General features: G+C 45.5%; 1 protein-coding gene across 1 annotated transcript; it reads left to right on the top strand.

Moving 5' to 3' along the window:
- The first annotated feature begins 1,609 nt into the window (after positions 1–1,609).
- On the top strand, positions 1,610–42,406 carry FAIM2 (Fas apoptotic inhibitory molecule 2). The gene is made up of 12 exons (XM_081845263.1): positions 1,610–2,012; positions 6,280–6,469; positions 15,684–15,784; positions 16,570–16,634; positions 19,750–19,803; positions 22,998–23,048; positions 24,415–24,454; positions 26,126–26,163; positions 27,952–28,039; positions 29,429–29,524; positions 33,178–33,231; positions 39,856–42,406. The coding sequence occupies exons 1-12, from the start codon at positions 1,998–2,000 to the stop codon at positions 40,003–40,005; spliced, it is 942 nt and encodes a 313-aa protein (XP_081701389.1). The 5' UTR covers positions 1,610–1,997; the 3' UTR covers positions 40,006–42,406.
- Positions 42,407–60,948: the final 18,542 nt, after the last annotated feature.

The raw sequence follows: 60,948 nt of genomic DNA, 5'->3' as shown, positions 1-60,948 counted from the left end.
GAAGGCCAGCGTATCATGGGCTCAAGATTTGTAGTAGACTACATCACATGAATCCTACCACAATAAATATTTGTGGGTGTTCCACAAAAGCTTGTGCTCTTACAAATTTGCTAATATTTAAGGTGCTGCTACAGGGACGCGGGTGGCGCTGTGGGTAAAACCTCAGCACCTAGGACTTGCCGATCACATGGTCGGCGATTCGAATCCCCGCGGCGGGGTGAGCTCCCGCCGTTCGGTCCCAGCTCCTGCCCACCTAGCAGTTCGAAAGCACCCTTAAGTGCAAGTAGATAAATAGGTACCGCTTTATAGCGGGAAGGTAAACGGCGTTTCCGTGTGCTGCGCTGGTGCAGGCTCGCCAGAGCAGCTTCGTCACGCTGGCCACGTGACCCGGAAGTGTCTGCGGACAGCGCTGGCCCCCGGCCTCTTAAGCGAGATGGGCGCGCAACCCCAGAGTCGGTCACGACTGACCCGTACGGGCAGGGGTACCTTTACCTTTACTTTAAGGTGCTGCAAGACTTGTTGTTGCTACATAAAAGTGACGTGCGGCTTCCCTGCGGGGGAGGAACAGAGGAGAAAGATCTGCCATGGATGCTTTAGTTGAAAGTTCTACATGGCAGGGGGTTGGACTAGATGATCCTTGGGATACCTTCCAACTGTACAATTATATGAATCTTTGACAATGCCCAAAACCTAAGAGTTAAGTTGTTAAACCTTGCACCTCGATGAAACTGGGTAGATCTCCTGCTAGTGTTCTTGCTGATGTGCATGCGGCTTGTGATTGTTTTTTTAAGAGCACGACAATAAAACAGCAGTCTTCAGGGCTCAGCAATTAAGGCAAATAAAATGCATGCTGAGCTGTATGACCCATTAAAGTTTTAAGAGGGTATGAGAATAGTCCTGTAAGGCACAGGAATAGTCCTGTAAGGGACCTAGGCCATAATGCACACAACATATAAACGTGTATGTATTTTAAAGGAGAATCTGACAAGAAAGTGCAAAGAATAATGAAGGTTCTGCGTGAAACACACTCCAAATCCTGGGAAGTGTAGTTTTCCCTAGGAGAGCTACATTTCCCAGCAGCTTCAGTTCTCAGGATTCTTTGGAGGGGAATTGTTTTAAATATGTGGTGTGTCCACAGCCCCACAGCCAGCTGTTCAGGGAGGATTAAATATGTGCAAAGCCACTGTGTTGTTTTAAATGATTTTCATCAGATGAGCACTTTTAGTGTTTTGAATTGTCCTATTGCTTTATTTTTAAAAGGTATTCTTTTAAAATTCTTTATTTTTAAAAGGTATTGCATTTTATCATTGCAAATCTCTTTGGGATGTCTTTGGATGCATGGAGTGATATATGCATACCTGATAAACTATCTAGCTGACTATGTGAAAGTCAGAGTGGAAGCAAGGGGGCCTTTCCCTTCTGATGTGCAACACTGTGGTTTCCCAAGCTGCTCTGCTGCTAATCGCTCCCTGGGCTGCTGTTAGTAACGCAGCAAAGTGGTGCATTTAAGTCTTAGAAGAACATCCTCTCCTCTGCATCACCTTCTCTCTTTCACCTCCCCTTTTGTTTGTTCACTCTGCGATTCTGGTCCTCCGCCGATAAGCTGCATTCTGGCGTTCGCTGGGCTTCTCCCTCTGTGTGTGACACTGCATCACACTCTGAAAGAGGCTACGTCAAAAGCTTGCACTGTCCTTCCTCAGCACCCCCACCTTTCTTTCTTGCATCTGCTTTCCTCAGCATTCCCCCCCCTGTTCAGCAGCTCGGGAATGGTAGATTCCCACCTCCACCACCAGAAGGGAGATGAGATCTAGATGTTGCTGGAACGTAAGAGCATCACCAGACCAGGCTGCAGAGGTTGAAGCGACACACCAGGGAAAGAGCCAGCAAATAATACGTAGTCAGCTGCTGAGCAGAGGGGAGAAAAATAGCTTTCCTCGCTCTCGCTTCCTGCGAAGTGCCATTCTCTCAAGCAGAGGAGCATCAGTCCATAGGAAAACATGACGCAGGGAAAGGTAGGTGGGGAGCAGAACCAAATATGCCTTGCTTAATTCCAATAAATCAGGCTGGCTTGTAGATGCTTGGCAGAATTAAGCGTGGTGTAAGGACAAATGCAATTGTGGTGCTGAATTAATGCAACCTCACCATCTTTGTGTGTTTGTGTACGAGAGCAAATCATCCATCTGCTTGTTCTTTGCACCAAATCCCTGTTGCGAAAGAGAAAAAAAGGGGGGAGGATGTGGGACGAGGTTTATTGCATGTCACCGCAGGGCTAGTGACAGGATTGCTGTCAATCACCTCCACTTATCCCCTATCATCTCCCCTGGGATTTGTGTTCCTGCCAGCCCTTAAAAAGTGCTCTTGAACCCTTGCAAGAATAAGAAATCCTGTTCTTACTCATTGCAGGAGGTTGAACTGAAGGAGATTAAATTTCATCCATCACACCCTCCTAACCCTGGCCTCCCCAACCCGCCCCTGTAAGAAATCAGTTGCCATGCAAAAGCAGCATCAGAGGGGCTTTAAATGCATGCTTTAGTTTTTAGCCTCCTGTAGGTGTTAGAACCCTGGACTTATGGCTGTGATGTAAGCAACAAATCTATGGCGGTTCAATTTTGGATGCTGCTGCAATTGCTTATGTCGTGTGTTCCATAATTCTGGGTCTCACCTGTGCGCAAAGGAAGTTATGTAATAGGGATGAGTTATCCCAAATGCTCCCTTGCTTGTGGAACTGGAATGTGGCCAGGAGGGTGTTGATGTCATGCAATGAGAGTCTACTCCCATGCCTATACTAGAGGATACGTATGAAATGCTAAATTTCTTGCACGAAGCTGGACCTAAAAAATCTCCTTTGCAAAGGTCCCCCCTTCTCTTCTGCCCCCCCTCACCTTCTAGGCACTTCCTCCCTTTGAATTAGGTCACCTCAATCCAGATGGCACCACACTGACGCAACTCCTGGACAACTCCACACACCTCTGATTCATTTTGGCACTGCTGCTGATTGGCTCAGATTGTTCAGCTGCCATGTGTTGAGTGGTTATAATTATAGAAAGCTTTTGTGGGGTGGCTGCACTGCAAGGCGGCTCTTGCTGCTCTGAAACAGCCGGGGGGTTTCATTAGCATTGTTTTTATGGAGCTGTGCTGTTGATTGTACAGGGTTGGAGTTGGGGACGCCAAATTGAGTGTCAGGCTGCACTAGGACCTAAATCCTTTTGAGGTCAATAGGGCTAATTTTGAATCTGTTATTCAAGATAGTGGTGTCAAGTGATGCTGGATCACAGAGTGTGTTGCTTCTGTTGTTTTAAGTATTTTTAACTGCTGTGAGACATTAGGGAGGACATGTGTTTTTTGTTCAAGCCACAGAAGCAGAGGCATAATTTGAAATGCTATGGGAGCAGCAGGCTGGATTATCCTGCAGTCTACGGGGGGGGGGGGGGCTTAGGCCTACCAGATGCTGCTGAACTACAACAGTGTTTCCCAACCTTGGGCCTCCAGCTGTTTTTGGACTACAACTCCCATCATCCCTAGCTAGCAAGACCAGTGGTCAGGGATGATGGGAATTGTAGTTCAAAAACAGCTGGAGGCCCAAGGTTGGGAAACACTGAACTACAACTCCATCAGACCCAGCCAATGTGGCCAATGGAAAGGGACGATGGAAGCTGCAGTTTGGCAACATCTGGAGGGCCACAGGTTCCACACCTCTGGTCTACAGATTGAACTTCCTAGATGGCAAGGCTGAGCTTACAGTCTCACAAAATGCCAGCGGATCAGTCTAGGGGCAAGGGTAGGCAAACTAAGGCCCGGGGGCCGGATCCAGCCCAATAGTCTCTAAATCTGGCCCGTGCACCATCCGGGAATCAGCATGTTTTTACATGAGTAGAATGTGTCCTTTTATTTAAAATGCACCTCTGGGTTATTTGTGGGGCATGTTGTTGTTGTTGTTTAGTCATTTAGTCGTGTCCGACTCTTCGTGACCCCATGGACCAGAGCATGCCAGGCACTCCTGTCTTCCACTGCCTCCCCCAGTTTGGTCAAACTCATGCTGGTAGCTTCGAGATCACTATCCAACCATCTCGTCCTCTGTCGTCCCCTTCTCCTTGTGCCCTCCATCTTTCCCAACATCAGGGTCTTTTCCAGGGAGTCTTCTCTTCTCATGAGGTGGCCAAAGTATTGGAGCCTCAGCTTCAGGATCTGTCCTTCCAGTGAGCACTCAGGGCTGATTTCCTTAAGTATGGATAGGTTTGATCTTCTTGCAGTCCATGGGACTCTCAAGAGTCTCCTCCAGCACCATAATTCAAAAGCATCAATTCTTCGGCGATCAGCCTTCTTTATGGTCCAGCTTTCACTTCCATACATCACTACTGGGAAAACCATAGCTTTAACTATATGGACCTTTGTTGGCAAGGTGATGTTTCTACTTTTTAAGATGCTGTCTAGGTTTGTCATTGCTTTTCTCTCAAGAAGCAGGCGTCTTAATTTTGTGGCTGCTGTCACCATCTGCAGTGATCATGGAGCCCAAGAAAGTAAAATTTGTGGGGCATAGGGATTCATTAATCCCCCCCCCCAAAAAATATAGTCTGGCCCCTCACAAGGTCTGAGGGACAGGGGACCGGCCGCCTGCTGAAAAAGTTTGCTGACCCCTGGTCTAGGGAAATGAACACATCTACAAAACAAAATGGAATACAACAACTGTGGGGAACCCACTGACGCCTTTGAGATGTCATTGGACTACAACTTCCATCAGCCACAGCCAGGGATGGTGGGAGTTGTTGTCCAGCAACAGCTGGAGGATATTGATATACTCACTTGATATACATAAGGAAACAATGGCTTTCATGAAAAATGTAATGAGGAGCCTTTTGCTATAACCCTACTAGTTTCTCTCTTGCTTCTTTAAAAGCACCACAAACTTGAGCTTCTGGGTCAGGGACTGGCTGGATGACGAAGAGTGGTGGGAGGCTCTGGAAGAACCCCCACGGGAAACCTCAGAGGAGGAAGGCTGTGAACCAGGGGACTTGTGGTGGGACATGGAAGATGGGTCAGAGGAAGGAGGAGGGTGGGGTGATGAAGAAGCAACAGGCTTGAGGGCGAGAGAGGAGCCACAGGTAGAAAGCCATTCAAGGGCAGGGCAGGAAGCAGAGGGAAAAAAAATCAGGTTCAGGACCTGAAGCAGAGGAGGAAGGGGACAGGAGCTATGGCAGCTTCACGGGAACTGACAGGTCCCACTGTATTAATCTCCCCTCCCACCCTTGTCTCCAAGGACACACAGAGCTTTGCATGTAGCCAAACAAAGAGCACACAGAGAACAAGAGGTTAAAGTTGTTTGGAAGACATACAGCTAATGAAGAGATTTGGGCTTGCCAATCAGAAGGTTGGCGGTTCGAATCCCCGCGATGGAGTGAGCTTCCATTGCTTGGTCCCTGCTCCTGTCAACCTAGCAGTTCTTAAGCACAAAGTGCAAGTAGATAAATAGTTATCACTCCGACGGGAAGGTAAATGGCATTTCCGTGTGCTGCTCTGGTTCGCCAGAAGCGGCTTAGTCATGCTGGCCACGTGACCCGGAAGCTGTCTGCGGACAAACGCAGGCTCCCTCAGCCTATAGAGCGAGATGAGCGCCACAACCCCAGAGTCGGTCACAACTGGACCTAATGGTCAGGGGTCCCTTTACCTTTACCTTAGGAGGTGCAGACAGGCAGTCTTGGCCACTGTGCTCCTGGAAGCAAGCTGTGCCCTGTGGTGCTCTCTGGATGTACTGTATGCTGTTTATCCTAATAAAAAGCTAACTTTACTTCAAGTCTCTGAATCTCCGTGCTGGCCTGCATATGAACCACCTCTGGCATTAAGGTTCCCTCTTACGAGTGTTGGCTAACATGCCATCATTGACAAGAGATCTTAGGAAAAAATCATTTTCCAAGACCTTACTTGGTGTATATGAGAAATGAGCATGTCCTAAATCTGGGCAGTAGTCAATTTAGTTTACTCAAGGTGGAAAGACTCAGCATTTAGTTCAACCAAGGTTCACCACAGATCCATTGCCATTCTTACTGGACATGGGAAAGCTGAGAAGGTCAGACCATTCTCTGTATATATGCCCCACCTCTTCTAGGCTAAGAGGGCTGCTGAAGCTCCCTTGGCCATGTGTCCCCTTAAAAAAATACTGGAACTGGACCTTTGTTTTGGTTGCCTCCTCTTTGTCCCATATAAAACACATGAGGGTTTTTTTATTTATTTTCTTAAAAATAAAAACAAAAAAATTAATGTTCAATTTGCTATTTTGCTCTGCAGCTCTCCGTGAATAACAAGCCTGCAAACTCTGAAGGGCAGCAGGCAGATGCAGACAAAAAGGACAACACAAACGTCCCATCAGCTCCTCCAACATACGAAGAGGCGACCTCAGCAGAAGGATTGAAATCAGGGGCATTCCCTCCACCTCTGAACGTTCCTCTCCATCCAGCTTGGGCGTATGTGGATCCCAGTGAGTGTCCGCTTTCTCTTAGAATACAACCCTATGAATTTAATCAGACTTACTTTTGAGTAGATACACATAGTCTTGCACTGCTATTGACTTCTTACCCTGCATGAGTATTTGAGTATTTGTGGTGTCATTATGCAGTTATATGCAATTATTTATTTATAAAAATATTCATATCTATCTATCATCTATCTATCTATCTATCTATCTATCTATCTATCTATCTATCTATCTATCTATCTATCATCTATCTATCTATCTATCTATCTATCTATCTATCATCTATCTATCTATCTATCATCTATCTATCTATCTATCTATCTATCTATCTATCTATCTATCTATCTATCATCTATCATCTATCTATCATCTATCTTTAATTAAAATGTCTGCATTAATTCATAGCTTTGTGGATAAGTTGGGAGCTCCTCCACTGCTACCTTTGTGGAAACTCTATAAATTATGTAGTAGTTGTTAAGAGAACTGGGAGATTTGATTTCTCACAGCTCCGTATAAACTTGCCATTCTCTCTTGTTTCCCTGACTGAGGAGTCAGGAAGGGACAGTTTAATATCTTGTTGATATTTTGCTCTATGTTTGCTGGATTTTCTAGCTCAGTTAACATATATGTTCTTTTTATTGCATCATCTATTTCATAAATGTGTATTTATATGGAAAATGTTCGTGGTCATGTGCTTGCTGAAACATTATACTCAAACCAATTTAGGTTTTAAATGTTTACAGTGAACATAACTTTGTGTTTGAAAGCTTGGAATCCTCATTGTGTGAATGTATTCCTGCAATGAAAATAAAAATAATGTCCAGTTTTAAAATTCCCTGCACAGTACAAAGGGAACTGAGTAGTATCTAGGAAAGTACAACAAGCTATAAATCAACAAAACTTGGTGGTGGTAGTGGGGGAGAAAAGTACATTTAAATTAAATTTTGGTTTGAAAATAAAGATTTAGGGGATGGATTGTAAGTAAAAATGAGCAGTAAAATCCAGATGGTTTTCCCCAGTTTGACAAAGGGACTCTGACTAACTGTAGAGCACAGATAAAATCCACAGGTAACAAGAGATCATTTCTTTCCATGTGAAAAAGCAAGAATGAGTGATTCATTCCACTGGTTTTTGAAATTCACAATAGGAAACAGATTAAGGTTGAAATCCTAACCCCCATTTACCTGGGAGTATGCCTCATTGAAGTTTTGGGATTTACTTCTGAGTAGAACATATGGTTAGGCTTGCAATCAATGCATATAGGCTCCCTCCAACAACAAACACTTCAGAAATTTAAAAAGCAGAGAGGCATCTATTGGGACACTGGCAATTCTACATCAGTGATATGTAAATAATGTATATTGCAAAACAATTTATGCATCTATATAGGTATCATGTGAGCATGTTTAAAAAATATTTTCAGTTTCATGAGCTAAGATGAAAAGCATTTGTAGCAGGTTTCCTCAACCTCGGCCCTCCAGATGTTTTCCCTACAACTCCCACGATCCCTAGCTAGCAGGACCAGTGGTCAGGGATGATGGGAATTGTAGTCTCAAAACATTTGGAGGGCCGAGGTTGAGGAAGCCTGATTAATAGCAAGAGTCCGTGCTGCAATAGGGCTTGAATGGGTGGACAGAAGAAAATCTGTTTGATAGTCCATTTTCAATGGATTCCTTGAACATCCCTAACCATGCCCCAGGAAATCCTCAGTGAGGAACCAAAGGCCCCAGAGGGATGGGTGAGTTCATCTGCCACCTGAAGGTTCCAGTCCTGTGCCATCACAATGATGTCACCAAGGAGGGGCAGCCTTTCATAATGGTTACTCTTCACATCTGCTTCTGGGTGCTGGAGCCTTCAGAGGACAATGGACATGTTTTTGCTACGTAAAAGCAGCAATAAGAAGAATACGCTAGAGAAATACAGTAAATGCGAATTTTCAGCTACTTAATTTATAGCTTAGATCTTAATGTTCCAATGGGTGTTGGGAGTTTAATACAAGGTCCAACTGAGTGACTATGAAAAGGTCTCAGTGAACGTTGGCTTTGGTTCAGGCACTTATTCATTCATTGATTCATTCCCCTCCCATCACTCTAAGGTCCCAGGCTGGGTTACGTAACACAACAGTAAAGCACAATATTAAAATCAGTTTTAAACAATAAGGTGGGTCCTAAAAATATACACCTTAAGTGTCCCCCGGGGCGGCAGTGTCATTTGATTGTTCTTAATACGAAGGCCCTGATTCCACAGGAGTTTGCTGCATAAAGCTTGCAACACAGTGGTGGAATCTAGTTACCAGCAAACCTGGGTTTAGGGTTGAATAGCGGGTGATAATTCAGAAAAGCAAAGGTATATTATTCACCTTTATCACATGTCTCATAATCCGGGCTCCCCCTCTCAAAGCACTCATTCTGGGTGACCAGCATTAAACCACTCCAACGATTCCAATATAGACAGAGCTGGAACAAGGCATTTGGGTACTGGGGGCAAGCAACCAAACAGCAACCCCAATGGCTGTAAAATGATGTAGAACCATCATAATGTTAATAATCCGGATAATCCGAATGTTGCTGCTATTTTTGGTATCCCCAAATCAGGTGACTGAGATGGGCTGCCTCTGCCAAATGCCAGGGGTGGCTTTGAGTAGCATTGTGATTAATGAATATTTTGTTTTGCTGCGGTGGGTTAGAAATCTAATGGACATCATTCTTTCTTATTTGACATGTTCTAATCTTCTTCCTGAAGCATTGCAAGAGGCCTAGTTTCAATATTTGCCCAAATTGATTCGGACCGCAATGAACCCTATTTTGTGGCTTGACTAACCGTAACCAAAGTATCCTATCGTTTTCTGAGGTCCCTTACAATTAGGAATGTACGGCAACTCTAAGAAGGGGGTAATAATGGGAGAGAATTCTGTATGATACTTCCTCAAAAACTGCATCTCTTGAACCTCTGTGACGTTGGTGAAACATCATTAGGGAGAGACTGCCCGCAAGCTTGAAAGGGTGGTTTAGAATTAATAAGTCCCTAAGCTCCTTATCTGCAGCTCCCTTAAGACACTTAAACCTTGTTCATCTTTGCTTTCAGCCTGCTGCTTCACAACAGTTAAGTGCGTCTGGAAATGAAGTTGGGCTTAGTAACAAAGAGCAGCAAGTTGCAATAGCCTATATAAATTCACAGAGGGATTGCATCATGGGTTGTTGACCACTAAACGCCTGTGCAATTAAATTTTTACAATTTTACATGCTTGACAATCCAGGCTCCCTCTCTCAAAAATCTGGCATCTTTTATGGAAGAGAAGGGACCAAATGTCCAGTTTCCTCCCTGCCAAAAGTAGGAAGCCCAGCCACACCCTCCTGTACCTACTCTTGCAAGTCAACTTATACTATGCAGAGCAGATCATAACGTACTACAAGCATAAAGGCAACCTACACATGAAATAAAACCATATGGCCAATAGTTCCTAGGACACTACCACTTTAGACCGTGGGTGGTTGGGGACTGCATGTTTGAAGCTTCCTTGCAATTTAAGAGTCTTGATAGAAGTTCTGGACCAAATGATTCATATGGAAAGCTTGGTCCAGGACAGCAAGTGAACCACAGAAAGATGTAGCTCCCGGTAACAGCATCATGCTGGCAAAACTACAAGGTAGCGTAGAGCAGGTCTGAACAGAAGGTAGATTGCAAACTAATGGTATGGCTTACAGTATAGCAGACGTATGGTATAATACTACTACTGGTATTATTTCTGGATGCTTGCAGTAGATGGGCAAGGGTTTCCTACTCCCTTGGGGGACTCAGAGGAAATGGTGTGGGCGGTGGGGAACTACACTCTGCCTAATATCATTTGCATTATCTGCTAATCCATTTCTAAGTCCAGTTCAAAGTCCTGTTGGTGATGGTGAATGCCTTAAGGGGGCTGGATATCGTACGGGCTGCTGCTTCTGTTATGACTCCACCTGACTCCTAAGCCCTCCAGCACTTTATCTCGCACCTCTGGCTGAGAGGTGTTAAAAGGTAAAGGTAAAGGTACCCCTGCCCGTACGGGCCAGTCGTGTCCGACTCTGGGGTTGCGCTCCCATCTCGCTTAAGAGGCCGGGGGCCAGCGCTGTCCGAAGACACTTCCGGGTCACGTGGCCAGCGTGACAAGCTGCATCTGGCGAGCCAGCGCAGCACACGGAAACGCCGTTTACCTTCCCGCTAGTAAGCGGTCCCTATTTATCTACTTGTACTTTGACGTGCTTTTGAACTGCTAGGTTGGCAGGCGCTAGGACCGAACAACGGGAGCGCACCCCGCCGCAGGGATTCGAACCGCCGACCTGACGATTGGCAAGTCCTAGGTGCTGAGGTTTTACCCACAGCGCCACCCGCGTCCCATGAGAGGTGTTACCTTTGGATAATACCAACTTGTGGAAATCCATGGCTTAAGACTATCCATTTACCTTCCTCTCTATCTGCCTGTTACTATAACAGTACTTTATAAAAACCAGAGTCAAAACTAATTATTGATTTGGTTTTGCTGTTACTCTTGCTGACAAATATACCCACAATGTAACTGGCTGTGTTTAAATTCTTTGTGTATAAATTCTTTATACATCATATAAACATAACTCTTTTCACATTATCTAATCGAGTAGAAGCAATTAAGGACCAACAATTAGAACAGGAAATACAAATAGATCAGTTCTTATATACGTAATGTCCAAATAGAAGCTTTTGTGTTCCACGTACAGTGGTACCTCCGGTTACATACACTTCAGGTTACAGATGCTTTAGGTTACAGACTCCGTTAACCCAGAAATAGTACCTCAGGTTAAGAACTTTGCTTCAGGATGAGAACAGAAATTGTGCTCCGGCAGCGCGGTGGCAGTGGGAGGCCCCATTAGCTAAAGTGGTGCTTCAGGTTAAGAACAGTTTCAGGTTAAGAACGGACCTCCAGAACTTATTAAGTTCTTAACCGGAGATACCACTATATGCACAAATGAATCAGTTTTTTTAAACGTAACGTCCAAACAAAAGCTTTTTGTGTTCCACATATGTCTTAGCGAATACAAGTGTCAAACATAACAACTTTAAGGAGCGGTACTTGCAAAAGATGAACTTTTCTTTGTAATGTTCCACATCTGCCTTTGCAAAGTAAGGTTGTTGTGTGCACGTTGTGGGTATATTTGTTAGCTGAATTTACGTAACTATCGATTTGACAGTGTTGTGTTGCTCTTGCTGAATCACATTGGAGTTTGCTGGTGGCTGTTTTATTTGTAGTGCTTGAATCTGAATTGTTGTTGTTTTCAAATGATGGATTGTTAGCCATCTTGGAGTCCTGTATGGATGAAAACATGGGGTAAAATAATTTGGCTAAATTGCAGAGCAGGGAGGGGTAGAGTGGTGCCCTCCAAGTGTTTGAGGCCAGCATAGTCAATGGTCAGGAATGATGAGAGTAATAACTGGAGAGTATCATACTGGATGCTTTGGCTATAGTGTAGCTACCTGGTTCAAATACATTTGTACAACACAGCAATAGAAAACAGAGTGAGCCTTGCACCAAACAAGCAAATCTTTTACCATTTTAAGACGAATAACGTTGGAACTTAGGCAATGCAGCAGCTTGAATTCAATGTTCTCATTGTGTAGTGGTGCCTTGGGTAAAGTATGAACTCTGTAAATGAAGCAGACTGTTGTATCTTGGCCAAATTTGTCCCTGGCGTGGATGGAGTTGTCATAATAGGTGATGTCAAGACAGTGTAGTCTGAGACAATTAAACCAAGCAGAGGGATTTCTTCTGCGTTAGGCGTAAAGGAGAAATATTCCCTGGGAGACCCACCTCATATGCTCACAAGAAGACTTAATGCTCTGTTAATAGGAAAAGCTTCGGCCCCACAGCTGAAAGATAAAGGGCTAACCTGAGCCCTAATTGCAATATCTATATAGCCCATGATATGTATAGACACATATCATTTTGTAGCAAAATGTCTGTCCTGATTGGCTATGGTGGAGAAGAGGCAACTGTACTGCAGTATTTCCTGGAGGCAATAAATTGAATCTCTGCATTTTTTGCACACATTTTGTATTATTACCCGCTATCAATGATAGGAGAAGGGATTTCAAAGGTACAATCACTGGAATGCCTTTAATTTTATCAACCTGCCCATGTATTAAGATCTTTAGAGTAGTTATAGGCGGAAACAATATGTATACAGTGGTACCTTGGGTTAAGTACTTAATTCATTCTGGAGGTCCGTTCTTAACCTGAAACTGTTCTTAACCTGAAGCACCACTTTAGCTAATGGAGCCTTCCGCTGCGCCGCTGCTGCACAATTTCTGTTCTCATCCTGTAGCAAAGTTCTTAACCCGAGGTACTATTTCTGGGTTAGTAGAGTCTGTAACTTGAAGCGTATGTAACCCAAGGTAAGTAAAGGTAAAGGTACCCCTGCCCGTACGGGCCAGTCGTGTCCGACTCTAGGGTTGCGCGCTCATCTTGCTTAAGAGGCTGGGAGCCGGCGCCGTCTGAAGACACTTCCGGGTCACGTGGCCAGCATGACGAAGCTGCAGCTGGTGAGCCAGCACCAGCGCCACACACGGAAACGCCGTTTACCTTCCCGCTAGAAAGCGGTACCTATTTATCTACTTGCACTTAGGGGTGCTTTCAAACTGCTAGGTGGGCAGGAGCTGGGACCGAACGACGGGAGCTCACCCAGCCGTGGGGATTCGAACCGCCGACCTTACAATCAGCAAGTCCTAGGCACTGAGGTTTAACCCACAGCGCCACCCGCGTCCCATGGTACCACTGTATTAAAAAGATAGGCCCTTTGCTGTGCTGGCACTTCAGCTATGGAATGCTCTCCTGTGGGAGGTATGCCTAGCATCAGTTCTATATTCTGTTTGGCACCTTAAAAAAAAACACCTTAAATAAATAAATATCAAAGACGTTTTTAAATATTGTTGAGTTTTTGGTCCTCTCAATTTTATTATAATTTTGTTGAATTTCTTTTGAGTTCATTTACACTATTTTAACTCTGCACTACATATTTCAAGTGTTTATCTATACTGCTCTGTAATCTACTTTTGGATGAAGGCATGGTTTATACATTCTTAAAATTAATAAGTATGTATTTTAATTGTTTTCTAATCTCCACCATTATTTTCAAAAGAGATATTGGGGTCATGGTGAATGACAATGCTCAGTGAATCTATCAGCTCAGCTCAATATATGATGGCAATAAAAAAAGGCAACTTCCATGCTGGATGTTAGTAGGAAAGGGTTTGAAAATAAAATGAACCACTATCATAATGGCATCATATAAATCTTTGGTGCAGTCACTTTTGGAATACAGTGTACTGTGCTGGTCATTCCATCTCAGAAAGGATTATTGTAAAGCTGGAAAGGAGCAAAGGACCTTCCTTATGAAAAAAAGACTAAAGTGTGTATTGTTTTCAGTTTAGAGGGGGGAAAATCACAAGGGGTACATGGTAGAGGTTTTTCACAGTGTAACAACACTGAATAGGTGTTGGTATCTTGTAGTTACCAACTACCAACTCTTTAAATGTGGGTTTCATTAACAATTATCCAGGGATAACAGCAAATCAGAATGTTTATTCAATGGGAAAATCACATTAAATCAAAGTCTGCGACAAATGAGATTTGAGCTAATGATCTTCTGAGACCATTCCCACAAAGGATAGGGGGGGGGAGGAATCTAATCCAGTTCACATTAAAAAGCACACTTAGCTAATTCACACTTTCTGAAAACAACACTCAAACTAAAGCAGAGCCTGCCTTCAAAATTCGCACTTCTCTGAATTTTGCAGTGCAGTTGTCCAGCTAAGTAATGTGTACAAAAAGGCATACACTAGTGTAAAGTTTACACACACACACACACACACACACACACACACACACCCCAAGCACATTTTGTTCAAAACTGGAAAGTCCTGTGAAATGTCCTCTTTCTTGAGACATTCACATGATCCTGAGAGCACAAAGTCTACCTGGGCTCCCCAGGCCCTGTGGCCTTTTGATCCTATTTTTTGTTTCTCTGCTAAGAACTGGAACATGCAATTTTCATTGTTTTGCTGGGTTTGCTACTCTCCCCCCCCCTATATCTTTGATCTATGATACTGTCACCTGTAACATCTTTTTAAACTGTTCATCTTGAAGATGGTAACTTTCCATTCACTTCACCCTCAAAAGGGAATCAATATGTTGGCCTTTTCCCCCAGCCTGCAAAGAATTTGTTTTGTTCCCCATTAACCAAAGCCACAATCTAACCAAATACTCCAGCTTAATACACTGGCGCAGTTCACACATCATACATGTTTTCTATTAACATGCTCATCTAGGCCACTCTTATCCCTTCTAGCACATGGGAGAGACAAACCATGATCTCTAGCTTAGCATCACATCTAAAGCTAGAGATTTCACTTGTTTTGCTCAATGAAGAACAAAGTATTGTCTTCTCAGAGACAAATTTGGCAAAACGTGGGTGGATCTTTATCTGATCTACTGATACAGAATCAATGAAATATACAAGTCTCATTCAATGTTGCTGGCTAAATCCAGGGAACATAAATGTTAACCATTTTATAATGGTTAATATTAACCATTTTATAATGTCTGAAGAAAGCTTATGTATCAACAAGATGTAAGTAAGTTTGGGGGTTTTGTCTATTTTTGTTTTGTTTTGCAAAGGCCTTTGGTTTTATGCCATAAAGTTCATTCATACCTGATCCTTTTTGTGTGGTAGAACATTTAAAAAAGGTAAAAGACCCCTGACAGTTAAGTCCAGTTGTGAACGACTCTGGGGTTGTGGCGCTCATCTCGCTTTACTGGCCGAGGGAGCCAATGTTTGTCCGCATACAGTTTTTCCGGGTCATGTGGCCAGCATGACTAAGCCTCTTCTGGTGAAACCAGAGCAGTGCATGGAAACACTGTTTACCTTCCCGCCAGAGTGGTACCTATTTATCTACTTGCACTTTGACGTGCATTTGAACTGCTAGGTTGGCAGGAGCTGGCATTGTGTTTTTGTTAATGGCAGTTGCAGATACTGACATAGAAAACATCATCTGACATGCTGCAAACTTTAGGGAAACCAGTGACAGAGTGTCGTAGTGGTGTTAAAATGCCTGGAAGAATTTGTGCTGGTTTGAAGAGTCATGGGCCCTATTTGCCCCCAGGAGAGCAGTGGGTCAAAACTTGACTTGTCTTACTTTCCATCCTTTTCAGGCTCCAGTCCCAACTATGGCAGTGGATTTTCGGGGGACACTGAGACGCTCACAACTTTCAGCTGGGATGACCGCAGTGTACGCAGGGTGTTCATTAGGAAGGTAATGTCTGAAACAGTCAACCTTCCTCCATACTGTACGGAACAAGGGTGTCCAACATGCTTCTTGCTCTAGGCTCACTTATAAGAAGAGGAGGAGTTTGGACTTGATACCCCGCCTTTCACTCCCCTTAAGGAGTCTCAAAGCGGCTAACAATCTCCTTTCCCTTCCTCCCCCACAACAAACACTCTATGAGGTGAGGCTGAGAGACTTCAGAGACTGGCCCAAGGTCACCCAGCAGCTGCATGTGGAGGAGCGGGGAAGCGAACCCGGTTCACCAGATTACGAGTCCACCGCTCTTAACCACTACACCATGCTGGCTCTTATCCAGTTTGCCTCCCTATCCAGTTACATGTGGGTGGGGGTGGAGACCTATGGGTATGATCCCATATAGGCCACAGGTGTGTGGTTTGCGCCACTGGTGTGTGTATGTGTGTCCTGTGAACCCCCTTCAAGAAACATAGCTGATGGACAGGGCTATGCAGATTGCTTTGATTCTCAATGGCTCACATCCCACAAGGAAGGACTGTGTCAAACTATGGGCTGAATTCAACCAAGTTGTTGCACTATTGGAAACCAGCACATTTAGGCCCACTGTTGCAGCAGGATTTGCCCCCTCCCTGTGCAGTTGCTCAGGAGGTTCAGGAGAACCTCCACAATGGGCGGGAGGAGGAAGAGGGAGAATAATTTTTGCACTGATGGAACGATTACCTTAGCACAGTGTTGAATTCTACCTTTTGTTTCTAAGCATCAACCATGCTGATTTGATCCTTTCTCCCCAATTTTAGGTTTACAGCATCCTTTTGCTTCAGCTTCTTGTTACAGTTGCCATTGTGGCCCTCTTCACCTTCTGGTAAGTCTCTGGCCCACCAAGAAGCTTTTTGCTTTAGGTGCCTTTTCTGCTTTGGCTAATGTTTCCTAACGGTAGTACTGCTCCCGTATTATTTCTTCCTGTGCATGGGGAATAAAAGGAGCAAACTATGCACGACTTTCTGACTTGTGGACTATCCTGCAAACATCTAAGTCCGTGGACTTGCATTCAAGCTGACACACTTGATTGATGATATATTATTTGTTTGTTTGTTTTACTTTGTGTCTGGAGCCTTAAAATTTATTATTAGCTGACCTCAACTAGAGCCAGGGCTTTTTCGGCTGTGGCCCTGATCTGGTGGAACGCTCTGTCACAAGTGACTAGGGCCCTGCGGGACTTGACATCTTTCCTCAGGGCCTGCAAGACAGACCTGTTCCACCAGGCCTTTGGCCAGGGCACAGCCTGACTCCCTCCTTCGGCAATCTTCACAGAACTCTAGGCCAATGGTTGCTATTAATTTGATTTGAATTAATTTTATAATGAAATGATTTTAGAATGTTGTATTATTTTATTGTTGTTAGCTGCCCTGAGCCCGGCTTTGGCTGGGGAGGGCGGGATATAAATAAATTATTATTATTATTATTACTATTAAACAGAATGATAGCAGACTACAGGAAGATATTAATAGCTTCCCTCAAAATTTCTGGGATATTTTAACCAAAGAGGAGCATCCACAATGGCCTTGAACATTGCTTTCAGGAGCAGCCAGTGTGGTACCCACCAGATGCTGTCAGACTCCAACTCCCATTGGCCCCATACAGCATGACTAATTGCAAAGGATGATGGGAGTTGCAGTTCACATTTGGAGGGTACCATCTTGGCTACCCCTGCTCTAGGTGAGAATTGGTAGTACCTAGGGATGGATGGATCTGTCAGTTTCTGGTTCTCTCAGTTTCTCATTTCTCCAATCATAAATTCACATTATTCCTAACAAATGTATTTTTGTATGCAGTTTTGACTAAGGTACATATTTTCTGCAGGCAATTTCTCCTAATATAATGCATTTTTGTATGTTACTTTCACAAACATATTCATTTTTTATGTACATTTTCCCATAATATATGCCTTCTTTTGTAAACATTGGGTGCTTGGAGACCTGCACTGCAAATTTTGCCTAAGTGCAAATTTCAAAGGGCGACTTGTGTTTCGCTTCTCGTATTGTTTCAGAAAGTGTGGATTTGATCAATTCAGCTTTATATGCAAACAGAATTGAATTGCTCCTCCATCCTTAGTGGCAGCTCTGTTCAGCAGCTATATGTTCCATCAATATGTATCAAGAATGACGGGAATCTCATACATTAGAGTCTGTGGAATCAGTGAAATTTGTTGAAAACATTCATAGCCTGTCTTTCTGCATGCTCAAGCTGGCTCACAAAACTAAGATAAAATAAAAAAAGAAAGATGGGTGGATGTCCTTTGTGCTTTTGTGAAGGGAGCACCCATGGCCTTCATACCACACTGTTCAGGGCCCATGAGGTGGGGTGAAGCAGCTGCCTCGGGTGGCCAAAACCCAAGAGGTGGTGCCTCCGTGAGTGCTTCCTTGCCTCTGCTGCTGGCTTCCGGTGAGACCTTGCTGAAATCTCACGAGATCTTGTGGAGTGCATGAGATCCCCCTGGAAACTGCTGCCACTGCTTCACAGGCACTGCTGTACCACCCTGGTAAGGGAGGCTTAAGCGGTGGGGCAGAGTGACAGCACAATGGCACATTCCCGTTCCGTCTCAGGAAGCAAAACCCCCTCCCTGGGCGAGATACATTGGAGATCACCCTCTCTTTGTCCCTAGCAGCTGTATCCGGAAGAAGAAAGCATTAGGACTCTGCAACACAGTTTGGTGCGCTTTTATTCATAGCCTCGGTTTGCAGCGGCCACCTGTCTGATACTCAAATAGCAGAGGTGGTAGATGCAAAGGCTTACCTGCATCAAATTGCATGTCACATGAATAATACATCGGTATCGCTTGAGACTTTTCAAGCCATTTAATCACCTGGCTACAAAGCCAACAGCCATTTCCCTGGAGTAGAATAAAGCAAATAAATTGATGGCATTATGCTGATTGTGATGCCCTCTTCAATTATTTTTGAGGCTGTGTGGAAACTGAGAGCGTTGACCCCACCCCTTTCCTCAAACAGTGGGTGGTCTCAGCGGTGCTTGCTGTTTGCAGGGTCTTCTCAGTAAGTACATGAAGCATTTATTTTCCGCAAATCGGTGTATAGCTGCACAGAAAAAAAATGCCTCAGAATAAGCCCCTCCTAGCACTGTCGATAGACCATTCCTTTGCACGGATGCTGGGGTGAGTGACCCAGTTCTCCAGCGCTAACACAGCAGCAGCCTGTTACACAAGATGCTAAGAACATTCTGACTAGACCCAGATCTGATACAGCCCTGTAACTAGACTCAACAACAGAGTGGCTTGCTTTTTTTGTTGTTTTGTTGGCCAACCTTCCTGAGGTCACATGGCAGCAGTGGGTGTGGCTAATCATATTCTCATGCAAATTGCTTACATGCATGTACACACAGTCAGATGCACACCCAGAACCCCTTTTTCGGGGAAACCATGCAGATCACCTGATACTGCAACCTCTCTGCTCATCAGATGATCGATCTGATGACTGGAAAGAGGATACTTTTCGTTCCCATCAGGGTGCTGTGCTCCACCCAGCCCAGCATTGTGTCTACTTTTATTTTTGTTTCGTTTTAACTTTCTAATACTGAATTCTAAATTTTTGTAACCTGTCCTGAGATCTGCGGGTGAAGGATGGATAACACATCTAACAACAACAACTTTTTAAATCTGATACTAAAATTGTTGGGGCCTTGGGAGAGCCAGAAAAATTGCTGGGAAGAGGGTGGTGGATCAGGCTCCCTCTAGTTGTCCGTATTATACACCAGCGTCAAGATTTAGCAGCAGAGGACACAATGTTACAGCCACAGTGTGGATGGGGAGGAGAAGGAGGCAAGAGCAATGGTTGGGTGGAGGGTGTTTGGTTTGGTGTGCCTCCTACAGGCCAACAACCAGCAGTTGAGATGCCAGGATCACAGATGCTCTTCTCTTTTTGAATTGCTCTCATGTGCCTTGACTTTCTCTTTCTTTACTGCAGTGAACCAGTCCGAACATATATCCAAGCAAATCCAGCCTGGTACTGGGCTTCCTAGTAAGTACTGGCTTTATCTCAGAAATAAGCTTCATCTCTGTTTACGTTCTTATTTAATATATAAGGCAAGTTTAGTTATTTGTAGGCCCAGTACAAGAGTTATTGATGGACAGGCTAACATTCAACTACATAGGAAAACAAAAGCAACCTTAAGAACAAGCTAAAGGTTAGAGTCTGGGCTCCAACCCAAAATGACCCTATGGCTTCAGTGACACTGGGAATAGTCACACAGCTGGGGCTCACCCAGTGAATGTGATGCTAGGCAGGAGAAAATGGAGGTTCATTTCATTTACAAATTCTCTAGAAAACCAAAGACCCGTTCACAAGGTTTATACTAACTTGTGGATCATTTAATTGGGAACATGTGTTACAGATGTATACTGTTATTAGTTGTGGTGTATGTATGGTGTATGGTGTATGTATGGAGAGCGCAAAATATGGTCTGAAACTCAACATCAAAAAAACGAAGATCATGGCCACTGGTCCCATCACCTCCTGGCAAATAAAAGGGGAAGAAATGGAGGCAGTGAGAGATTTTACTTTCTTGGGCTCCATGATCACTGCAGATGGTGACAGCAGCCACGAAATTAAGAGACGCCTGCTTCTTGGGAGGAAAGCAATGACAAACCTAGACAGCATCTTAAAAAGTAGAGACATCACCTTGCCAACAAAGGTCCGTATAGTAAAAACTATGGTTTTCCCAGTAGTGATGTATGGAAGTGAGAGCTGGACCATAAAGAAGGCTGATCGCCGAAGAATTGATGCTTTTAAATTATGGTGCTGGAGGAGACTCTTGAGAGTCCCATGGACTGCAAGAAGATCACACCTATCCATTCTTAAGGAAATCAGCCCTGAGTGCTCACTGGAAGGACAGATTGTGAAGCTGAGGCTCCAATACTTTGGCCACCTCATGAGAAGAGAAGACTCCCTGGAAAAGACCCTGATGTTGGGAAAGGAGAAGGACGACAGAGGACGAGATGGCTGGATAGTGTTCTCGAAGCTACCAGCATGAGTTTGACCAAACTGCGGGAGGCAGTGGAAGACAGGAGTGCCTGGCGTGCTCTGGTCCAGGGGGTCACGAAGAGTCGGACACGACTAAACGACTAAACAACAACAACCTGTATGGCAGTGTTTTAGGAGGTCTTTGGGGAAATAAAAGAAAGAGGAAAAAGAAATAGGCAAACACTGTCAGTCCTTTTTGGCCAAAAGTGGGCAGAGTCAGGGGTGGAGCTTTCATTAAGCCCCACCCCATTTTAGTTGAGCACTGGAGATGAGGAGGAAGGAACCCCCTTAGTGTGCAGTGGGAAAGGGTACAGGGAGAGGAGGACCCTAGACATCTTTTCCTCTACGACTGAGTCCCTGGGAGGAAAGAGTTGGGAGACAGCGGACCTAGAAGCAGACCCCTGACCTGCTGGGTTGGAGCTACAATAAACAATGGTTTATTGAAACCTCAGAAGGCAGAGGGGTTCATCATTCCCTCCCCCCTCTCCATGTTCAGCAAACAATGCAAAATAGCAGAGAAATGCAGGATCAGTGAGACAAAGTAAGGGAGATGTTGCAGGTGCATTGGCGGATGAAGGTGGTGGTCCACCCCGGGTGCCTTCCGGGGGTGTGTGACATCACGGCCGTGGCTGCCCCCACGCCTGGGATGCTCAGTGCTTGCCAAGCACCCTGGGATGCTCGGCACTTGCTGCGCACACCCCCAATACGTGCCACACCCCCTGGGATGCGTGCCATGCTCTCTGGGATGCACACCAGCCATGCCCCCAGATGTATGCCCCTCCCAGTGCCGAAGCAGGTAGCTTTGTCACTGTGCAGGTGTGCGCAGTTAATGCCAGCCTGGCTTTTCTTGGCACAGGACTAGAGAAGCAACAGGCAAGGTATAACCAAGGATGGGTAGTTGGAAAACACCAAAGAAAAGCTCTGGGGGGAGGGCTGTGTAGCTCAGAGGTAAAGTTTAGGGTTAACCACCTTAGAACATGAACATCATACAGGAAAGAGTACCACCTTCTATGCAGCATGGTTTGGTTTTATTCAATACACACAATCCATTGAACATTGCTTTCACCCACCAAGAACACATGGAACACTGTGGAGCGACACTTTCAATTCATTACTTTATTGATGCTTGTGAAAATCTAGAGCTGGACAGAAGCCATATCTTACCTAGGTGCAAATCTGCCCTCTGGGAATGGAGGGTTGGAGGGAGTTTTATTTGTTGTTGTTGCTATGCAAATCTGCTTAGGTTTGCAAAATAAATAAAATACGTTTTCATTTTAAAAGTATCAGATTTAAGGGGTGGGGCATGGCAACTGCAAGTACTTCCACCCCCTCCCCATGGCTGTTTTTATTTCCCAGCCTGACCACATGCCTCAGCCTCACTGTTGCAAATGTAAGTGGAACCTGTCTTCTCAGTCTCAAGCCATCTCCCCACCAGGCAGAAGGTGACAGTATGGCAAACAGTTTAGGGTTACACTCTACAGCCCTTCACATAGTGGAAAAATACTTGGAGAAGTTTTCCTCTCACACAGACTCTCTGAAGGTTGACCTCCTGTTCCCTATTCAATCAGTTGTCTGGAGTCACTAATAATTCTCCACCAGGTTGAACTGGTTGATTGTGTGGACCATTCCCTCCCGCCCCCATCCCATTAAGAAGGGTGTTTTCTGTTTCTGTTGTAGCCCTTAGCCCTCTGGGATGTAGGCTGGGGTTCAAGGTGGAACTTGAGAGGCTTGAGCTAAAGTGCCAAGTAAGTCATAGATCCTCTTCTTTCTCCCTATTAGACCACAGATGGAGAGCCTGTGGTCCTCCAGATGTTGTTGGACTGCAACTCCCATCAACCCCAGGCAGCATGGCCTAATGGTCAGGGGTGGGAGGCAGTTGTAGTCCAACATCTGCAAGGGTTCCCTATCCCTGCATTAACCAAACATCAAGAAGGGCCATAGCTCAGTGGTAGAACAAATGGTCCCAAGTTCAATACCCTGGTATCTCCACGTAAGACCAGGAAAGCTAACATAAGAAGAGCCTGCTGGATCAGGCCAGTGACCCATCTTGTCCAGTATCCTGTTCTCACAGTGGCCAACCAGATGCCCTTAATGGGGAATCTGCAATCCCACCCCACTTGGTTCATCTCTCTCTCTCTCTCTCTCTCTCTCTCTCTCTCTCTCTCTCTTCCTCCCCACCCCTCTCATTGCAGTGCCGTCTTCTTTATTACCTACTTGATCCTGGCTTGCTGCTCTGGACCCAGGTAAAACCCTACTTTTAGTGCATTTGATAGAGAAAGGGGATTTGGGGTCTCTGTGCCTCTCCCTTTCTGTCTTGTTTGTGGGAGAGATCTGCGTCACCTTGGAAGTTTGGATATTCTCATATCAGTACAAGCTTTTAGAAGACATCTGAAGGCAGCCCTGTTTAGGGAAGCTTTTAATCTTTAACAGACCACAGTATTTTAATACTTCTTTGGAAGCCACACAGAGTGGGTGGGGAAACCCAGCCAGATGGGCGGGGTATAAATAATAAATTATTATTATTAGCTGGTCTTCTAGCTGTCACTCTGATGTAGATCTTCACTCATCTCTTCTTCCCTGGCAGGGGTGGGTGGTGCTGATGCAAGTCGGAGATAATGGCTCATCAGTTTGCCTTGTGGTGCATGTAGTGAACTAGGCATCACTGGCCTGGATTCTGGTTTTGCATTGCACAGAGAGAACAGACCTTCTTTTCTGAATGAGGCATGCCACAGTGAGGAAAATGCTCTGCTATAGTTATGCATTGGAAAGAAGAGGAAGGGAGGAAGATCTGATTTCCCCCACTGAACATGCCAATGCTTTTCAGTATATTGATGTCCTTGGGTATTATTCCCTCCAAATCCCTCTTTCCATTCAGATCCTAGCTTCTGTGCCCTTTTAGCAGATACTATACTCACAAGGGATGTGGGTGGCACTATGGTCTAAACCACAGAGCCTAGGGCTTGCCAATCAGAAGGTTGGCGGTTCAAATCCCCACGATGGGGTGAGCCTCCGTTGTTTGGTCCCTGCTTCTGCCCACCTAGCAGTTCGAAAGCACATCAAAGTGCAAGTAGATAAATAGGTACCGCTCCAGTGGGAAGGGAAACGGCATTTCCATGCACTGCTCTGGTTCGCCAGAAGCGGCTTAGTCATGCTGTCCACATGATCCAGAAGCTGTACGCCGGCTCCCTCGGCCAGTAAAGCAAGATGAGTGCCACAACCCCAGAGTCGTCTGCGACTGGACTTAACTGCCAGGGGTCCTTTACCTTTTTATACTCACAGTAGCAAAGGAGTGACATTGATCATTCCCATCCCAAGAAATGCTTGCTTGATATAAACCACACCTTGCAAGCCACTGTTGAAAAGGCACATCTGAATAGGTGGCATAACCCTTAGTTAAGTCGAGTCAGCAAGAGAAGCATTTGTGCTCCAGAGCATCTCTTGAGCGATAGTTACCCAGCAGAATTGTACGCATGTTATTGCCCTGCTGCTCTATCCGCCCTGCTTTAATTATCTGATTATGCAAGGTGCTGTTGTGCAATTTTCCTTCTAGTGGTTATGCTCTTTGAGTAACGACAGTGTTTTCTTGGCTCCCTTTCACTTAACTCACAGGAGGTACTTCCCATGGAACCTGATCCTCCTGAGCATCTTTGTAAGTAGTCTACCTGGTGCTGTGATTTGTGCTAAGCTAAGGGGGAATTTTAGGGATGCGGTGGCACTGTGGGTTAAATAACCACAGAGCCTAGAACTTGCCGATCAGAAGGTCAGTGATTCGAATCCCCATGATGGGGTGAGCTCCCGTTGCTTGGTCCCTGCTCCTGCCAACCTAGCAGTTTGAAAGCATGTCAAAGTGCAAGTAGATAAATAGGTACCACTCCGGCGGGAAGGTAAACGGCGTTTCTGTGTGCTGCTCTGGTTCACCAGAAGCGGCTTAGTCATGCTGGCCACATGACCCAGAAGCTGTACGCTGGCTCCCTCGGCCGCAACCCCAGAGTCGTCCACGACTGGACCTAATGGTCAGGGGTCCCTTTACCTTTACCTTTAAGGGGGATTTTACAGGAGCATCGGACCGCATGTTCAACAGGAAGCCAAAGGAAGAATAAGGGCAGAAAAGGAAAGTGTTTATTGATGCAGCACATAGTTAAACTATGGAACACAATCCCACAGGAGGCAGTGATAGACACCAACACAAATGGCTTTAAAAGAGGATTGGACAAATTCATGAAGCTATTAGCCATGATGGCTGTGATCTGCCTCCATATTATGCCTCTGATTGCCAGTTGCTGGAAACCCAATGGAGGGGAAATGTTCTTGTGCTTGATTCCTGCTTGAAGGTTTTCCACAGGCATCTGGCTGGCCACTGTGAGAACACAATGATGATACACCATTGGCCTGATCCTGCAAGACTCTTCCTATGTTCTCATGTCACGTTCTTAAAGTTGTCTGTCCATTTCCAGTGGCTGAAAGCCAAAGTCTGAAACCATTGACTCTGTGAAGCAGCCTTGGCCAACCTGGAACCCTCCAAATGTTTTGGACTCCCAACTCCCATCGGCCCCCACCAATGGTCAGGAATGATGGGAGCTGTAGTCCAGCAATATCTTTGGTTGATTAAGCACAAATCCCATCATCCCTGACCATTGACCGTGCTTTCTGGGCTGCTGGGAGTTGGAGTCCAACAACACCAGGAAGCCCCCAAATCAGAAAGGTGTAGACCAGGGGTAGTCAACCTTTTTATACCTACCACCCACTAATGCATATTTCTTGATGGTGAAATTTCCTTACTGCCCACCAGTGCTCGATGGAAGGAGGATTCAGCTTGTGCCGTAGAACCCCCCACCGCCCACCTAGAATCCTGAAACACCCACTAGTGGGCAGTAGGGACCAGGATGACAACCCCTGGTGTAGACAAAGGGTACTGTAATTTTTTGGGGGTAAAACAGTGCCTTAGTTAGAGTGCCCAGCAGCAAAGAAGGCTGGGGGGTCCTGCACCTTCAAGAGTTGAATAGATTGAAGGATTTTGGCAGCACAGCTTGCCATGCAGGGGTGAGGAAAAAATTGCACCATCTGAAATTCCCCCTGCAATGCAACTATTAAATGAATAGTTCTCTTTGGCTTTTGGCCTGTTTATGACACCACAGAGGAAGAAACTACCCAATGTAAATCCATCCTTTATGTACTATTATTGCTTGGTGGGTCACAGGTTCTTTGAGTTTCTCCTCAGAAAGGACAAAGAGCATGCGCTTCTGGTGACATCTGGTTGCGCCTCTTTCCCTAACACTCAGCTCCAGCTTCTGAAGTTAACTAAGTGTCTTTCCTTCCGCAGACTCTTTCCATGGCCTATCTGACTGGGATGCTCTCCAGGTAGGTTGGTCACAAGAAGATACTGCATACTTGCCATATTTCTTCTATGTGTGAGATTTCATTCTTTGGCCTCACCCTCTGATGTTTCATTAGAAAGTCAGAACATGCTTATTTACACCCCCCCCCTTCTCTATCCCAAAGTTGGCATGTTCCATTTTGCTGCTTGAGGTTCTCATATTGTTTTGGATAGTGCAGATTTGATAGATTCAGCTTCAAGCATCAACTGAATCATTTCCCCCCTCCATCCCTACTTGTGGCCCAAGTCATGTACATTTGTCATTCTCTGCCCCCATGCTGTGACAATCTCATGCAGAGGTGCATCATGAATTTTCATTGTTTTATTTTTGTCTGATGGCCTGTCAGTGGTACTGGAAGGACAAAACAAAGGCATTAGTTGGTCACAGTATCTAGTAGAGCAATCAACACATTGCAGCAAGATATTATGCTGTTGTAAATACAAAACAAAAGCATAGTATGCCAATTTTGGCTGTTCTTGATTAAGGCTGCAGTCCTAACCCCAATTACCTGGGAGTAAGCACTGAATTAAAAAGGACTTTCTTCTTCTGAGTAGTCGTGTTTAGGATTAGATTTCAATAGGTGCATTCTTCTTAGTTTTTATCACCACATTTGAAGATGGGGAAATACCTTTGGAAGCAATTGCTTTGCTGGGTGCAGGCTAAAGATTCACTTAGCTCAGCTCCATTTCTCTAGCCATGACCAACTTTATTGCCATTAATTATATCTGTGTCTTTGGAAAGTTCACAAGGCAGGTGGGAAGGTGATGTTGGGCATCCCTGTTATGCTATTTCCAGCATGTGGTTCTCAGAGTCCCTGTCCAATGAGATTCCTCTGAGGTCAGCAACTGTGGCTCAGTGACATAGCACCTGCCTTTGCATGCAGAGGGATGCTAGGATCCCTTCTTGACCTCTCCAGTTAGAAAAGCTTGGGTGCCAGATCTGGGGAAGACCCAAGTCCTTTAATAAGCACCACTGGCTGCCATGTACAAGGCAGGTTTAGATGGACCAATTGTCTGACTTGGTATAAGGTAGCCTCATAATTGCATATGTAGAGGTTGTCAGGAGCTCATCCCACACTCGAGTAGGACCCTGGTAGCAACACATGCCTGACTGGCATGTTTTCTCTCTCCTGGTCGATCGTTCGGGAGCTTCAAAAGCTTTCTTCAGCCCGAACATCACAGCGACCGATGCCAACAGATATCAGCACACGTAGGGATCCGCAGAGTCTTTGCAGCTTGCGTAACAGACCTCAGCAACTCAGCATTTTGGCTAATCTACTTTATTTACATGTAAACACACACGGAACACTGCAACATGGCTCCCTCTCTCTCTAGCATCAGACAGCAAAGAGAAAAAACAAAGGACAATAGTCCCACTTCACAGAACACAGTAACACAAACATATTGTCTCCATCACTTTCTACTCTGTGGAGTCAAAGCACACACCATCATGTGATAGACAAAAGCCCCATGACTGCAATCATGGATCAGGAATTCTAACATCATTATGAGGTATCATTATGAGGCCCTATTCCTCAGAATGCGGAGAATTCAGATATTTTGACAACATCTGTTCCTTGTGCTCCTGAGCAACATATACAAGTTGGATTCCCTCTTCCTACTTAATGACTTTATCAGAATCCAAAGTTTCGAGTTAGTTTCTAAACCAAATGTGTCCCAGGCTTCTGAGAACTATAGCACATGTCCTTTCTGAAGGCGGATCTCTTAGTTTGGATCTCTAAAACCATTCCATTCCATTTTTCATTTTGCAGCTACTACAACACCAAGTCAGTCCTTCTGTGCCTGGGGATAACAGCTCTGGTATGCCTCTCTGTCACCTTATTCAGCTTCCAAACCAAGGTGAGTGAATGTGTCTTAGTAGGGTTGGGCATCCTAAATTTTGTCACTCCGTTTACAGGTGAAGGAGAAGTTGGGAGGGTCATTCTGGCAATTTTCAGGTGGGTGGGGGCAAAACACGGCAAAAATAAGCTACAGTTACAATTAGTAAGTCCAGAGCCAGGAGCAGGTAGCTTTCATTCCCCACCTCAGATGTATTCCTAGAATAACACCACATGTTAACATAGTATTGTTCAAGGAGACATCTGGATATAAAAAATGGCAGCCACCTGTCACTGGAAGGAGCACCATTGCCATTTCTACTGAGGAGAGGACCACCACCAGCAAGATGCAGCAAAATGAAATGTTTAAAAAGGGAGCTGAGGTGGTATGGGGACACCTTCAGCCTCCGAGTTTGCTTATTTGTTCCTTCCTTTCAATCCATTTTTCTATTGCGTTAAGCCTTTTTAGACATTACTGAGGACTGCCTTTTTTCATTCGTAATCTGCAAGTCACTCTGGGAATCTTAATGGTTGAAGAACAGAATTTTATGCTGTGAACTGCCCTGAGATCTATGAGTATAGGGCAGTATGCAACTTAAATCAGTCAATCAATCAATCAATCATTCTCCATAAAACATGAACAGCCCATTGAAACTCTGAATTTTCTATAAACTGAAGTGACCGGGGCAAACACCAATATGAGATACAGTGGTGCCCTGCAAGACAAATGCCTCCCAAGACGGAAAACCCACTAGACGAAAGGGTTTTCCATTTTGGAGGTGCTTCGCAAAACAAATTTCCTATGGGCTTGCTTCGCAAGACGAAAATGTCTTGTGAGTTCCTGCGGGTTTTTTCCCCTTTCCACCCCCTTTTTCTAAGCCGCTAAACCGCTTATCTCCTTATCCGCTAAGCCGATAAGCCGCTAAAAGCTGCTAAAAGCCGCTAATAGCGCTAATAGCGCTAATCCGCTAAGCCGTCAATGGGCTTGCTTCGCAAGACGAAAAAACCGCTAGACGAAGAGACTCGCGGAACAGATTAATTTTGTCTTGCGAGGCACCACTGTACATTATGTTCTAATTTGGAAGGGTCTGAGTTTGGATTGTATTGGGACGAGGCTTCCTGAAATCTCTTGAAATCTCCCCAACACATGCAGAGGTGGATATTGTGGCTCATATAGTCAAAAAGCTAGATGTGATGGAGAGCTTGTCTAAGTCTAAGACAGTGTAAGTGAAGGGATCTCAAGGCATGAGATATAACTTGAGAAGGATGAGCGTCCACCTGCATACAAGATTCAGTAGCAATTGCCTGGCAAAGGCTGTATGTGTTTGGTTATGTGAGTACCTCATGCCATTGGTTGGGTGCCATTTGGGGTACACAGATATAGTGATGACCTTTTTCTTTCCTCCCACAGTATGATTTCACCTCCTGCCAGGGTGTGCTGTTCGTGATGCTGATGGTGCTGTTTTTTAGTGGGATCATCCTGGCCATTCTGCTTCCTTTCAAATATGTAAGTCTCATCTTGCTTCTATCAGCAAAAATATACGCACATGGGAATGTGTCATTTCACTGGGACAGTGAGGTTCAGAGCACTCAAAATTGCTGAAAGCAGGAGTAGTCAACATGGTACCCACCCAGATGTTGCTGTACTAGAACTCCCATCATCCCTGACCACTGGCCATGCTAGCTGGGACTGATGGAAATTATAGCCCAATATCTTCTGGTGAACACCATGTTGGTTACCCCTGGTTTAAAGCTTAATCTACCCGGAATCACAGCATTGGGACAGGAATCAAATGGGCTTTTAAGTCAACCCTCTGCTTGCTACCAGTTCTCTGCTGCCCAACCTTCAGAACCTAAACTACAAAGCAAAAACAGGATAAAGTTGTTTGGGCCTGTTTCAAGAAAGTGAAAAGGGATAGGTGAATCTGTCCATTTTGGTTTCTCTCTGCTTCTCATTTTTCCAATGTTAAGTTCAGTTCTCCACATTTCTGCATCAGTGTGCAATGAAAAAGAAGAGGAAATCATGGAAATTCATTGGCATTCTAGCCTAAACATTTCCTAGCATGCTCATTTTTGTATGCAGTTTTGCCTCATTCACATGTTTTTCCTAGCCATTGTCTCTACTTTAGTGCATTTTTAACATGTTGTTTTCAGTACTTAGTGTGCTTTATACACACTAATGTACACATTTTTGGGGTTCCAGATTCAAAGAGGTGTCAGTTTTGAATTTGGGGAAGTGCAAATTAGGTAGGTTTGCTTTAAAATGCAAACCAAAAAGAATTTCTCCTCCATCTGCACATGGGATGGAAAAACCAAACGGTATTCACCGCTTCCCCAAGATAGCATGGGCCATATGAGAAAATACTGCATGAAGGTGCATTATATCAGACAAAATTGTGAATAAGAATGCATATGAATTTCCATGCAGACAATTTTAACACCCCCCCCCCCGAAACTGATGCAGACATTGAATAGCTGAACCTAAGACTGGGAAAATGAGAAACTAAGAAAAACAAATTTATCCATCTCTATTCTTAGGCAAAATTGTGACTGAGGTGGCTCTGGCCATTCCCCTTTCCTTTTGCAACCTATGGGATCCTACCTGCAAGACCACTAAGCTAGACTGGCTCAAAAGTCTTCATTTTTGCCCTCACCTTTCTTTTCCAAACAAACACAATTCCCTCCTGCTAATTTCCTAACCCTTATCTCCATTTCTATTGTGGCATTGTGGTCTCCATTTCCATTCCCCCCTCCCCTCTCTGACACACACACACAACTGCAAGGTTTGGCAGTGGCTTGTGTTTACTGTTCCTGACCAGCAGTTGCTCACGAAGCAAAGACTGATTATGACAGGGAGGAGGAGAAATGGGAAAGAGGGCAAAGATGCCAGAATCTCTCAATCATTCTCCATCAGGGAGTTTTCGTTCTGCAGTTATCATGAGCCTGCTAGATATGGACAAAAGAAGGGGTGTTAGCCTGGGTTTTGAAGCCCCCATTAATCACTGCGGACTTGGCTTGTTTGCTTGATTTCCAGGGTGGGCTGGGCTTTCTATGACCTCAAGTGGCTGGAACCATACCGAGTACCTGATTATCTTGCCTTAAAAGAACAATCCGTCCTTTGATTCACACCCTTCCATGATTCAGGCCTGAATAAGCAGAACGTCAATGCGTGTGAGAATGTTGTGCTTTGCAATAGAGAGCCCCAGATTTCTCATCCCTGAAGCAGGTTCTATGTGACACTATGTACTTCTCCATGGCAAACACCAAACAGGTCCGTCATGGCCTTGCTTTGATGTTGCTATTTTAATTTGGCATAGTGTTGGATGGTTATCTAAAACCTGACCCAGGTGAATACGTGTTTCCATCATCTTCCCCAGGTGATATTCAGAGTGTGGCGCTGTGGTGTAAACCACTGAGCCTCTTGGGCTTGCAAATTGAAAGTTCGGAGGTTCGAATCCCCGTGATGGGGTGAGCTCCCGTTGCTCTGTCCCAGCTCCTGCCCACCTAGCAGTTCAAAAGCACACCAGTGCAAGTAGATAAATAGGTACCACTGCAGCACGAAGGTAAACACCATTTCCATGCGCTCTGGTTTCCGTCACGGTGCTCCATTGCAGCAGAAGTGGTTAGTCCTGCTGGCCACATGACTGGGAAAGCTGTCTGTGGACAAACACTGGCTCCCTTGGCCATAAAGCGAGATGAGCACCACAACCCCATAGTCGCCTTTAACCTACCCAAATCTGCTCCAGATGATTAGGGAAAACCCCAGAACAGGTTTGTTTGTTTTTTTGAGGTGGAGTGGAATGGAGGGAATGTTCTGTTTTGTGCAAGGAGAAATCCTCATATTGACAGAACATTCTCCTTAGCGCTACATTGAATACAACCCAAGATATTATCAAGCTGGGTAGGAAATGTATAACACATTCCTGTCATACATTTATCTTAAATATTAACAGGGAGTAGAGAATAATGCTTCTATGTAGTTCAAGTTAACTGTTTCTGTCTGTCTGTCTGTCTGTCTGTCTGTCTGTCTGTCTGTCTGTCCGTCCCCCGCACAGACTGCAGTCCTAACCCTCATTTCTTGGGACTAAGTCCCATTGAATTCAGTTGGACTTACTTCAGAGTAGACATGGCTACGATTCTGTTGCTGACACACTACAGGAGTCCCTGCCAAAAAAGAGAGCTTTATTCAGCTCCCAGTTATCATCCAACACCCTTCATTATCAAGTAATGTTTGGTCCTCAGCCTGTGCTTGGGAGCCTGTTTAATGAAATGAGAACAATGCAAAAGTAATTTCTCTTCCTTACACCTTGTTGGTTCCTTTTCCATCTTCTTTCTGGAGGTGTCTATTATTATTACTGTTATTATTTTACTTTGAGCCAACCTGTAACTTGAGCCTCTACTAAGAGAAGGGCCATTGCTCAGTGGTTAGAACATCTGATGTCCATGTAGAAGATCTCTGGTTCAAGACCTGGTGTCTCTAGGGAAGGCTGGAAATGGAACCCAATAGAGCTGCTGCCAGCCAGTGCAATCAAAACTGATGGTTTCAGTCATTACAAGGCAGGAGCTTGTCCTGCACTCGAGTAGGACCCTGGCAGAGACACATGCCCGACTGGCATGTTCCTTCCCTCCTGGTCGATCGTTCGGGAGCTTCAAAAGCTTTCTTCAGCCCGAACATCACAGCGACCGATGCCAACAGATATCAGCACACGTAGGGATCCGCAGAGTCTTCGCAGTTCGCGTAACAGACCTCAGCAACTCAGCATTTTGGCTAATCTACTTTATTTACATATAAACACACACGGAGCACTGCAACATGGCTCCCTCCCTCTCTACCATCAGACAGCAAACAGAAAAAACAAAGGACAATAGTCCCACTTCACGGAACACAGTAACACAAACATCCTGTCTCTTGTCACTTCCCACTCTGTGGAGTCAAAACATACACCGTCATGTGAAAGACAACAATCCCATGACTGCAACCACGGAGCAGGAATTCTAACAGTTCTCACCTGGCATCTCCAGGAAAGGCCGGAAATGGAACCCAGTAGAGCATCTTACTATGTACAAACATCCAGCCATTCATCCTCCCACATGGATTGCATTGTTTACATCTTTCTGTCCTATGAGGCTGACCAATCTCTCTTGCCTCTTTCCATGTAGGTGCCGTGGCTCCAGGCCATTTATGCTGTGCTGGGTGCAATTGTATTTACGATGGTAAGTAAGCTGAGCTCAAGACAATTCTTTCCTCGACTCACTGCAACCAGGAGTGAGAATTCACAGAGGTTAAAATATCAGCTGTGCTTTTCACTTGTAGCCATGCAGAGGATGCAAAAGATGTGGGGGAATGACCCTGGGGAGAAAGTGCATCTTTTAAAACCACCACCACCAATTGAGTCCATATAAAACAATTAAAGGTCCAATGTGTTCAGTTTCTCTTGCTGTGCCCTAGAAGAAGGTTGTCATCAAGCAAAAGGCATTGGGTCATTTATTTATTTTTTGGTCTCCTAAAGACTCTTATTGTTTTATACCGAACCACCACCAGCCCAGGTCCATTTTAAGCCTTTGCTCCTTCCTTTGCTTCCTTTGATTTTGTGGGAGAAGAAGGCTCCCCTAACCCCACTCCTTCAAATACACAAGCTGAGTCTCTCCTTGTATTTCACGAATCTGTGCTTTATACAATCCAATCTGCAATCCAAGTCTACACTGTTCAGGATTTGGTCTCAGTTATGATGGGCAACACACCCACTCGTCTCAGTTCAGAATGGGAAAACCAAGCTATCCCCTTAGAGACCTTGGCTGTGGACACAGCCAGTGGCGTAGCGTGGGTTGTCAGCACCCGGGGCAAGGCAAGTAACTTGCGCCACCTAACCCATGGATTTGCGCCCCCTAACCCGTGGATTTGCGCCCCCTAACCCTAACCCCCAAATGTTGCGCCCAGTGCGGCCGCCCCCCCCACGCTACGCCACTGGACACAGCATAGATTTAATGCAGATGATTTTCCTCCAAAGAATCATGGGAACTGAAATTTACTCCCAAAGAGCTCTAACCCCCTTAACAAACTACAGTTCCCGGGAGTCTTTGGGAGGGGTGCTAGGTGCTGTCAATGTGCTTTAAACTTATCGTGTGTATGCAGTCCTTGCTATTGCTGCCTCACCATCAGAGTGCAGGGGTGAAAAGATAAGGGCAGATAAATCTGTCAGTTTTGCTTTTTCTGAGGTCCTCATGTTTCCAATCTTTGGTTTGTATGTTACTTTTATTATTAGAGACATTTTTTGCACCGTTTCCCCGAATATACTTTTTTTTCCAAAAAAAGGATTGCATCAGCTGAGAGTGTTGTTTATCTGTCTCTTGCTATCTTTGCTCTCTCCCTTTTCACAGCTAATTGTCCTCAGGGCTTGAGGGGGGCAATTGGCCACTATATAAGTTAAGAAGCAGAGATAAGCAGTGGGCTAGGCCTACAACCCCTTGGGCTTGCATAACATTCCCTGCAGCCTTTTCCGCCAGTCTCCCAGGGAGCTGCAGGAGTCTCAGAGTCTGACGCCTGTGCTATATATATATATATGCGCATGCATGAGAATGTATTCATTTTATACAACATCTGTGAATGTAGCCAGGCTCTAACTGTATGGTGGAAGCTGGTAAGAGGCGACAGCCGTCCATCAGTGAGGGGAAACTCAAAGAGATACTAGCAAGTAGGGACATTTGGCCTGGTGCACAAGGGCACCAACTCCTGCATCTGAAGCTGGTGAGGCTGGGCATATATTGAGGGCACAGGGGCTTGGAAAGGCTCATCACTGATCCTGCCAAGCCTACCACCATTTGTTGTTTTTTTTTTAATAGCATATTTATTAAAGTTTTCAAAAAAATAATACAATGTAAAACAAAACAGAAGAAACAACAAAAATACAAAAATACAAAAATGATTAAAAACAGATAGCGTTTTCATTACTTATTTTCTTTTAACTTATTTTCCAGACCTCCTCATACCTTCCTTTCTTGTATTCTAATTCGTAATGTTAGTTCAGCAAATCCTCACCATTGGTTATTACTTATTTCTAAGCCTTTTTTTTTCCATATCTCTTAAACATTACAGCTGGAAACCACTTAATTTCTATCCAACATCATTCTAGCATTCATTAATTTTACAGTATTTCTGTAAGTAGACTTTAAATTTCTTCCAATCTTCTTCCGCCGACTCTTTTCCCTGGTCTTGGATTCTGCCGGTCATTTCTGCCAGTCCCATATAGCCCATCATCTTCATCTGCCATTCTTCCAGAGTGGGTAGGTCTTGTGTCTTCCAGTATTTTGCAATCAGTATTCTTGCTGCTGATGTAGCATACATAAAAAAAGTTCTGTCCTTCTTTGACACCAATTGGCCAACCACCATTTGGAGCCTCCCCACTGCCAGAGCTGCAGCACAGCATGGCTGCTTACCTCTGCCACCGTCACCAGCAGCTCCTCGTCTTGCTTCCCTTCTTTGCCGCAGGCATATGTATCTCACAACAACAACAACAACAACAACAACAACAACAACAACAACAACATAATATATTATTTCTACCCTGCCCATCTGGCTGGGTTTCCCCAGCCACTCTGGGAGGCTTCCAACAAAAGATTAAAAATACATTAAAACATCAGTCATTAAAACTTCCCTAAACAGGGCTGCCTTCAGATGTCTTCTAAATGTCATATAGTTGTTTATCTCTTTATCTGATGGAGGGCGTTCCACAGGGCAGGCGCCACTACCAAGAAGGTCCTCTGCCTGGTTCCCTGTAATTTCGCTTCTCGCAGTGAGGGAACCGCCAGAAGGTCCTCGGCGCTGGACCTCAGTGTCCGGGCCGAACGATGGGGGTGGAGACCCTCCTTCAGGTATACTGGGCCAAGGCCGTTTAGGGCCTTAAAGGTCAGCACCTTTCAACTTTGGTAGACTGAATGGTGCAACTGCATGTACCTGTGTGTTAAAACTAATCATGTGGTTCTTCTTGCCTGAGCTACAGCATGAAGTCGTAGCGTATATCCTCAGAACATTGCTGCATGTCTCTTCCCATGTTAGAAATGTGTCTCATCAATGAAACTGTGTGCCACCTTCTCAAACTGCACGCAGAGTTCAGCCGGTGCTTAACTCAGTGCATACAATAATTCAGCATATAGGAAGAAGGTCCCTGTACACTGTAGTATTCTCCTTAAACCTCCCTATCATTGACACCTCGGAAAGGCTTATTCCCTGACCATGGAAAAGTCAGTTTTGGATGTCACTCTGTGTGGCTGAACCTGCAGGCCAGATCAGGCCTTCCCCCAAACCATTTTTAGTCAGCCACCATGTTACCTTTCCAACATCAGGGAGAATATTGCCCCAAATATGCCTATTTCTAATGCAGTGCTGAATGTTGCTTGTCGAGGTCCCTAAGCCACCCCCCAATAATTCACACATCACACATCAATTTTGGTTTGGTTTTTTGGCACGATTTTGGCCACAACTTTATTTAAATACACACAATTGAGTGGTTGCCTAGACATTGGTTCCGACTATCTGTCCTTGCCCAGGAGACAGGAATGACTTCTGGATTCCAGCGAAAGCCAGTGAGGGAAACAATTTTGGGGAGAAAATGAAGCTGGGCCTCAGTCCCTCACTTCTCACCCTCATGCTCCTGGTAGCTTGCACGGCCCAAGTCTGATGGCAGGGACAAGGACGAAAAGAATGGCAAGCCCCTGGATTCCTTTAACAGAATTCCCTTCCCGCACCACCATTGGAGGGGTAGGCACTTACCTCTCCACCAACCAATTTGAACCAATGCCTAACCACCAACCTTACAAGTTGTGACAATTTGCTATGCAGTAGGCAAAAACCAAATGGCCGCAGCCAATCAGCCAAATGGACAAAATTCCAACCAGGCCCCTGCCTCAAAGCAGACGACCCCATGACAAGTATAGCAAGGTCAAGCGAACAACCCCCCCAGTACAGGGAGGGTGGGTGGGTGATCCGGTGCAAGCAGCCAAGAGGACGCCCAAAGTTGGGCGTCCAGTATTTAACACCTCTGACCCCTCCTTCAAAATTGGCAACAAGGAATTCTCCCCAGCGACCCAAATTAACCAATTCACTGCCTGGGTCACTTCGCAAATCTGCCCAGCAACAGTGGGGTGGCTTGTATCCCCCACCACAACACGTGCTCTCTGTTAGGGAGAACACGTTTTCTCCCATCCTGCTTTTAATCAAAAAGGTGTGCTTTCAGGGATGCCAACATGTTCCTTCAAACACCAACCTCTGAAGAAGTTTGCCATCTTCACTGACTAACTTTGGGATATTTGAAGCCTGTACTTAGGTGTAATGGTTATAAGGGGTTACTTGTGCGTAAGTTGCCGTTACTTTTGGCTAGATCGCCTGGCTAACCATGCCTTGGCTGACAGCCCTCACTCCGTGGCCATTCAGTCGCTTGCAGAATCCGTCAGTGGGCGTTTATTGAACCTCTTCCAGCATAGAAGCTGTTTGACGCCAAGTCTCCGCCTACTCCCCCTGCGCGGGACTCTTCTGCGCAAGGAAGGAGTGGGCAGAGGCGTGCCCGTGCTCTCTCCACTGGTCTTGGGTGAAGAGTCTTGGAGACCTCTCTCCGAATCCTCCATCTCCCTCCCTTCTCTACTGGTGTTACGCTGAATTCCTTCCTCCCTGCTGGTCCCCTCTCCTGCATCGCTTTGGAGCCTTGCCTCCACCTCTCGCTCCGATGTCAGTTCCCTGACATTAGGTATTTGCCCACTGGTAGGAAATATAGGTTAAGATATAGGCCAGTCTAAGGGAATGGCCCAGTGCCCTTGGCTAACCAGGTGATCCCGCCAGTGTTTCTGTAACCATGCTAACCTTAGTGGAACAAACCTGCCTGGAGATTCCGGTTCCCAACAAAAGAGGGTTGTTCTCCTGGAGCTTTCTAACAACTGCCCTTTGGACCTTTGATAACCCACAATTTATCATGAAACTAAACCACAAATCTGAACTGCAGTCCTCAGCAAGCATTTTAACTGGGCTCTGTGACGCAAGAAAAAATGGGACGCAAAGCGCTGTTTACATTAGAGTAGACATTTTGGGCTGAAGGTCACATTGCTTCTGAGCACCCTTTTCCAGGGGCCACAGGTGGGAAAAGCCAGAAGCAAAAGCGGTTGGGGGAACAAATGCAAAATTTGTCCCCACCCTTGAATTAAAAACCAAACATGTAGCATAGGGGAAGGTTGCGTGATGTTCCTTGTGTTCCTCCTTTGGGAAGAATGCAGTAGGCCACGTTGGTACATAGCTGTCAACTTACAGATTTGAAAATAAGGGACCAGCAGCCTCGAAAATAAGGGATCAGCAGCCAAAATAAGGGATTTTCAGAACACAGGTATGTTCAACTTCTGAGCCCCTCCGAGCCAAAGGCAGAAAGCCCAGCCAGCAGCCAAACGAAGCCTCAAGCGGTGGTTCCCATAGCGCAGCAACCCGGCAAAGGGGATGCAGCAAGGAAAACCACCTTCACCTCTCCGCTGGGAAGCGCTGAGCAAAGGCGAGTCCCCAGGCAAAGCAGCCGATTTGATTGGCACAAGGCATGCAAGCTCCACCCCCCCAGTCATTCTTAGACTCCTTATTGGGTGAGCAACGCAGCCAAGCAACACAGTTGGAGCCTCCCTCCTCCCTGGCCGGCCGGCAGGGAGGGAGAGGAGCTGCTTCCTTTGAAACCCGGGAAATTTAAGGGACATCATCAATAAGGAACAGCAGCGGGACACGGCACTGGGATAAGGGACTTTCCCGCCAAATAAGGGACGGTTGACAGCTATGTGTTGGTAGGTCGTGGTGGTGGTTGTTTAAGCAGATAGTGGGATGCAGGGAAAATCTACTGGATTCTATAGCCCACTGTGAGCCTTTTAGTTCTTTTCTCCTGTTTCCATTCGCTCAGAGAGCCACAGGGACATGGGTATAGTGGAAATGCATTGAAGCATGGACATTTTCAGTTCTGTTTATGGATCTCTTTCCCCCTTTGTACAAGGCAGGAGAGTGAGGTGTTGCATGTGGGCAGTGAGATCTTGATTACACTGGCTCAGGCTGGCAATTCAGGCTGGCACCCACCCAGCAAGGATCCTCCCTCTTAATCCAAGCCATGGGAGCTGCCTTAGCTTTCCGGGTGAGGAGCAGAGCGAAGGAGGTTGAGGCTGGATATGGGTGTGGACTTGACCTACCAGCAGCAAGGGAGGTGGCTTAAGTATCTTGCCAATACTGTTATCACCATAAGCTCTGAAGGTCAGAAAGGATGGGATGAAACTCAGTTCAGTCCCCATCTTCATCTGGGCCAACTCATTTGCCCTTTCCAAATCAATATACAAACCAAAACATCACCAGCCTTCAAATGTTGCCATTCTCCAACCCAGAATTGTGTACATCAGGAGAATATGCACATAAAAGTGTGTGTATTAGTAGGAGGACTCGTTATATTTTTAGCCCTCCATTCCTCCCCCAAATGCTTTATCTTAGGGGAAATTGCTTGCCCAAATATGTTTAATGGGCAAGAGTTACATACAAAAATAATAAATAAATGTGTATTAAGGGGGAAATGTGGGCACAGTAAAATGCTAGGGACTTTTTTCATTTAAATGTAAACAGGCGTGGAAATGTGGCAAATTGGAATTGTAACAGAGAAAACAAGCGAAACTGATTTGACAGATTTCTCCAGAGAGGTTACCGGCACACTTAGCAATCCTATACTGCAAACCTATACTCGCTTCCCCTGGAGCAAGTCTCACTGAACTTAGGGGGACTCAGCGCTGAGCAGACATGTATAAAATGGCAGCACTGACCTTGGCCTGTGTTTGGTTTTCTCTCCTCAGTTCCTGGCCTTTGACACACAGCTCCTGATGGGAAACCGACGCTACGCTATGAGCCCAGAGGAATACATCTTTGGGGCTCTCAACATCTACCTAGACATCATCTACATATTCTCCTTTTTCCTGCAGATCTTTGGGTCTAGCCGAGAGTGAGCTTGGCAAAGCTGCTCGGGCTTGTGTCTGATTTATTATTATTATTATTATTAAAAAAAGAAAGAAAGGAATATACATCGGATGACACAACAAGAAAGAAAGGAGAGAGGAAAAAGTTATCCAACCTCTCTAGCCCTTTAGCAAGCTCCATTCCATCAGATGGGCCCCTGTCCACCCACCGGCCTCGTTGAGCTCCTGCAGGCTGTACATATATACATATAGATGCTGTTAAAACTTTTGTGACTCAAAAAGCAAACTGGGGTGTAAATGTACTTGCTCTGGCAACTGCCTTCAAGCTGTAAATTGAACCTGGAGTTGCAGGACCAGAATGGGCACTAGAGTGAAGGGGAGGGGGACCATTTTTGTGTGTGTGGTTTCAATTGCTGAAGCAAAGCAATTGGGAATTCAGAAATGATCTTAATCAAGGTGGTCACAAATGTTTGTGAAAATCTACAGAATGGCTGATTTATTTATTTATTGGTGTTCTTCATGACAATTGTTGTGCAAGCCTCAGATCAACTCCTGGCACACATTTAGGGCCAATCTGTTCATTTTCTTTCTAGCCACTAGACGCTTTTCCTCCAAAGAGCTCAGAGCAGCTTACAAGGTCCATCTCGCTTAGCTTCATTGGTAGAACTTCTTCACATGCCCTCATGCTCACTAGGATGTTTTGGGGGTGGGGGTGGTTCCAGACTCTGATCCTGTTCTGCTCGGCTTTGAGTTTTAATTTGCTGATTTGAAGTTTCAGGGTTCAGTTTCAGTTCTTTTGCCCATCTTCTTGTTTGTTTGTTTCAGCACTATTTCCGGCATAGCAAGAGGAGCAGAATAAATGGTGACTGTGTTCCTGCTCAGTCAGTGATGGCATTTCTAGTCCCAACCACTAACAAGAGCAAACATGTCCTTAGATCTGGGATAATACCTTTTGCCGCCACTTTAATGCTGCGCTCCCATGCACCAATGACTTCACCTGTCTCTTCATCCCTTTCTTGGGATGTGGATGACATTAAGACTTCTTCCCATGAGTGGATCAGGGCTTGAAAGGAGAGGAGGCAGAGAGAAGGAGGGAGTGACAGAAGAATGCTTTCTGCTTTCATAAGTCTAGCTAAGCAAGTCTTTTCAGATTTAGAGAGGATGACCACGGCATTTCTCATGGCCTAGCATTTCTTTGCCAATTGTTACAGACAGAAAGATGGAGAGAAACACACCCCAGCACTGAGAAATCCATGTGTAGGAGATTCCAGAAATCTAGACAGGAGCCTACCATTCTCATTTGTATTCAGATCACCTTTGCATTATGACACTGCATCTGTTTAGAAATATTGGGTGCATGAATGGAGGCCCCGTGTCGCCTCTAAATCTCATATATAGATAGATCCTTGCAAGTGAAGACATTCCAGCCTCTTAGCTAGATCCCTTCACCACCTCGGCTAGAATAGCTGCCTAAATTAAGCCTAAATTCCTGATTGGAGTTTGAGGTCATCCCTCTGCTGCCAGAAGTGGATGGGTCATAAGAAGAGTGCTGAGGTTGGGGTAAAGGGTTCAAGAATGAAAAAGCTTCAGCACCACTGGACAAAGAACGTGAATAAATTCTAAAATCCCAAATTGACCAGATTGTGTGTGTGTGTTAAGGCAATGAGGTCATATCTAACCCCTGCCTAACCAATGGTGTATTTCTGCATCAGATGATAAGATACAATCACCCTGTGTAATTCAAAGTGTGCCCTGCATTCTTTGCATATATATAAAACTGCTGGCACAGCCATGATGTAGGTGTTTGCACTTTGTTCACCTGTGTGATCTAATGAACTTTTACATTATTATTTGTGCATTCATGGCATTGATACCCTTCCTCCCCTGAACTCAGTGGTGCATGTGTGTGTGTGTCAAGATAAACTCTTTGTGAGGTTGTTCCCACATGGGATATATTAGAGCAATCTTCTGAAACCTGGCACCCTCTAATATGCCTATCAGCCCCAGCCAGATAGATTGGATGTGCTCTCTCGGGCTGGTGGGAGTACTGGTCAAAACATCTGCAGGGCACCACGTTGGGGAAGGTTTGGTAGGACTGAGATGACAACTATTTACTCAGGGTCACCCAGGGAGTTTCACAGATGATAAAGAACCAAAACCCAGGTCTTCATGGTCCCACACTCTGTCCACCACCCCAGGCTGGATCTGTAGATAGTGATGCTATGTCATATGATGCTTTGTGTGTTTATCTCTTTATTGGTATGTGGTGCTGTTATCCTTATTTTGATTCCTAGAAGCTCAGAGCACCTTACATGCAGCTCCCAGCCAGTCTACCATCCAGCCAATCAACAAGCTGAGACCTGCTTTGATTTACAACGTAACAGCATTCTATGTCATCAGATGATTCAGTTATTAAAACAAGTGTATTCTGTCCCAGGGTGATTTTGTTCTGTTACAGCAAAGGTACAGCCAGAGGTATAGATAGATCACCACCACCCTTAGATGGACTCTATTGCTTTAGTCCACCCGATTCTTGGATTACGTAGACATATAATGAAGGGGCTCCAGCCCACTCAGGCCTGTTTGGCCTAAAGGCTGATTCTGAGACCAGGAAAATCTCTTGTCTTCACGGTTTCCATGGGAAACTTCTTTCCACACTGATAGGGGAAGCACTCCACGGCAATCTGCTTTCTCCACTGGAAATCTCTCTAGGTTCCTGAAGAGGGCAGGAGAGGGCAGAGGAACTGGATTTGCACCCACTTCTTGGACTGGGCCAAGTCTGTTGTCTCCTGAGTCTCACAGTCATTTGTCAGTGTTGTCCAAAGAGCCTACAGGCAGGATGGCAGTTTCTTGACAGACTGGGGTCCGGGTGTTTTTGAGAAGCTTTTATTTGTTGACCGGCGATCACATTTCCTCAGAGCGTGATCTCGGCCTGGAAAGGGCAGACAGATTGTCTCCTGCCCCATGCCCACCTCCTCCTCAGGCTGCAGCTTACATGAACTCCAGAGCATACCCGAGTATCTTTCCATCATTGCACGTGTGGTATTAATGGTCCCCATGTGGAAATCAACCAGTTATTTTCTAATGGTGGCCCCCAGGCTGCAACAGCCTCTAACTCTTATTTAAAAGATGATCCTTCCACCCGATAGGGGCGGCTTATCTGAAACCTGCCTGGGAATGCTGAGAAGTCTGCGTCACTCCATTGCCTGTGGCATTTCTGACCAGTGGAGAAAGGGGAGGGGATCTGAGCAGGCCACTGCCAAGCCCTTTGCTCTGTATGTTATCCTCCTCTTCCTCCTCTTGCTGCTGTCCTCCCCTCTTAGCACTCAGATGTTTGCACAGTCATTGCACACAGATTCAGTTTACAAGCTGGTGGTGTCCCTGAGCGAGTGAGAGGAAAGTTACTGTGCACATGTGGAGTAGCAGTGTCCTGTCCAAAGCACCTGCCTCCCTCCCTGCCTGCTTCTTCTATCAGAAGAGTTTTGCTCTCCCTGGTGCCTGATTTACGCAGTGAACTCTCTGATTTTGTACCCAGGCTGTAATGTAGAAGAGGAAAACAGGCCTTCTGTAAGAGGGGACAGATAGAAGATGGAGGGATACCCCCTGGTGAAAGTAAATGAGCCTGGACGGATAGGAAATGCCGCCATATTATTCATTGTTACATATCTAGCAACTGTGAGAGGTGGGGACACAATAAATTAATGTATTGATTAAGCAAATAAATGGCCCATCAAGTTGGACATGTTGGTGGGACGCCTGTCTAAGTCAACTGTTGCAGATGGCAGCCAGGCAAGTTGCTTTTCCAAAAGCTGGTCCCACCCCAGATCCGCAAGCCAAACATTGCTGCAAAGCCTTTAGACAGAGGCAGGGGATGCACCAAGCGCAAGAACTCAGGAGCTGCGATCTGCTTCCTAGAAATGACTAGCTGCCATTTTCTCAATGCAGAGGGAAATCTGAGGCAGAAAAAAGCTCACCAGGTGGTGGGGAGCTAACTTTCCAAGAAGTGGGTCACTGCTTGAAAGGGCAAGGAAGGTTGACATGGTGGAAGCACACTGGCACAGTCAATCCAGCTCTCGTGCTGGTGCATTTTCACTGTGTTGTTATCCCTGCCTCTTTGCCACTTCTCCTCTTTCTCCCACTAAAAACCAGTGGCCCACCTGCCAGAAAGCTAGCTTAGCAAATTGGCCCTTTCTGGTGAGCTGCTTCTGATATGAGGCCCATCCCTTGCACCACCAAGGAGCTCCTTGCTCCTGAGAACTGAGATCGTTCCTTCCTGCATTATTCCACCCACTTCATCTGCACAAGTCCATTCTGAGTAATGTTTATTGGTCACACTATAGAGGGAGGGAATGTTGGGAAATTGGCTTTTTCATGTAGTGTGATCACAGCGTATGCTCACTGAATGAATGAATGAATTGATTTCATTGATCATTTAATTTCTATACTGCTTAATATATTTTTAAAAATCCCTACGTGGTGTACAAAAGACAGAAGCAACAACAAACAACATAAACAAGATATTACAAAAATACACAGTTACATATAAAAATGTTACATTAATGCAAAGGTACTAATATCAATTCATTTTCCTTCTGACCCACACCCTCCCCCTCAGCCCCCAGGTTCTCATGCAGGGTCCCTACAAACTTTCAGTTCATGCACAAAAGTCTCACAACAACAAGAGTTCCTGAAAACAGCAGACCCCACCCTAGTCTCTCACTTTAGCCTTGCTTGTTATGGACAGGCCCAAAGTACTTCCTCAGGCTTCCCACAGCTGTGTCCCATTCAGCTGCATTCTCCATACCCAGTTTCAAAGTTTGCCGAGTTCCCTGGGGGTCCAATGAATGGCATAAACCTACTTAATGGGTGTTGTTGAAAGTGGATGTGGTGAGAGGAGGCTACAAGACCAGCAGTACCTGCAAAAGAAGATCTCTGAAACCTTCCAGATGTTGAGACTCCAAATCCCATCATCCTGACCATTGGTCATGCTGGCTGGGACTGATGGGGGTTGTAGTTCAACAATACATGGAGAACACTACATTGGCTACCCCTTTCCAACAGCATCTGCATGTCTGCAAGTTTCCCATCCCTGTGCAGCAGACGGCTTTTATTTATACCACAGGTGCTTAGGCCTTTGCAGTCCACAGCAAGCAGGAAGGTTACATATCTGTGCAGCCATAAACTGAGAGAGTGTCCTTACATGAGATGGGACAACTGTCAGAATCAAAGGATGTTTAGTGAGCAGGAGGAACCTCACAGAGACACACTGAAATAGTAACAGAAGGGAACGCTAGTTCCACATGAAGGAGCTAGTTGCCAGGTCAGGAACATCCCAGTTCCTGAGATTTCAGGGCCTGACCTGAGGCATGAGGGGGCTGGTGATATCACGGGGGCAAGTCTGGAGACTTGAGGACAATTGGGAGAGGGGAGTGAAGGAGAACAGACTCCCCACCAAGTGTCTATGCTAAAATTTGCAGCTAGCTCCTGGTGGGTTGAAGCTTACAAGCAGCGTACACAGGCATCATCATCATCATCATCATCATCATCATCATCTAAACACTCTTACCTACCTGGAGAGGGTCAGGCAAACCTGGAGACTTCACATCAGACCTGGAAGTCTGACAACCCTAGAATAAGGTTACCAGATTTTTTCCAATGAATCCGAGCACACTTTTCAACTTCAATGGATTTTGTATGGGGACTGATTTGTAAATCTGGGGACTGTCCCCGGGAAACGGGGACGTCTGGTAATCTTACCCTAGAAGGAACACAAGCAAGTGAATCTACATGGCTGATTTAGGCAGCGTTATTATTTTTTGGGTGTTGCCACAGAAGGTGGAAAAGGTTTCCCTACCTGGTACTACAATGACATACGTGCTGCTTTGCCCAGGGCAATGGTATATTTGTGTGTGGGAGGATGAAGAAAGAAACGCTAGTGCTTTGGGGAAGGCCAGGAAGGGAAAGAAACACAAGAAGGGAATCCTTTCTTCCTCACACATCTTTAAAACTCCATGCAAGGGTCAGGCTGTCTTGACTCATGGAAGAGCGCCTCCCCTTGTCTGCAATTAGGGGTCATTTGCAAATGAAATCTCCTTAAGCCTCTTTGATTAGCAGCAGATCATAGCTGAGCTGTGTGAGGCCACTTCAAAAAGGTGTCGAAAGAACAACGTGGGGGATCTCCCTCCCCCTTTCCAGCATCATCTTAGGGACTTCATTTTAATAGATACGGTTTTTGACCGCTAGTCTCTTCTGAGAACAAGAGGAGCCAGTGGTCAGCTTTTGATTCCCATACTTTGCTCACCTCTCCCTTTTCCATGATCATCACTCTGGGACACAAACCATGTCACCAGGAAGAAGTTCAGGGCAATTTATCAATTAACAGCCCCCCACCCAACACAAAACTTTACCCACAGTATTTCCCCCTGAACTTTGCACCATTTTCTTCCATCTATCGTGTATCAGGGGGACATGGCATGGGAGGTGGGCCCATGTTCCCACTCCTTTCAGCCACACTTTAATTCACAGGTTCTATTTGGGGGGGGGGGGACTCCTGGCATGCCGTTTCAGTAGGAGTGACTCACCTGGTGGGGCAGAGTCATGGCAATAGCCTCCCATGGGGGCATCACTGCTAAGGATGAAGGAGAAATTCACTCCACTTCACAATTTAAAGGCAAACATTTAAATTCACACATGAACCTGAAACACAGCCAAAGGGTGGGTGGAGTTTGGGAATCCAAAGGGTATATAAATATAATTTGTTCTGTTTTTATTTTTTGTTTGACTATTTGCATGGAAATTGGGAAAATCGTGGAAGGGAAATTTTGGTCGACTTTAGGAAAAAGGATTAAGATTAATTAATGAGATATAAGTATTGATGTGTAAATTTGGATAAGCTAAAATTGGTTTTTAAATTAAATAAAAATAAGGCCTGCAAAGAGAACATTGAGGAAATGGAAGAAAGAAGAAAAGTAAAATAATATCATGTTAGAATAAATTATTAAGTTAAAGTGGAGAAATATGTTAAGGATTTGCTGTGCTGATAACTTAAATTGGAATACTAGAAGGGGAGGTGTGAGGAGGTCTGAGAAATAAGGTAAAAGAAAATAAGCAATTGAAATTTTATGTGTTTTTAATTGTTTTGGATTTTTGTATTTTTGTTAATTTTTGTTTAATTTTGTTTTTGTTTTATATGTTTCTGGAAAATGCCAATAAATATTCATTAAAAAAAAAAAAGAAACACAGCCATCCATCAAAATTGGCATTTTCCCAGGGGAAAAAACATGCAGTGCCCATAAAAATGTGCCCATCGGCAAAATCATTACAAATGTGTATTAGGGAAAGTTGCTCTGCAGAAATGTATATATTAGGCAAAATTCAGTGGGTAGAGCATGAGACTCTTAATCTCAAGGGTGCAGGTTTGAGCCCCACATTGGGGGAAAAGGATTCCTGTATTGCAGGGGGGGGGGCTGGACCCTCATGGTCCCTTCCAACTCTACAATTCTATGATTCTACAAGTAGGTGCAGAATGGGAGAAATTCGCAATAAGTGCAAATAAATTTTCAGGTTTTTTATATTTAAAAAAAACCTCATGATGTGGAAATGTGGAGCACTGGATTTAAGATTGGAAAATAATAATACAGAACTGACAGATTTGCTCATCCCTAATCACTGCCACTTATTGTAGAGACATGTGTCTGTGTGGAGAGGGTAACAACGTTCAGATTCTTGGGTATTGAATTACAAGAGGATCTGTCCTGGAGTGTCAACACAAGGGGGCTTGTGAAGAAGGCGTAGCAGAGACTGTACTTTCTGAGAATCCTAAGGAAAAACCATCTTCTGCAGAAACTGCTGCTTGCCTTCTATCACTGTGCCATTGAGAGCATGCTCACTTATGGCTTATGTGTGTGGTACGGAAGCTGTACTACCCAGGACAGGATGGGGTTGTGCAGAGTTGTGAAGGCAGCAGAGAGCATTGTTGGCTGCCCACTCTCCACCTTAGAGCAGATTTATGCCACAAGGTGCCATAGGAAGGCACTGGACATAGTAAAAGATCCATCGCATCCTGGTCACTGTCTCTTCGAGCTCCTGCTGTCGGGACAGAGATACAGGACGATGAAGACAAGAACGAGCCATCTCAAGAACAGCTTCTTCTCCAGAGCGATCTCGGCCCTGAATGGGAAACCTGGACTTTGAAAGTCATCTAATCTTTCTTGCTGTATTATACTGTATTGTTTTAATTAGTGTTTTTATAGTTGTTCTGATTTTGTGTGGAGTGCCCTACCTGGGTGGATGGAGCAGCCAAGTAATTTTCGTTGTCCCCGAGAGGGGGCAATGACAATAAAGATTATTATTACTATTATTATACATGGAAATAGGAAGAGTGAATTGCGTGTTATAAGGGGGCATAAGCAGGGGCACTGAATTGGCACCAGCCCAGCCCAGCCCAGACCCCACCACCACCTTGCCATTCCCAATATGGGATAGTGATGCCATGTTGGAAGGCTGTTGCAGCAGCTGTGCCCTACTGTGTGAGTCACTCTTCCATCTCACGAGAAAAGAAGGCTGTGCCTGGAGGGAAAGAGGAGTATCTACCCAGAGAAAGGAAGAGCATATACCCAAACAGGATAACTGGGTGGGTTGAAGCCACAAAAAAGATTCAAGAGCTCCAAACCCAAAGGGCAATTCTCCAAGTCCATCAGAAAGAGCCACACCTCTAGCAAACAACATCCCTTGCATTCATGTTGCAGATGGAAAAAAACAGTTATGTGTGATCCCATGTCAGATTGCCACGCTGTATGGATAGGGAACAGGGAGAAACCAAACTGGGTGCTGGGGACAATCCCCAGAGGAGATGCCTCTGGGATGAGGATGTCCTCCGGGAGCAGATTCTCAGAATCAAGGAAAGTCAAATGCCCCTCTAAGCACATCTTTATCTCCTCAGCCATCACACTTCTGTTGGAGATAGGGGCCATCAAACCAGTTTCTCTGGACCTCACCCTGCTCTAGGGTTTACCAAACTTTTGCTTTACAGCACCCAAGATGACTGGGAATGTGCAGACAAAGTTAGATGTGAAATGCTTCAGCTAGAGAATGTGGAAATGACATTCTGGAATTGGAATGTTTCATTTCATGGCAGCAGCCAGCAGCCACACAGAGTTTGTAGATCTCCCTGAAGCATTATCTAGCACTGTCAATTCACCCAACAGTGTTGTTTTGCTTGTGCCAGGAGGCACGTCTGACAACAAGAGTGTTTACAGGGGTGGCCAGGGGTGCTTATGGCTCATTTGGCATTTCAAAGATAGGGTGCAGGAGCTTTTTACTGCATCTCCCTGCCCCTAAAAGGAGCTGAGCATTTGCAAGCATGATAATCAAAACACTCTGAATTTTTTGAATTCTTTGATGCATGGGATGACAAGACCTACCTTTTATGAGTGAGAATATAAGATCTGGATTCAAAGTTCTGGAAGACCATGAGTCTCACCTAACAAAGATTGTGAAGGATGTTTCTGTCTTGCCAAAAGATGAGGTTCTACACAAAATCTCTCCTAAAAGCCACGACAACTTCTTTTTCAAGAACGGAGAAGCCATCAATCTCACTTTCCAATAACCCTAGTGGTGATGATAGTTGGCACCATAGAAATGCCACTCTAGAAAATTACCTTGCCTGCCGATGGTCATGATGGATGTCAGTCTATTCAGCTAGGGGAGCAGGGAATAGAGGGCTCTTTTGCAGGGTTTATAAAGGTGGAACATATTACTACAGCATTGAGCACAATGGTAGCATGGCTCAGCAAGAAAGCTTTCAGTCAAATGGACACAGGCTACATTTAGGAACATTCAGATTTGCAGCTGGTTTAAAGGCAGCCCAAATGACTTTTGCCTTATGAAAACTTTTGCCTGAGCAAATTCTTTGCTTGGTACTGGTATTCACTGGCCAGTGAGGTGGGTGCCTTAGGAGCAGGAACCATATTGAGCCACTCTACATCGGTGTGAGACAGATATTTCTTCTTCCCATTAAGGCTGTTCTCAGAGTCATACAGATGTTAGAGAGCCAATGCAGTGTAGTGGTTAGAACAGCATTTCCCAAATCGGAAGATTGGGGGATGCAATCTTAGGCAGATCAGATCCTAAGAGAAGAGGAGGAGGAATATTTGCCACCCACTTTGCTTTCAGCGTCTCTAGAAGCAGGGAGACAGGCAGACACAGAAACTGCACAGTTGAGAGGGGAGCTACCCAGCTTTGAGATAGTAGCTAAGCAACCAGAAGGGAGGGAGCAGCTGGGTGATACATCAATCAAGTGTGTGTGTGTGGGGGGGAAACACCCTCCCTCCCCCCAAACTCGGAGGTCTGAGCGTGTCAGAGAACAAAGGGGAGGGACATCCCATTGGCGCGCTTCTTGCTGCAGAAATGGGGGGGGGGGGGAGTCAGAGTGAGCAACTGCTATCCTTGCAGAGATTTGCTGGTCTGTGCTCATTAATTCTTATCGGTGAACTACCAGAAAGGAGAGGGGAACTCCTGGACTTGATAGGTAGGGTAGGAGAACTGTGTACACTTTGAGGTCCTTGAAGCTAGTAGTGGATATAAATGTATTAAATAAATGGTCACCCTGTAGGGCCCAGAAGACTATGATGGGAGTTCTTGTTATATATTAGTTCAGCATTGTAGGGATTGGGGCCTTTTCCCAGGAGACCTGCATGGCCTATAGGTCTAGGAGTCAAAATAAATGCCTCCCTTCACTTACATAGGACGTTGACCTAGGTAACCAAGAGGAAGAGCTATTCTACTACTCAGGACTCTAGCCTCAGCACTCCTGAAAGTGTCCATTCAACAGTAAATCACTTAAGTGACTATGGTAGCCCGAGTCCCATTGACTCACACTTTGTCCAGTGCCCATTCTTGCCCTTGCCTATTATCATGCTCATCTCCTTGTGCAACTGCTGGTTTGAGGAGATTGCAGCATCTGGCGTGCTGCAGAAGTTTGGGTGGGAGAGGAGCCTAGTGGACAGTAGGCAGGTGTGAATCAAACAGTTACTGCTACTTTTTGGCTTCTGTAATGAGCAAATGGGGAGGGGGCAGAAGGAACCAGAGCTCCGAGAAGCAGCAGCAGCATTTGGTCCCCTCCAGCATCCTCTTTTCCCCCTACTTATTTTTCTCTCCAGTGTCTGAAATGCTGGCCATACAAACCCTCTTCTGATTTGGAGAGCAGAAATGGAGCAGGGGTATTTCAACATTTATCACCGGCTCTTATTTCTTCATGAAGCAGCTGTTTGTGTGTGTGTAAAAAATCCAGTTAGCTAAATGTATATGATAATTTATTGCCCCCTTGTGTTTTTTCATGAAACTGCAGGGCATCATATACTTTTGCCCGCATCCATCCTTTGATTGTTCCCATGTTTGCTCCATCTGCATTAGCTTGTATTGGTCTGGTGGCTGGCCAGAGTCTTGATGTTGTTTTCAATGGAGTCAGAAGTAAAAGGTCCAAGTGCTCAGCTATCACTGTGTTGAGAAGAGATAGTGGGGATAGTTTAACTGAGGGGTAGGAAGAAGCAGCAGATTTGGACCTCTAGGTCAGTGTTTCCCAACCTTTGGTCTCTAGCTGTTTTCGGACTACATTCCCCACCATCCCTGACCACTGGTATTGCTAGCTAGGGATGATGGGAGTTGTAGTCCAAAAGCAGCTGGAGACCCAAGGTTGGGAAACACTGCTCTAGGTAGATCTCTTTGTGACTTGCAGTAGATCACCAAGGGTTTCTGACTCCCAACTGTATAATTGTAGCAATACAAAGCAACCTTCCTCACCTAATTAGGCTGCTGAAATGAAGGAAAGCCAATCAGGAATAGACTTTCCTGTGAAAGGCTTTTGAGCTCAGTTCAGTTCTGATACTGACATCAAATTCCAAGGCCCTAAGAAGATGCTCAGGACTGCAAGAAGGTCAAACCTCTCCATTCTTAAGGAAATCAGCCCTGAGTGCTCACTGGAAGGACAGATCCTGAAGCTGAGGCTCCAATACTTTGGCCACCTCATGAGAAGAGAAGACTCCCTGGAAAAGACCCTGATGTTGGGAAAGATGGAGGGCACAAGGAGAAGGGGACGGCAGAGGACGAGATGGTTGGACAGTGTTCTCGAAGCTACCAGCATGAGTTTGACCAAACTGCGGGAGGCAGTGGAAGACAGGAGGGCCTGGCGTGCTCTGGTCCATGGGGTCACGAAGAGTGGGACACGACTAAACGACTAAACAACAACAACAACAAAGATGCTCAGAACCACCCTGCTCTTTCATTTCAACTTATTGTCTTTTGCACCTTGGTTCTGGTTGGTAGAGCTGGGGGTTCTACACACACACACACACACACACACACACACACACACATTGTTATGTACTGAAGTTTTCACTGTGGGCCAGCAGGGGGATACTGTAGATAGTTTTCACTCAGGTCCACATATGCAAATAAGGGATTGAAAGTGACGTTCAGTGATTGGATAGTTACAGAAGGTGGTTACTGTTGCGTTGTAGTGGAGCTCTATATAAGCAGGCTGGCTGAACCCTTCAGTTCAGTTCTGTTCTGGCCTGTGAATAAACAAGCTGGTGAGATCATAGCCACCCACCACCAGAGGCCTAGATTTGCATCTACTGTATACATAGGGTTGCCATATTCCCCAAAGTGAAAATGTGGACAAAATTGTTGAGCATTTTGGGAAAACATCTCCCCCCAAAATCAAGGTTTTTGGCCTTCATTTTTTTTAATTCATTACACACACACACACACACACACACACACACACACGTCATACATCCAGGTTTTCCCAGACACTTTCCCGATTTGGCGAAAATTCAATTTTTCCAGTTGAATTCCTGGAAGTATGGAAAACCCAGATGTATGGCAGCCCTATGTATACATATAAATTAGCAAATACAGTACTTACGCACACCTCTGGTTCCTTCGGGATACGCACGCGGCAAACCCAGAAGTATTTTTCCGGGTTTCGCCACACACGCATGCATGCGCAGAAGTGCTCTACCGCGCCGCGTGCATGCACAGAACAGGCACCTCTGGTTGCGAAAACTTTGGGATCTGACCGAAGCTCCAGAATGGATGCCATCTGCAACTGGAGGTACCACTGAACCCTAACTCTTTTAAATGCTTAGCAACACACTTGCCTGTTAGAGCCTTATGGTCCAAGCGTCAGTTCTACCTTTAGGTAGAATGAGGCAACTGCCTCAAAATAGCTAGTTTTGGGCCTCATGAAAGGGAAGCAGAAAGCTTCTTGTTGTACCATTTTCACTGACAGGGAAATGTGAGGCAATTGCAGGATTTTGTGCCTTAGGTGTCAAAATAACTTGCACGAGGGTTATGCAGCCTGTCTAGACAAATCCCAGATCCAGAACCAATTTGGTTGGTTTTATCAAGGTCAGGTCAAGACAGCTCTGCATTGCCACAGATGAGGTCCACAGTGAGCCTTTAGAAGCTGTCAAAATGGTGTGTGTGTGGGGGGGGGGGTAGGTAGTAAACATGCAGTCCAGAGGAGAGCAGGGAGAGAAGGATGCGAAGTAGCTGAGACTCGCTGCTTACATCCTCTCCTCCAACCTCATTTCCTTACCCATAGGCTGTGCAAGGACCCCAATTTGGTGAAGGATCCAGACCACATTCAGGAGGGCCCAGAATGATCTAGTCTTAATTGGGGTCAGATCAGGATTGTTGAATTGGGTCCCAAATCAGATTGACTTTCTGTTGCTTGTCCTGTGTTTTTATATTATATTATCCATTTCAATGAGGATGAGATGTTGGATAGTGTTCTCGAAACTACAAACATGAGTCTGACCAAACTGCGGGAGACAGTGGAAGACAGAAGTGCCTGGCGTGCTCTGGTCCATGGGGTCACGAAGAGTCGGACACGACTAAACGACTAAATAACAACAACAAATCCATTTCAATTGCGTCACATACAATCCAAAGCATAAGTCAAAACATGCAATACCAAGTTTATAAATTCTCTCCTCTGTTTTTGTACAACATCATATGTAGAAAATACTAGAAGCCGTTCCCCATGCCCACTTTGATCACCAACCCCACTTCTACCAACCCCTTTCCCATTCCCTTACTCCTTACTCTTTTCTAAAGCCCCCTTGCTTTTTATGCATGTCTCCTCCCCAAGCTCGTCTCCTTAAAGGTAAAGGGACCCCTGACCATTAGGTCCAGTCGTGGCCGACTCTGGGGTTGTGGCACTCATCTTGCTCTATTGGCCGAGGGAGCGGGTGTACAGCTTCAGGGTCATGTGGCCAGTATGACTAAGCCACTTCTGGCGAACCAGATCAGTGTGCGGAAATGCCGTTTACCTTCCCGCCGGAGTGGTACCTATTTATCTACTTGCACTTTGACGTGCTTTTGAACTGCTAGGTTGGCAGGAGCAGGGACTGAGCAACGGGAGCTCACCCCGTCGCGGGGATTTGAACTGCCGACCTTCTGATCGGCAAGTCCTAGGCTCTGTGGTTTAATCCACAGTGCCACCCACATCCCTGCTTGTCTCCTTTGTTGTTGTTTAGTCATTTAGTCGTGTCAGACTCTTTGTGACCCCATGGACCAGAGCACGCCAGGCACTCCTGTCTTCCACTGCCTCCCGCAGTTTGGTCAGACTCATGTTTGTAGCTTCGAGAACACTGTCCTACCATCTCGCCCTCTGTCGTCCCCTTCTCCTTGTGCCCTCCATCTTTCCCAACATCAGGGTCTTTTCCAGGGAGTCTTCTCATCTCATGATGTGGCCAAAGTATTGGAGCCTCAGCTTCACGATCTGTCCTTCCAGTGAGCACTCAGGGCTGATTTCCTTAAGAATGGATACGTTTGATCTTCTTGCAGTCCATGGGACTCTCAAGAGTCTCCTCCAGCACCATAATTCAAAAGCATCAATTCTTCGGCGATCAGCCTTCTTGATGGTCCAGCTCTCACTTCCATACATCATCTCCTTACTGCTCATCTCCTTACTCCTTGCTAAACCTCCACAGCTCATCTGTGTCACAATGCTGTCCCCTTGCTCAACCTGCTGCACTGCTCCAAGCCCAGGGTGCTCACCTATGTCACCCTCCCACCACGCACACTCAACCCACCCAGCACCAGATGCCCAACTCACTCACCCGCTTCAATCCCCCCACTGGAATCCCAGCTTGCTCACATGCCACCCCCCTTGCTTGCCCCTCCACTGTAAGGAAGTTTTAAACAAATAAGTGACTGACTGTAATGTTAGTATTAAGTATCCATGGAGGCATGTCAACTCCCGTCAATTGTACATTCCATTTTCTACTCCATCATCACCTAAAAAAACCCTTTCCATGCTGGAGGAAATGTGACATTGCCTAAGGGTTTAATCAACACTGTATTTTGGCTCCTATCTCCTTCTCTGCATTCATGACTAATATAATAATTCCACACTGATGAAAATTAACTGTTTATATTTCCGGTCCACCTGCCAGCCCATTCGCAGGCAGTGACCTGCAGTCTATCTGCATCTTCACCGCTTGTGACTAACGTACGAAGCAAACAAAATAGATATTCAGCACACCGTCATGTACCCTGCAGATACACAGAATGGTTGCTTCCTGTTTATGAAATTCATAATCTAGATGGACTGTGGTCTGAGGTCATGATCTTCTCAATGTATGATGTTAAAACAAAGAAATCCCTACAGCAACGTGCAGTCCAATCTTGAAGATGTCTTCTGCCAACGAAGAAGCTGAGATCTACTTCTCAGGGACTCCTTGGGCATCTGGGGTGGTCACTGTGAGAACAGGTTTGCTGGGCTAAATGGACCACTAGCAACATCTTCTGATGTACCTCGGGGTTCCTGCTCCAAGTTCCCCAGTCATCAGACAAAACAGGGTGGGCAGAAGACAGAAGGCCTTTTTTGTGATAGCTCCTCTGGTACTTCTGCACAGTTTCAGCCTCGCAACTGTTCTATTCCAGCCCCATTAAGGTAATCTGCAGAGATGCCAGTGACATTTAAAGCACAGTCAGTTTAATGCACATGACTTCCCCCGCAATGAATCCTGGGAACTGTAGTTCTACCCATAGAGCTAATTTGAATTACTGCTGTACCAAAATTTTCCCTTTTGTTTTCTTCAGAACGTTCTTCATCAGTTAATGAGAACTGGTGACAATATCAGGGTTGTTTGTGACTGTCCTTTCTTTCATTTGAATCCTTGAATGAATAAAAGAGACAAGTATTGCAGGGAGAAGGGAAAGAGACAGAAATGGAGCAGAAAGAGGCTAACATCACTGGCATCTTCAGCCAGCATAAAGTCAAAATTTGCCACTTTCTCCCGGCTTTTGATACACTAAGATGATGTGGCAAACTGTGCTGCTGACACTTTTTGCTGCTGTTATTAGGGGTTATTTTGTGGACTTTAAAGAAAATGAAATGTGTGGATGGAATTCAACATTGCACCAAGGTGATCATCTCATCAGCACGATAATTTCTGTAGGTAAGACTGAACAACCTTTCTTCTCCTCCCAGACCCCCACGCTCTTCTGTGGGGTTCTTCCCTTGCAGAGCCACTTTGACCTTCTTCTTCAGTATCCTGTACATTTTTAATACGTTGCATATATTGGGATAACCGACAACTACTAAGCATGCTTTTCTTAATTAATTATTAATTATTATTAATATTAATATTAAAGAGAGGCAATGATACAAAGCTGCCTACATTTAGGTTCTGACTGTCTGTATTGATTCCCCACCCATACCCTTAGACAACTCCAAAAAAATAAATAAAAAAAAATTCCTATGAGTTTGAGGAAGAGAAACTGGCTCCAACATCCTCCTCTACATTATAGGTAAAGGGCCCCTGAGCATTAGGTCCAGTCGTGGCCGACTCTGGGGTTGCGGCCCTCATCTCGCTTTATTGGCCGAGGGAGCCGGCATACAGCTTCTGGGTCATGTGGCCAGCATGACTAAGCCACTTCTGGCGAACCAGAGCAGCGCACAGAAATGCTGTTTACCTTCCCACTGGAGTGGTACCTATTTATCTACTTACACTTTGACATGCTTTCGAACTCCTAGGTTGGCAGGAGCAGGGACTGAGCAACAGGAGCTCACCCTGTTGCGGGGTTTCGAACTGCTGGCCTTCCGATTAGCATGCCCTAGGCTCAGTGGTTTAACCCACAGTGCCACCTGCGTCCCATTATATTAAATGGCAAATTATGTCCTTGCATAGACTTGCAAAATGCATAATATGGCAATGCACACCTTTATATCCTTGGAGAAAATTTATCTTGTGCCACTTCCATCCATCTCAATGAATATTCAATCTCTTTGACTAAACATTTGAAATGAATCATCTGGAACAGTTTGGTGTTTGATTTGCACCAAGTGCTTTTGGGGGAGGGGGACACATACCCCTAAACATTTTGTGGATCTTTGTACTTTTGTCCATTTACTGTATTTATTTCCCCCGATTTGAATTATAAAATGGTGGTTTTCTTGAGTCAAAATGAGAGTACCCCTAAACTTTCTTTAAAAGAAAAAAATCACTGGAGATAACTATCAGTGCTCAGGATCTTATCAAGGAAATTACAGCAATTCAGTTCTCCACTAGGAGGCTGTCTTGTATTATCTTTTGCACAATCATATCAGGCGCTGTGGAAGTAGTGATACCTGAACTTTCAGCCTTTGACTCATCTACCAGAGAACCTCTGGGCATCTGCCAAGGAACCTCTGCCCATTGCAGGTAATTCTGGGGCATGTTCTAAGACAGACAAAGTTCACATGGAGCCTCTTGGTCAACTTAAAGCTAAAGGGACCCCTGACCATTAGGTCCAGTTGTGACCGACTCTGGGGTTGCGGCGCTCATCTCGCTTTATTGGCCGAGGGAGCCGACATACAGCTTCCGGGTCATGTGGCCAGCATGACTAAGCTGCTTCTGGCGAACCAGAGCAGAACGCCATTCACCTTCCTGCCGGAGTGGTACCTATTTATCTACTTGCACTTTGACATGCTTTCGAACCGCTAGGTTGGCAGGAGCAGGGACCGAGCAACGGGAGCTCACCCCATTGCGGGGATTCGAACTGCCGACCTTCTGATCAGCAAGCTCTAGGTTCTGTGGCTTAACCCACAAAGCCACCCACATCCCTCCTTGCTAAACCTACATCACAATTAAAACATGCATATAAATATTGCTGTTTCAGGAGCAGGCCACTAAATAATCTTAAAAGGTAAAGGTAAAGGACCCCTGACAGTTAAGTCCAGTCGCAGACGAGTCTGGGGTTGCGGTGCTCATCTCACTTTATAGGCCGATGGAGCTGGTGTGTGTCCACTCCGCAGACAGTTTTTTCGGGTCATGTGGCCAGCATGACTAAGCCACTTCTGGCGAACCAGAGCAGTGCATGGAAACGCCGTTTACCTTCCCGCCGGAGCGGTACCTATTTATCTACTTGCACTTTTTGGGGCGTGCTTTCGAACTGCTAGGTTGGCAGGAGCAGGGACCGAGCAACGGGAGCTCACCCCGCCATGGGTATTCAAACCGCCAATCTCCCTGTGGAATACCCTCCCACCAGATGTCAAAGAGAACAACAACTACCAGACTTTTAGAAGACATCTGAAGGCAGCCCTGTTTAGGGAAGCTTTTAATGTTTGATGTATTACAGTATTTTAATATTTTTTGGGAAGCCACCCAGAGTGACTATCTAATGTCCTGGTGACTATCTAATGTTTATTGGATGGATTTCCCCCAAATTGATTTTTGAACTTTGAATTTTATTGTTATTCGTGCTTTTATACTGTATTTTATGCTGCTTCTATGTTGTATTACAATTAAGTGTTTTAAATTTGTTGCTAGCTGCCCTGAGCCCAGTTTTCTGAAGTGAGAAGGGCGGGGGTATAAATAAAAATTTATTTATTTATTAGAAGGTGTTTGGGCTGGATCCTGCCCCCGGGCCTTAGTTTGCCTACCCGTGCCCTAGGTTGTAATATTATTGTTGCGGGAGTGGGGTATGGATTTCTTTCTGTTTGTTTTTCTCAACACCATGAATAATTTCATACACCTCTATAATCTCTCCCTTTTTCTTATCTAACCTGCCTGAATTGATATTATCTCAGTTTTGCCTTTCCACTCCGTATCAGTCCCAGCACCCAATGGATTTATGGTATTGGAGAAAGCACAATATAGGTCTCTCTTCTTTCGTACTCAAATTTCCAGATGGTGGCAGTAGCACACCACAGAAGAAAGGTGCTCGAAATTATTTCATCTAAGAAAAATATCAAAGGAGAAGTGAGAAGCCATTTCGCATCCATGCACTTCACTTTCTGAGAATCATCCAGAGAGTTTTGCAGTGAGGTGGCTGGTTTAGCTCCTGATGCAAGAACTTTCTGAAGCAACAAGATTCCTTTCTTAGTGCAGTACTGCACTTAACAGAATTTGGGGGCTTGTACATACCAGCACCCTGGGATTTGGAGAAGTTGGGGCCAGCCATTAGGCAGATGGAGGCAGCAACTTCCCCTGCAATGTTGTTTGCTTGTTGCTAGCCTGGGCTGTCCTTCTGTTTTGCCTTGTTGCCTGCTCTCAACAAGTCACAGACAGCACCACTGGAGAAAACCCCGTACTGAGCAAGTAGGCAGAGAGGCAGGCAGCCCAGATCACACACTCCAGCAGCCATGACACAGGCTGCCACCGCCACTGTTCCACATCATCACTTGTCTGGCAGGACAGTGCTCAGGGTACCAGGTGGAGCAGAGAATGAAGGGTAGCAGGCATTGGAAGAAGCAGGGGATGTGAATCAGTTCACTGACCTACCTATTTTGCGCTTTCCAATATGTCAAGCAAAATGCAGCCATCCTTTGAAATTTGCACTTCTCTGGATTTTGCAGTGCAGCCCTTCAGCCAAGTAAAAGGTAAAGGGACCCCTGACCATTAGGTCCAGTCATGACCGGCTCTGGGGTTGCGCTGCTCATCTCGCTTTATTGGCCGAGGGAGCCGGCGTACAGCTTCCGGGTCATGTGGCCAGCATGACTAAGCCACTTCTGGAGAACCAGAGCAGTGCACAGAAATGCCGTTTACATTCCCACCTATTTATCTACTTGCACTTTGATGTGCTTTCGAACTCCTAGGTTGGCAGGAGCAGGGACAGAGCAACAGGAGCTCACCCCGTCGCGGGGATTCGAACCGCCGACCTTCTGATCGGCAAGTCCTAGGCTCTGTGGTTTAACCCACAGCGCCACCCACGTCCCTTCAGCCAAGTAACATGTACCAAAATGGCAAAAAAAGTGTTAGACAAGCTCTGCTTTCTTGAATGCACTGTGCAAGTTTGGGGCAGAGGTCCAGGGAAGGGATATGCCACTCTCTCTCCTTACTCTCTCCTGGCTGCTGCCAAATCCTAGAAGTTCAAAGAACTAAAAATGCCACCTTGGCCAAAACTTTGTTCAGGGTGGGGACCAGCCATACCCAGAGACCCCTCAACACATTGATGGAAGCCAGGAAAGCTGCCTGTGTGGTCAGTATAAACTGCAGGAGAAAGGAGATAGAAAATACAACCAATATTTCCCAGTGGGAGAGGCGTTGGTGGGGGACATGTTGGTACATTTCCTAAGGCTGGAAAAATCCAAAATCAGATGGCATAGATTCTCATATCCAAACCTGGTCAAGATCCAAGTGCATTATTTTATTCATTATCACATCCCTTCCTTGGGGCAATATAAATATAGGTGGGGTTGTCCCCTTTGATCTTCACAGCAACCCTGTTTTGTGCGTTTGATATGTTAGGGTTAGAAATGTTGACTGGCGCAAGATCACTCATTGCATTTCATGGCTGAGAGAGGATCTGAGCTGAGGTTTCCTCTGTCCAAGTACAGCATGCTGTCCAGTACACCAGACCTCAGCTGCTCTCTAGCCACCACCATTTGTTATGCTCCTAATGCCCTCTGGGCCAGGGAAGGGAAGCTTGTCGTTCAACATCCTTGGCGGGGGCCCAAGGCTGAAAAACGGTGGTGCA

The sequence above is a fragment of the Podarcis erhardii genome (genome assembly GCF_964252035.2).
Source record: "Podarcis erhardii genome assembly, chromosome: 2".
Lineage (NCBI taxonomy): Eukaryota > Metazoa > Chordata > Lepidosauria > Squamata > Lacertidae > Podarcis > Podarcis erhardii.
Note: the sequence above shows the minus strand (reverse complement) of the source record. Positions and strands in the feature narration are given on the sequence as shown.

Excerpts from the sequence above, each read along its gene's own strand:
- FAIM2 (XM_081845263.1), top strand. Across the intron at positions 19,804-22,997 it reads GCCTGGTACTGGGCTTCCTA|TGCCGTCTTCTTTATTACCT; the intron begins GTAAGTACTGGC and ends CTCTCATTGCAG. Across the intron at positions 28,040-29,428 it reads TATTCAGCTTCCAAACCAAG|TATGATTTCACCTCCTGCCA; the intron begins GTGAGTGAATGT and ends TTCCTCCCACAG.